Source organism: Amaranthus tricolor, chromosome 11, assembly GCF_026212465.1.
Source record: "Amaranthus tricolor cultivar Red isolate AtriRed21 chromosome 11, ASM2621246v1, whole genome shotgun sequence".
NCBI classification, from domain to species: Eukaryota; Viridiplantae; Streptophyta; class Magnoliopsida; order Caryophyllales; family Amaranthaceae; genus Amaranthus; species Amaranthus tricolor.
Genome location: NC_080057.1, coordinates 18,949,414 through 19,013,982, shown reverse-complemented (window position 1 = coordinate 19,013,982; position 64,569 = coordinate 18,949,414). Strand labels below are relative to the sequence as shown.

The 64,569-nt window shown below is 33.2% G+C and overlaps 3 protein-coding genes and 2 non-coding genes across 5 annotated transcripts; 1 reads left to right on the top strand and 4 right to left on the bottom strand.

The window, feature by feature from the left end:
- Positions 1-3,984: 3,984 nt before the first annotated feature.
- LOC130827119 (repetitive proline-rich cell wall protein 1-like) lies at positions 3,985-5,560 on the top strand. Its single transcript, XM_057692741.1, has one exon. The coding sequence runs from the start codon at positions 4,046-4,048 to the stop codon at positions 5,411-5,413; it is 1,368 nt and encodes a 455-aa protein (XP_057548724.1). The 5' UTR covers positions 3,985-4,045; the 3' UTR covers positions 5,414-5,560.
- A 19,412-nt stretch (positions 5,561-24,972) lies between these two features.
- LOC130827973 (small nucleolar RNA SNORD25) lies at positions 24,973-25,059 on the bottom strand. The gene has a single exon (XR_009047286.1). It is a non-coding gene; the product is annotated as a small nucleolar RNA SNORD25 (small nucleolar RNA).
- Positions 25,060-25,735: 676 nt separating this feature from the next.
- Positions 25,736-25,824, bottom strand: LOC130827991 (small nucleolar RNA Z159/U59). Its single transcript, XR_009047302.1, has one exon. It is a non-coding gene; the product is annotated as a small nucleolar RNA Z159/U59 (small nucleolar RNA).
- A 2,952-nt stretch (positions 25,825-28,776) lies between these two features.
- On the bottom strand, positions 28,777-29,873 carry LOC130827103 (uncharacterized). Its single transcript, XM_057692722.1, has one exon. The coding sequence runs from the start codon at positions 29,648-29,650 to the stop codon at positions 29,063-29,065; it is 588 nt and encodes a 195-aa protein (XP_057548705.1). The 5' UTR covers positions 29,651-29,873; the 3' UTR covers positions 28,777-29,062.
- Positions 29,874-52,079: 22,206 nt separating this feature from the next.
- Positions 52,080-52,583, bottom strand: LOC130826632 (glycine-rich protein DOT1-like). The gene is made up of 2 exons (XM_057692204.1): positions 52,301-52,583; positions 52,080-52,135 (listed from the first exon to the last, which is right to left on the bottom strand). Exons 1-2 carry the CDS (start codon positions 52,581-52,583, stop codon positions 52,080-52,082), a joined length of 339 nt encoding a protein of 112 aa, XP_057548187.1.
- Between the last annotated feature and the right edge of the window lie 11,986 nt (positions 52,584-64,569).

Genomic DNA, 64,569 nt, shown 5'->3' with positions numbered 1-64,569 from the left:
CTCTTAGGTTAAACCTCTCTGCGGACCTGATTAGGGATAGGAGTAGTTGGAGACGCCATATCCATGTTTTAAATTTCTGATGTCCTGTTAGTTTACATTTTAGTGTCTTTAACCTCTTGCGTTTATCGTTTCCTCTCTATTAGTCCTTTGTTTTCTTTTGTAGTGATTCTCTTTTTTTTATAGGCCTTTAAGTTATCTTCTATATGTAATCACGTCTCTTATCTTCCTCGAGTCGGGGGACTCCTTTGGCCGCGCTCTACGTTATGGATATGAGTTGCCGCCGTCTTTCCCTCCCCAGACCCTGACCTTAGTTTTTCTATGAGCGGGATATACTGGGTAGGATGATGATGATGATTTGTTATATTTATGCACTCTTTAAATTATACATTATATTAGTAAGGGGGACCAAAGCCAAAATTATAAAGGATCACATTTTCGGCAATGGGGTCGGACCTCGATCCTCGATGTGACTTTGCCTATGACAAAACCTTACTGGTCTCTATTAAAAAAAGTTGAACCGTAAAATTTGTCTGGTGTTTTCTTATTTAGTAGATTTTATGTCTCTTTTAAATTGCACTATTTTTTTATTTTAGTTTAATCCACTATTTTTGCATTATAATTTTGGTAATGATCTCACTTTTTTCTTTTGATTTCATTCACAAACTTATACTCTCTTTTAATCTTTATCACTCATTTCTATTATCCACATGTTTTTTTGTCTTATTATCCAAACTAATTTTTCTTTCCATTGAACTTTACTATTTTAATTTGTAACTATTGCAAAATGAGAGGAACAAAAAGAGTAATAAATAAATGTAGTAACTACGGCTCAGATACGAAGCCAAAAAATGCAAAGTAAGGGGGTTAAATTAAAGGGAAAATTGACATTAATAATCCAATATTTCACTCATCCACTATGAATAATCACAACTTTAAATTATTTCTAATAATCCAACCTTTGTGATAAATTTGCCAACAACATACCATCATACAATTAATAAAAAGACTGTAAAATTCAAATGACATTCGCATAGTGATTTGCCATATGAAATAATTCTTACCAAAATTAAATTAACTTATGTCTTAATATAAGTTTTTGCTAATTAATACAAATTCCTCATTATAATTTTAATTAATTTCTAAAAAAAAAATTCATCAAGAAACAAAAGATACTGCATGATAATCAAAAATTATTTTGACAATGACAAAGAATCGTTATGATAACTTTGTTGGAAGATTACACAGATTTGCCTTAACCAGAATAAGAGCTTTAATTACTATTTATATTAACAACCAAATTTTTTCATTCAAAGCACTATATATTCTAAAATTCTCTATATATTTTATAAGAAATATTATAATTTTATATTGATAACATGTAATTGCGTCATTTTTTAAAGTTATATTTTATATACTTTTATACTAATAACTTCATGCATTGCGCGAGTTTTATACTAGTATTGCTAATAATAGGTAATAATATGATATGCTGCTAGAAAACTAAAATAAAGATTAGATTATTCACAGCGTAATAAGAGCAAATATTAGATTATACAAAAATAATCTAAAGGTAATATTATTCACAGTGAATGAGCAAAATATTGGATTATTAAGATTAATTTTTCCTAATTTTAAATTTTGTTAAGTGGATAACTATTTTTTACAAAATATTGCCTAAAAATATTGTTAAGATTAAGCAAGCAGAGAAGATAAGAAACGTTTCAGTTAAATGAAAATGATCAGAAAAGAAAAAATTAACTGAAGCAAATATTTTCATAAAAACGATATCGCAAATTACAATTGAAATCTAAGAAAACATACCTAATTATTTTATAATAATTTTTTATAATGCGTATTTAATGATATTTAGTTTTAAAAGTTTTGATTTAGAAAATAATAGACTAAGCACAATTATAGTGCTGTTTTCGTTCCACAAAATTTGTTACAAGTAAATTTTGTCGGGATATTATGATAAAAGAAAGAAAAATGTAAAATAGACCGTTTTCTGTAGAATTAGGTTATTAAGGAGAAAGAAAAAACTTATTTTCCGAGAAGTAAACTAAGCGCAAATCATATTTCTGGTGGCAGTGACAATAGTTAGGTAACAATAATCAATAATAGTACTTTAAGAAGCACAACTTTATTAAAAAATGTCTCAAGTTCAATCCTTATGAAACCAAAATTTTTCTAATTTTTTCGTGGGCCCTGCATATAAGTTCTTTTTGCCCTTGCTTAGGGCTGACCCTACCGATATTTACCTGATCTTGTAGTTAAAAAAAATATGACACAACTTTAAAAATGATTTACAATTACATAAAAGTTTATATGGACAAAAGACTCAATTGATCATAAATTTGAAATCAACCCGATGATTTGAAAGAACACCTCTAATTCCAAAAGGTGGCTAGATTATCTACTTGTAATACTTTGGATTGCATGATACTTAATAGACTAGAAAAGAGGATGGCTAAGTTAGAAATTGGTCATAAAATCTTGTTTGGAAAAGAAGGTATTTATTCCAATTAAGATAAGATTTTTTTTCCCCTTATAAAATTAAAAAGGCTAGGATTTTTCACCAAGTTCGTAGTGTAATTGTTTTCTCTACTTTTGGCTTGGATATGTAGATTATGATTTGACAAGGATTTTGCTATTATCATAGTATCATTGGATTGTGGGTGAGAGTTGCTTTCTAATGATAATCCGTGCTTGAAATTGAATTATCTTCATGAGAGTAGGTAACTGTTTTAATTGGAAATATTGAATGTTGTTTTAGAGTTTTAGTGTTGTTTTAGAGGCATGGCTTTTAGTTCGAGTTCAACGTGATGTGTTAATTATCCCTACTTACGACTTCAAATTGTTTTAGGTGAAACTTAGTTACAATTTGTGTTAAGTGAGGAAGGAGTAATATATATTGTTTGTCCAAGAAAAAATATCCATGTGTCCATGTAAAGAGTTTCCAATCAAGTTCCTTGTGTTTGAATGTGGTTGAAAATGCTCGAAGGACATTATAGGTCTTCAAATGATTCTACAAAACGAACAAAGGTTACTAACTTGAGGGATAACATCTGATAAAAACCCCTCTAATTCTTAAAGCATATGGAGGTTGAATATAGAAAAGTTAGAATGGCGTACAGATCAACAATGAAATTCTAGTTTCCGTGCAAATTCATATATTCCATAACAATTATGTATATCTTCCAATAATTCACATAATATTCAACTTGTTTTGGTGAACAATATCTCATTTTCTAATAAAAACTTGACCATTCTTGTAATCACAATTATTTTCATCTTATGTTTACAACTACTTGCTACCATTCGGTGATTAAATATATAATTCACATAATTGTCAGGAATTTTGATATTTCTGAGCAGCCACCAACACAATAATATTATATTAAAAGATATTCCCTCAGTCATTAAAAATTTAACACAATTGCATATTGACGAGCGGTCTTGAAAAATTTAGCCGCCATGTACAAAGACAAAAGACTTTATTTTGTGCCTTATTTATAGTAAATATATTTTTTTATTAATAAACTTAACATTTCTTTTTGCTTTATACGGGGAAGAAAGCGAGATCTTGTGCGGTCGATCACCTTGCACACCCTCAAAATCTCCTCTGCATATTGCATAAAAATTAAGAAATAATGTAACCCCTTAAATTGACGTGTGGATAAAATTAAATAAAATACAAACGTTTCTATAAATAAAATTTGTAGCAAAGTAAAAGAATTAGACTAGAAAGAAAAATGTAATAATTATTTAGAAATTACATATAGTTACTATTACAGTCAACGATATTATAATTAAATGACTTATCTAACATTTCACAATTTCATAAACAAAGGAATAAGTCAATTCAGTTGGTTAATTAAGGACAAGATAATAATACCTAATCTAACTATTTAATAATCATAAATGAGTATTTAAATAATAAGAAATGAAGCCATGTAACACATTATATAAAGGACATCCACAAACAAGTACCATAGCTCATCCTTTCCTCCTCATCTAAATTTAGTGAGATTCATCTCTTATTACAATGGCTCTAACTAGTATAGCTTTCTTAGCTTCTCTACTCATGACTTTTGTGGTACTTTCATTTGCTGCTGATTCTTATGGTTATAACCCTACTCCTGTCTACACACCATCTCCCGTTTATAAGCCACCCGTATATATCCCTTCTCCGGTATACAAGTCACCCGTTTATACTCCATCACCTATATATAAGTCTCCTGTGTATACTCCATCCCCTGTATACAAGTCACCTGTATACACTCCATCCCCAGTATACAAGTCACCCGTTTATACTCCATCTCCGATTTATAAATCCCCTGTGTACACTCCATCCCCAGTATACAAGCCACCCGTATATACTCCATCACCAGTATACAAGTCACCCGTTTATACTCCATCTCCGATTTATAAATCTCCTGTGTACACTCCATCCCCAGTATACAAGCCACCCGTATATACTCCATCACCAGTATATAAGTCACCCGTTTATACTCCATCTCCGATTTATAAATCTCCTGTGTACACTCCATCCCCAGTATACAAGTCACCCGTATATACTCCATCACCAGTGTACAAGTCACCCGTTTATACTCCATCTCCTACATATAAGTCTCCTGTGTATACTCCATCCCCAGTATACAAGTCACCGGTATACACTCCATCACCAGTGTACAAGTCACCCGTTTATACCCCTTCACCGGTTTACAAGTCACCAATTTACACACCTTCACCAGTATACAAGTCACCTGTTTATACTCCATCTCCTATTTATAAGTCTCCTGTGTATACTCCATCCCCAGTATACAAGTCACCTGTGTACAATCCATCACCAGTATACAAATCACCCGTTTATACTCCATCTCCTACCTACAAGTCACCTGTGTATACTCCATCCCCTGTATACAAGTCACCAGTATACAGCCAATCACCAGTGTACAAGTCACCCATTTATACCCCATCACCGGTGTATAAGTCTCCTGTATATACACCATCACCAATTTACAAATCACCCGTTTATACCCCATCTCCTACTTATAAATCTCCTGTGTATACTCCTTCACCAGTATACACTCCATCTCCCGTGTACAAGTCACCGGTATACACCCCATCACCAGTGTACAAGTCTCCCGTTTATATCCCATCACCAATTTACAAATCTCCTATATATACACCATCACCGGTGTACAAGTCACCCATTTATTCCCCAACGCCAGTGTACAAATCACCTATTTATACCCCATCACCAGTTTACAAATCTCCCATATACACTCCATCACCAGTATACAAGTCACCTGTTTACACACCATCACCAATATATAAATCTCCCGTTTACACACCATCACCAGTTTACGAATCTCCGGCATATATCCCTAGTCCTCCATATGGCTATTAAGAAATGTATTATGTATGACTAATTGTGTTGTTTGCCAAGTTCTTGTTTTGCGAAGGTTATGCATGAAACAAAGTACTCGGAATGTTTGTTGAGTGCATTTGTATTTTTTATGTATTGTTTAATATTCAATATAATAAAAGCAAAAGTTTAAAATATTTTTCTTAATTAGTTTACTTAATATATCAGTATTTGACTTTGACACAATATTAAAATTCACATCCTTCATCAACGTACATATGCTTTTAACAAAAATATCACGCTTAATTACCCATTCTTTTGTTGATAATTATAATAATAGGTTTTCTGAAATCCGTTGTTTATCAACTGCTATATGCTGACTGATCTCGCATACAATGTTTTTCTAGAAGATTTATAGTCAAATATTACAGGAATGAAAAGGAAAAAGCGTTGGGAAAAAAAATAATGTTTCTAAAAGTTTTATATTAAGATGTTATTTGCTATTGTCATACTCCCTTCTATTAATAGAGAATGAGACATTTTTCTATTGGGCCAATTCACCGAAGATTTCTCATTTTTATTTTTGTCATTCTTTTTTTACCCTTTTAGCCTTACTACAACAAAATAATACATAAATATCAATGTCTTTTATGGAAAAAGAGAGCTTTCCATCCACTTTTAAGTGTTCCCTCACCCCTCCTTGGTTTTAGTGCAAAACCCAAATGTCACATTCTATATGAATAGGAGGGAGTATGTTTTAATGGTAAATAAAAATTGCTAAAAATATCTGACCTTTAATACTGTCCGACTGTACGAGTTCGTTCGACCTAGTTGAGCAAGTATTAGGTATTCAACTCATCCAGATCCACTTTCTCGAGCCTTAGAGGTTAGGTGATTACTGAATATGCTAAATATTCTCGATTTGTGCTTCCTTTAGAAATTGAACATCAAAACATTAATTGAAGCGTAAAACTCCAAATTTCCAAGCATAAGTGTAGAATACGAATACGACATAGCTAACAAGTCCGGTGTAGAAAATTTCAAGTGACTCTAAAAATTTCTATGACACTTCAAAAGTGTAAGGACAAAAAACTGTTAAAAAAACATCAAGCGCGATTTAAGTTATGACTCAAGAAAAAGAAAATATATAATAAATAAGATTAATGAATTGCAATAACATAACAAGGCAAAATTTGTTACTATATATTAGCTTTGTTTGAATATTTATATTCAATGAATTGTAATGAAATAAAAACGCAAATATTATGTCATGATATCAGATATTTAGATTTAAACTCGTCCTAAAACATTCCAAAATTTTTGCCATATAGTGTTATTTTTGTAGTGTTTATATGTAATTAATCACCTCATTCATTGTTACAAGATTGGATGCTTGAAGAGTAAAGCATAACAATACAAAGAATTATTTCTAGTCAACATGTTCGTCTTATATGTGATAAACCTTAAGTCTTGTGGTAAAACAAACAACTATTCACACAACTCTTTTATATGGTATTATTCAAAAATAACTTATTCATCAACTTAACGTCAAAAATATCATTTTACATGACAATGTTGAAGAAACAATGTACATTCATTATACTTGTTGCTAAAATTGAGTTCATTCATTCTACTTTGACAACTTTTTGGATCAACAAGAAAGGTTTCAAAAGTGCCTATCTTGTTTTATACGTGCACGATATCATACTTTCTACTTTCTCGTCTTTTCTTTTCTATTCTATTATAGCTATTCCTAGTTCTAAATCTGATATGAAAGACTTGGGTATTTAAAAATATTTTCTTAATGTTGTTGTCACCCAAAAATATATCTCGTTTATTCTTAACACATACAAAATATGCAAAGGAAATTCTTATTTGTGCAACAATGTCATGTTATAAATTTGAAATAATGGATGAAATAAATAAGAAACTTAAAAGGAAAAATTATCAAAAATTACCTAATTAACAATAGTGCCTTTTATCAGATTGTGCAAAGAAATTAATTGTTTTTTCAAAAACCACCTCAAAAATACATTTTCTTTTACTAAACATGCTAATAGAATTTATTTTATCATTTGTGATCCATATCACCTAACATGCAGTAACAAATAAGTCTAATTGAGAAAGCCATTAGTTTGCACAAACAACACGTGCCTTGCACATGACCAGACCAATTGAATTTCGCTTAAATTCTTTTGGTATGTATTTTTGACAAAAAAAATATTTTTCAAGTTAGTTTATGAAAAAGAAAAGAATTTATTTAGTGTATCTTCAGATAAAAAAACACTTCTAATATGTATTTTAAAACAATTAATGAAAAAGTTGAGTTTCCAATACGGCAATTTTATGTACAAATTAGTTAAAATTTCAATGCCGCGAAAAAAAACAACAATGAATTTCTTTTTTCTGCAGATTTATAACGAAAATTCATGAACTTGTTTTGGTGAATTAAAATCTCATTTTCTAATAAACAAGTTGACCATTACGAATATTCTTATACTCACAATTATTTAATTTCAACTACTAATTACTACAAGTTGCTAGCATTCGGTGATTAAAATAAAGATTTAACTCAAATAATTACTTAAATAATTAAATTTAATTCACTGGAATATTAATTTTGATGTATCCGAGTTGGCACTAACTCTACTATATTAAACAATAACTATTGCAGTCAATGATACATGATTATACAATCGTAAATGATTCAACATAAACAAGCAATAAGTCAACACAGTTTAATTAAGGACAAGATTATACCTAATCTAACTATTTTATAATCATTAATTATAATAATTAAATATTAAGAAATAAAACCATGTAACACATTATATAAAGGGCTTCCACAAACAACAAGTACCATAACTAATCCTTTCCTCTTCACCTAAATCTAAACCTAGCCAGAGTAATCTCTTATCACAATGATTCTTACTAACGTATCTTTCTTTGCTTCTCTACTCATGACCTTAGTCGCACTTTCAAATGCTGCTGATTCTTATGGTTATAACCCTATTCTGGACTACACATCTTTTCCTGTTTATAAATCTCCCGTTTACATACCTTCTCCAGTACACAAATAACCCGTCTACACTCCATCTCCTACATACAAGTCTCCTGTGTATACTCCATTCCTATTATACAAGTCATCTATATACACTCCATCCCCAATATACGGGTCATCCGTTTATACTCCATCCCCGATTTATAAGTCTCCTGTGTACACTCCGTCCCCTGTATACAAGCCACCCATACACACTCCGTCACAAGTATAAAAACACCCGTTTATACTCCATTTCCAGTATACAAGTCACCGTTGTACACCCATCACCAGTATACAAATCACCCGTTTATACCCCATCACCAATTTATAAGTCTCCTGTGTATACTCCATCCCCAGTATACAACTCACCCCTATATACTTCGTCACCAGTATACAAGTCACCCGTTTATACTCCATCATCAATTCTCCTGTGTATACTCCTTCCCTAGTATACAACTGTAACAGGAGTGGCAATCTTGATACATAATTAACATTTAATAATAATGTTTAATACAAGAATATTGCGAAAGTCTCAAAATGCCGAATTGTTAAAAACTTTAAATCATAAAAACTAAAACTGTTTCAAAATAAAAGTAAATATTACATCTGATAAGAAATATTGTTTGCTAAAAATGGGAAAAATACATCATCATCATCAAGTCATCAATAAAGATACAAAAAGCAGTTAAGTTCTCGATAAATAGTAATTGCTGCGACCTGGATCGGAACCTGAACTAAATCCTGCGAAATTCTGCCATCCATGATACGAATGACAGCCGATTGAATCGGTCAGCGCTTAACACCGAGCATAACTTTCAATCCAGCTCAAAATACGAAAATTATACGCTACATTTACAAAATAATAATTTAAGTACGAACTTATATTTAATTGACATCACCGTATACTTTTACCATATTCTTTTTCTATTCCATTCAGTTTACTATTTAGATGAATTACCTAATATAGCAGGTCATCGTGATATCCAAGTTTACTCTAGGTAAATACTGCGTAAGTTGAGATTATTCATGGTTAATCAATAGGTGGAATTATTGAAGGTAATTTTTCTTTTAAATTATTATAAGAAATAGAAAATATGAAAAAAAAAAAAAAAAAGTCATTTAAATGTTTAAAAACAAACACCAAATCGAAGGACATCAAAAACTTAGCCGGCGTTTGTAAGCCTCCCTTTCACCCTTCGCCCAACTTCTAAACTTACATACTGCAAGAACACCAAAAATTTGCATGAGAAAAGAGCCAGTTGCCTTCAATGTATCCAAAATTTTGGCATTAGATGTCAACTCTCTGTCAACCACATCTCCATAAATAAATATGGAGAATCATTTCTAATTTGTTGCTCCAACCTTTTTTTAGGTCTTTTGTGGCTTTTCTTCCCATTGCCCGTGATGTTTTTCACTGTTTTTCAAAAATAATTAGCTTTGTTTATTATTATTTTAATATTTATTAATGTTAATGTTTACCATATATTTTCCATTAACTTTATTTTAATATTTTTATATTACTTATGATCTCTATATATTTTTCACCAACTTTACTTAAACATTTTTTAATAGTTGTGGTTCCAATATTGTTTTACTAATTTTATTTTTTATTAATAAAATAATATATATACATCATCTAAAAGATTCTATTTTTATTATTATTTTTTATTAATAAAATAATATATATACATCATCTAAAAAATTCTATTTTTATTATTATTTTTTATTAATAAAATAATATATATACATCATCTAAAAGATTCTATTTTTATTATTTCTCATAAATGTTTCTTTTGATAACAATTTCAAGGAATGGAGTGAATACTAATCAGCTCAAGTCCTAAAGGCAAGGTCAAAAAGAGGAATTAGGATTTTTAAAAGCAAAACACTAAAAAATGAGATTTTTACTTTCAATTTTTACTATGAAAAATGATGCAAGTAAAAGAGATAGAGAAAGTATTGGAAAAACGATATGCACAATAACTGTGTTGATTCTTAAGCTTCTATGGGGATGCAAGAGTTAAGAATGTAAATATGGGATCTAGATCTAGATAATAGTTCAACACGGTATATATAAATATAATTGAATGTTGAACTTCAAATTCTATAGTCACAAATTACACTTAAAAAATTACATCATCTTCCACAATTCATTAACATCAACAAATCTTTCATTATCTACCGTCATCTCAAGATTAGACAAGCCATAAACTTTCTCCGTTTCATTATACTTGCATCAGATAATGACATTTTTCCACACAATATGTCATAATCAGTTGTAAGTTTTTCAAAACAACAGTAATATATATTATAATACTATACACAATGCATCATATATAAACCCAACCACAATACTTTTCTATTATTTGCAATACCCTTGATTTGTTATAAATCCTTACTTGAGTCTCTTCTCTTTAACCTCATAACCTCCATTGAACGAATTTACACCATGAAACTTGTTCTTAGTCCTACTAATAAACTCACTAACTCTATCATTAAAACTATCATGCCTATCGCCAAGCTTTCGAACACCCACATTTGTCGGGCTTCTTATCTTTCGCCCTGTGCGATCAATAAACTCAGACGACATACTATTATTACTCTTCGCAATACATGAATTTTTCCGATCATCTACATGAGAAATGATGGTTGGAATTCTATTTTCATGACCTTCAATTGGCAGATCAGTTGCTATGGGCTTGGTGTGAATGACAGCATATTTATGATCGATTTCTTTCTTGCTGGATGTTGCTGTTGCTGTTGGTGCAACAGATTGCTTGAAAACTCGAGGGCATCCTTCGATAGACACACTCCCAACTCGAGTGACACGAACACATCGATCACTTTGGCTTGTCGTAGGAGACTTAGTCGAAACATTTGTAGTATGCTGATGATTTGTAAATCGAAGGGTTCGAATGAATGGAGAAGGATTTCGAATTGCCTTATAGAGTTTCTCACAACAGCTATTTGGATCTTTAGATATAGATTTTTTGTTGATCATAGTGACTAGTTGTAGTAATAGTTGTAGATTGGAAGTATGTTGGAATATGATGTTATTATAGGTTAAGTTAAGGGATAAATAAATGAAAGCAAGAAACATAAAGTTAATGATTGGTAAGGGAATTTATGCTTATTTTGTGTGGAGTGGGAACCAACTTTAGATTGTTGAAAATTGAGTGAAAGATGGTTCTAAATAATTCAAAACAATCCACTTAAATTGCAACTTTGGTGCAATTTCTCAAATAGTTGTTATGGGATCAAATTCTCTCTTTTATTGATTTTTTTCTTGGCAATTCTCTAACCACTTGCTTCTCAACATTTGGCATCTATTGTAAGGACTCTAAAAGTGTATAGGCTATAGCCTTGTAAATTAATCTTAAGTGTCTGATCGAGAAATTTGTATTTGATTTAAAAAATTACGTTGAAAAGTTATATGTGACATTCTCAATGAGAAGTATGGTTTAAAAAGAGAGCGGTATACCAATCCAATTCATTTTCTTTTACAATTGTCGTATTAGTTTTTTTTCTTTATTATCATTTTTTCCATAAATGTATGTCGTGGATGTTAAATTTTAATGCTGGATTCCTTTTTTGTCACCATTTAAAATGTTGAATCAAGAGCCAATTCCGACAACATTGATGATGACTTTGAGCATCTCATAGCTCATGTCATGTCTTGCACACTCGAGAGTGGTGCGGAGTGTGCCATGGGGAATGGAATGCTAAGGTTTGGGTCTCTTGACCAAGTATTGAATGAGGATAACTTGAAGGGTTTGATCAAGGCATAATTAGAGGGAAGGTTTGGTCAAAATCAAGGCAGCAGGCTCTCGGGTGAGTTGCTCGACTGATCGAGCACTATGGCTTGGTCGAGCCAAAGATCAGTAACGTTCTAGTGGGTTCTGTGAGGCTGCTTGACAGGTCGAGCTTGGGAGGCTCGGTTGAGCAAATGTCAGCGGGGAAAACATCGCGATTTTGTTTTGTATCCAGTTTGTTTGGGCTTTTAAGCCTTTTGTCCCAGGTTATTCTAATATGTTTTAGGGCTATAGAAAGAGTCTTAGAACATCATTAGGATATAGAGAGAGACTAATACAAGTGAGGCAACTAGGGTTTATACCATTAGAGTTCCCTTCATCCTTGTATTAGGTTGTTTGTGTGACACCGCCATTAAAGGTGAGGTCTTTGCTTTGGGAGATTGTTCTTGAAACTTATAAGGTGAGTCATTAATGTATTGTTGAGTATATTAATGATAAGATACTTGTTTTGAGGGGGAGGTATCCATTAATACCTAATATTTTTTGTGTGTTGTTGTCCATTATTGTTGGTGCTCTGTTTTGGTGGTTGTTCTTTGCATTAGTTTGTTTATTGTTTCTTCACCGTTGTTATAGCCTATTTACAACAATTGGTATCAGAGCTTTAGGTTAGATTTGTGGGTTGTTTTGTGGGTGAAGTTAGAGTCTTTGGTGAAGAATCAATATGGGTGATGGTGCAAAGTTTCATATTCCATTGTTTGATGGAAAAATGAACTTTTCGGTGTGGAGGAGCACCATAGAGAACTTGTTGGTACAACAAGGGATTGACGATGCTCTTGAGAAGAGCAAGCCCACAACAATTGGATGAAGGAAAGTGGGTGGCCATGAAGAAGAAGGCGGTGAGCACTATTAGGCTTGCCATTGCACCCAAAATCGAGTATAACTACTTGATGGAGACCGACCCCGGTGTGTTGTTAGAGAAACTTCAAAAGGTGTATGCTTCGAAGTCTCTTACCAAAGAGTTTTGCTTGAGATGGGAGTTGTGTCAACTCATAAAAGAGGATGATACAAGTATGCAAGTTCACATCAACACATTCAATCAATTGGTGTGCCAATTGTTGAATGCCGATGCAAAGCTTTTCGATGAGGACAAAGCCCTACTACTCTTAGCTTCACTTCCTAAGAGCTATTAGAATATCGTTGAAACGTTGCTCCTTGGGAGGGAATCTATCACACTTGATCAAGCATTGGCGGCGTTGAGAGAGAATGATAGGTTTATGGAGAGACATGATGGGAAAGACAAGAAGGGGAGTAAGGAGGCACTATTTGGTGAAGGCTCAAGAGGAAGAGGAAAAGATAAGGGTTATCAAGCAAGGGGCAAGTCTCAAGGGAGAAGTGACTATAGTAACAAGGAGTGTTACTATTGTAAGAAAAAGGGGCACATTCAAATGATGGGCAAGGAGAAGAAGGAGGACCTCAAGAAGATGAAAGACATGAAGGTTGAAAGAAGAGAGGATGAGAGTAGCAGGAGTGTCGCTCTAGGCTTTGTGGATGATGATGACTATGATGGTGCGCTTCTTGTTGATAGGGGAGTGACTCGTAGTAAGGAATGGGTGATTGACTCCGATTTCTCATTCCATATTTATTGTGATAGGGAAAGGTTTGCAAAGCTTAGCCATTGTGATGGAGACCTTGTCACCTTACCTAATGGTGAAAGGATGAAGGTGGAAAGTATTGGTAAAGTGGTTGTTGTGACACATAATGGTGTCAAGAGAAGGCTAGGTGTGAGGTATATTCCTAAGCTTGAGAGGAACCTCATATCACTTGGTAGGTTGGAGTCCAGGGGATGCACCTTCAAAGCTAATGGTGGGTTATTGAAGGTCATTAAGGGGAGCATGGTGCTTATAAGAGGGAGAAGAAGTGAGAGAAACTTGTATGTGTTGCAAGTTGAAGATGGTTGCCTGGGACACATGGATGGTTGTAAGTCACCCAAGAAGGTGACATTTGATGATGGTAAGCGAATTGGTCTTGAGGGGGAGATTGTTGAATCAAGAGCCAATTCCAACAACATTGACGATGACTTTGAGCATCTCGTAGCTCATGCCATATCTTTCACACTCGAGAGTGGTGCGAAGTGTGCCATAGGGAATGGAGTGCTAAGGTTTGGGTCTCTTGACCAAGTATTGAATGAGGATGACTTGAAGGGGTTTGATCAAGGCATAATTAGAAGGAAGGCTTGGTCAAACTCAAGGCAGTAGGCTCTCAGATGAGTTGTTCGACTGGTCGAGCACTATGGTTCGGTCGAGCCAAAGATCAGTAATGTTCCAGTGGATTCTATGAGGCTGCTCGACCGGTCGAGCTTGGGAGGCTCGATCAAGCGAGTGTCAGCAGGGAGAAATAGTGCGATTCTGTTTTGTATTCGGTTTTGTTAAGGCTTTTAAGCCTTTTGTCCAAGGTTATTCTATTATGTTTTGGGGCTATAGAAAGAGTGTTTAAACATCATTAGGATATAGAGAGAGACTAATACCATTAGAATTCCATAGATACCTCATATTTATTGTGTGTTGTTGTCCATTGTTGTTGGTGCTCTGTTTTGGTGGTTGTTCTTTGCATTAGTTTGTTTATTGTTTCTTCACCATTGTCATAGCCCATTTACAACATAAGATATTTCTAGATTTTTTGAATTCGTTGTGATAGAGTACGTATTATTCTCTTTTTTAAAAAAATAGCTATGTTTTATTAAACACAAATTGTTGTGGGAAATTTCTTTGAAATAGACTGTCTTAATTGTGCGGGCCCATTAGATTTTTTCAGAATATAAAAAAAATGGAAAATGTAGTATAACTACACACTTACTTGGTAGGGGTTTATGATACCTCAAGTAGGCATTTAGAATAGGTCAAGTAGGGGTTCACAATATGTCAAGTAGGTGTTTTTAACATGTTGAAATTGTCAAGTAAGTGTTATGTGCTGTAGGTATTTAGGTTATTTGTTGTGAAGGTTTATGTTATTTGCTGTATGTGTTTAGGTTAGGTGTTGTAGGTGTTTTTGTCATGTGCTATAAGTATTTTTATTGTTCTGTGCTGTAGATGTTTAGGCTATTCTTTATAAGTAATTATGTTATGTGTTGTATGAGTTTATATTATATGATGTAGGTGTTTAGGATATTTGGTATAAGAGTTCATGTTATGTACTGAAGGTGTTTATATGTCTACTTCAGTAAGCAAAAATATCTACTAGAACTAGTTTAAATGTCTACTAAAACTAGTTTAAAATATCTATTAAAAATTATGGTATGTGTTTTGTAAAATACGTGCGCATAGTAGGTGTTTTTGTAAATTAGCCTGAGCCTTGGGAGGTGTCTTTTAAAGAGACAGTCTCTCAAAAGACCTAGTGCTTATTAAAAAGAAAGATTCTCACCTTAAAGAAAACAAAACAGCTAAATATAGCTATAAAAATGTAACTTAAGATAATAGAAAATATGTAATTATTTTATACACATTATTATAAAATATGAGATTTTTTTTTTTTTTTTTTTATGTACATCCTAGGCATTTACCTTCAATTCTTTTGATTTTATTCTAAGCCCTATCCTTTGGAATGTAAGAGTTTTATAAAGAAAGTGAAACAATCTCAATTGGACTATCAATTAATATAAAGTTCCATACTTTATTTGAATTAGTATGTGAATTAAAATGAGAAATGTGAAACATTATCGACTTTGGAAGTGAGTAAGTGTTTAATATTTTATGAATGTTTATAAGTCATAAATCATCATCATCATACTCAGTGTATTTCGCTTATAGAGACTATCACTGATTGATGTGCATTACATGGCATATTATTGGCATAATGATAATAGATATTGTATCAAGCAAGGATATTATTTATTCTTGCATATCATCATTATCATCGTATCCAATATTCCGCATAAATATAGGGCCTGAAGGAAGGTAACGAATAATCGATACCTGTACTTCCTTAAAGGAGACTAGAGAAAAATAGTTTGTTTTACCCGGAAAAAAAAAAAAGCATTGCACAAGAAAATGATGAATAATATACGTTGTAATGAATGATCAGGCATATTGTTGTTAGTGGAGCCATGAGATATTTGTTGCTCAACACTCAAGTGATGCAACGGATTTAGAATGCAAAGCAAAGAAATACGTGGTGTGGATCAAAATTCTGAAGCAAAATTGTGTATGGTGAGGAATATGTTAACGGTGGTAATTTAATTGAAAAGTATGGATCACATAAAAGAATATTATGCCTTGAAAAATTCTTTATTTTATTGAATTCAAATATATGGCAATTGGCAATATACAAAGATAAATTTAAGAAATTAAATATTACATCATACTTCCTGTCTTTCTATTTATTGTTTTCATAAGAAATGTTAATAAACATTAAGAAAAGTTAAATCTTTTAGATGACGGAGATATTATTTTACTAAATAAAAAGTAAATAGGAAAAAAGTGTGGATCACAAGCACTAAAAATATATAAAATAAATTAGTGGAAAAAATATAGGGATTACGAATATTAAAAAATATTAAAATAAAGAGTGGAAAACATGTGCGGACCATAAACATTTTTAAAATAATAAAATAAAATTAATAAAAAATTTGTGGGAATCATAAGGATTAAACATATTAAAATTAGGGTGACTAATGCTAATTTATGTTCAATAAATGTTATATAAAAAATATTCTTAAAAAGAACAACAAATGAAACTATGTGACATTCAGTGTAATTCCCCACACCTCTAAGGATTCTATTTCATCAATATTTATAGTATGCTCATTAGAGGTTACAAGAATAAGGAAAGTCAAGGGATTAGAATAATAAATCCTAAGATAATAAAAGAGTAATAATCAATTAGTGGAAAACAAAACATTCAAGAATTGATATTCTATCACACCCCCACAGTTGAAACAGGAGGAGGTTGAATGCTGAGACTAGAACGGAAGTGGACAAACTATTGTTGTGGCAAACCTTTAGTAAAAATATCTACAAATTGATATGAGGAGGGAACGTGCAGGGCTCAAACTTCTCCCAACGCAACCTTTTCACGAACAAAATGAATGTCCATTTCAATATGTTTTGTCCGATGGTGTTGGACAGGATTAGTGGACAAATATACAGCACTCGAGAGAAACCAAAATCAATGGAAACATTGTTATCAGTGATAAATTTACGAACAGATAGTTGATTTTTAATGAGATGTGGAGAATAAAGTATCTGATTGAGTTTTTAAGGAAAATTGAGGGAGGGATAAGGGGAAGAGCCATGACCCACAATTGAAAGAGTAGACCCATTTCCGACAAATACATTAGGAAGAGAAGTAGCAGGGAAAGAAACCCCACTGTCCATGTACCATTGTGAATCAGAAGATTGAATACCCATATTTGCAAGTGCTTGAGCCAATTTCCGTGGGAGTGAGGGCATTAGAGCCTTCATGGGTTGAAGTGGCCTGTTTATGTGGCTTGGGAGCTACGCCAAGGATACCAGCGGAAGGGCGTTGAAGGGGTACTAATGGGTAGGGGCATGGTGGACTGTTGTACCAAGACTGAAAACGCCATGGCTGATTCCATTGAGACACTTACCCAGGTGCGGTGATGGGTCCAGTGTAGTGCCTGCCACAACCTCTACCACTGCGACATCCATGCCAATTATTTTGGCCACGACCACGGCTGCGACCCAAAGCCGATCCCGCAGTTGTATGACGCATGTCCCAGGTATTTGAAGACGAATTACATCCTGATGGTATCGATATACTTGAGCCACACGTAAGTCCACCAAGAAAGGGAAGACCAACAACGAGCAAAACCCTCAGGAGAAATAAAAGCGCCTTTGAATACAACAGATCATCCTCTAGGGGTCGTGGGTCCAGATCTTCATCCCGCGGGAAATCTAGTGGTAGATCTAGTGGACGAGAAACGCAATCCTCAGTTGGAATTAACTTTAGTTTCAACTTATTCGGTACATGATTTTCCTTTCCGTTATTCACATTACTTTATTAATTCTGAAAAAAAAGTACTAACCGTATTTTTAATAATTGCAGATGGTGTAGCGGGTCGTGATTTTTTACTCTTTTCATGGCCCAATCACATCCCACATATTCTTCCACCTTACTTGTTTGATTGCATTGATGTTATAGGTGATGGTAACTGTAGATTTAGAGCTATTGCCGTCACAGAGTTGGGAGGGGAGGAGGCATGGCCTATTCTACGACGTGCATTGTGTATGGAAATGCAAAAGAACAGAGATCAATACCGACGTGTGTATCTATCAGCCGAGGCGCTAGACAATGTTGTATTCAAAATCGGTTATCATAGCAAGGGACCAGCACCGTCTTTTCACTGGTTGGAGGCACCGATGGGATTGTACTTTGCAGCAACATTTCTTTAACATTGCCATTGCGTATTATGGTTCTGCTGATGATAATCCACACTACAATTGTTTGATTCTTCCGTTGAGGAGAATGGTGGGTGTGCATGGTGTATATAAAGTCATACATATTTGTTGGGTGAATAGAAATCATTATGTTCAACTATTAATGAATGATGATTCATCTCCTCTTCCCCCAATCCAGCAACCATGGAGAGAAGCAGCCGACGGCTCGAGTAGACATTTAGAATCACATTTTCGAACCATAATTCCTCTCTGGAATAGACTATACGGTAAGGGTTCTTGAACAGGACACATGTCATTCTCACATTCAATATTTTCCCTCTAAAAGACAAAAGGGTACATACTAGAAAAATTCTTTCTGTTTTATATCAATCACGTTAATCAATCAAATATGGTCATTAATTATCAATCTTATGCTAATTTTAGGTTGATAATAATATATTCCTAAGATCATTCTATAATAAAATATCAATCAAATGGCCACTTTTTCTATCAAACATAATTGTAGAAAATTTCTTCTCCTTCTGTAATATATAAAAAAATGGTCAAATAATCATCAATTATCAATCTTTCCTGAAATTGATCAACATATCAAATATGGTGAAATAATTATCAATCTTTTCTAAGATCATTCTATAATAAAATATCAATCAAATTCCTTTTTTGTTATAATATTATTTGTGAATTACAGTTTTAAAATTTAGCACTAGTGAATTACAACCTTAAAGTTTATATTTTGCGAATTACATCCACTAAAGTACCAAAGTTTACAGGTTCAAGCCAAAACACAGAATTTTGACCATTTAAGTGATCGGAATTTTGTATTTTTGGCTTGAACCTATAAACTTTGATACTATGGTAATTGTAATTCGCAAAAAATAAATATTGAGATTGTAATTCGATAAGGTGTTAAACTTTTAAGCAGTATTTCGTAAATTAATCTAAAAACAAATAAAAAGGATTGTTGTAATAAATAGGGGTTAATTAGATTAAGAAATTATGCTTTATTTTTGGGAAAAATGTCAGAAAATACCTAATAAAAAAATTTTTCAAAAGGTACCTAACAAAAAAAGTTTTGTCAAAAAATACCTAACGAAATTTTTTCTTTTCCAAATAGTACCAATCAATATTTTCCTTTAGTAGACTGTCAAATATAATGGTTGACTGTTCAAAATCGAAAATTCTTCTTCCTCATCTTCAATTTCTTACCCAATTCAACTTCCTCACTATTTTCTTCCTCTATTTTTTACTCAAAATCGAAATAAAATTGGAAAAGAAATTGAAAATAAGGAAGAAGAATTTTTTTTTTGACCAATCAACGGTTATATTTGACGATCAACTGAAGGAAAACGTTACTTCGTACTCTTTGGAGAAGAAAAAATCTTATTAGGTATTTTTTGACAAATTTTTTTTTTATTAGGTACTTTTTGGAAAAAAAAAAAACTTTCCTTTATTTATTTAAATTAATTTCCTAAAGTACTGAGATCTAAGTTAAATTTATTTGAATTACATAGCCACATTGGATAAAAAAATTATATTACATACCTATAGTTTTCAAAATTTAAAATTTTAATTTTCTTTTCTAAAATACCAAGATCATATTATTTTTTAGAATCATCTATACACTAAAGAAGGTTATAAAGGATTGATGTAATATTTATTAAAATATTAATTCATTGGTTTAATGAAAGGAAATCAATTACTATATTAATATACATTTTTAATTTTTAAATTTTTTTCTAAAATAATAGAATGATGGTTATATAAATATTTCATAATTAATATATAAACTGCTCTTCCAAAGATATAAGTAGTTGATTTTTTTGTGCATGAATTTTCATCTGATTACACTATTTTTAATCAAAGTATCTAAACTAATATACTAAAAGAGATACCAAATAAAATTTTCAGTGACATGTGTCAAATTATGGTTAAAAACTTTTTCCGCTTAATTGAATTTAGCCTAATAGTCAATTATATCATTAGATTATTATAGGAAATAATTAAGAATTATAAAAGTAATAATATATGTTAATAAAGTAAATAATATAAAAGAAATAAATTAATTAAAAAGATAAAGAACATAAAAGAAATAATATCAGTTTTTAAGATAATGGAAAGAATACTAAATGCTTGAAATAATATCAAAATATGTATTACAACTTATCAATAAGGAATAATAAGACTTAACATATTTTAATTTAACTTATTAACTATTTTAATCTTTGTCTTAGGATAGTTATATAGAAGTAGATCGTTTAAAATAGTTAGATAATCATCTTATGAAATATTATTAGACAATTAAATATTATTAGGAAATTAATTTAAGAGGACATATAATTATGTATAAATTATAAGATAATCATCTTATGAAATATTATCAGACAATTAAAGAAATGATGATATATATGATATATATTTAAAAAAAAAAACAGATGATATAAATTTTTGGAAAAAAATCATTACTTACTAGTTATTATCAATAACCAAAGAGATAAATATTACTCTTAATATCTCATTTTCCGATCTAACACAAAGAATGAGAGTTCTTTATCTATTAAAGTTTTCACACGAATATTAACACAAATAAATAGTCCAATTACAATAAATAGTGTGTCTATCAAAAAAAGTTAAAGAAAATTATTAGAATAAAAAATTTACACCCTAAATATATAAAAGATAAATTATTATCAATAGCAAAAACCATAGGGGCATGAATTATTTTATAATAAAGTTAATATTTTTAAATCTATAATTTTTCTCAAATCTAATTTAGATTCTACTGATTATTTTATCAAATAAATTATACTTCATTATTAATATCATTTATAACCTTTAAAATCTTAAATGTAGCTATGATACCTGATAACTAAAAACATTAAGAAATACAACTAAAATCTTCCTTTAATATTTGACACATGATATTGATCAACTCATTAAGATAAAAAAAAATTATAAAACAATTTATTTTAGTTTACTTTATTCACATGGTAAAATTACTGAAGAAAACTCTTAAAATGATGTTTTAATTTCTTTTTTATGTTAGATATTATTTTTTTTTAGTTTATTTTGTCACCTAACAAAATAAGATACAACTAATTTTTTAATAAAAAAGCAATTAGTTTTTAAATAATAAAATATTTTGTATAATTTTATTTTCTGTGCTTGTCACTGGTTTCAAGCTAGTTCATTAATAATCTTGATATATACAGTAGCAGGAGCAGAGCAAATAATTTCAAAGCCCTATTTATTCTTCATACATATCTAATATTGGGACCTTAGCTTCATAATTATAAAGAGAGATTTTCTTAAATTAAAATAAAAATTCAATACAATTTTAATATTAATTACTAGAGATAAATAAATTTTTTATTGTTTTTATAAATTAAGTTAGTGATAATTGATATTTATTGAATGTGTAAAAATTAAATTATGTAAGACAAAATATTTGAAAATTAAAGAGTTGCTTTGGAAAGAAAAAAAAGGAGGAAAAAATATAATAAATAGGCTTTGACATATGACCTTTGATATATTAGGTAAAATTCCTACAATCTACTCTACCACAACAACTACTCTTGTGAGCCACCCATCGTCTCTCAAAGAGACGACCTTAAAACAAAAAGTCACATTTTTATTTTTGTTTTAAGTTGTATTAATTGGGCTATTTAGTCCATATATCTACTGCGTCTCTCAAAGAGACCGTTTTTCACAATAATTTAGACTACCCAATAATATGTTATTTTAATATAATTTTTTAATATGAGGCTTTTAAGTTTGTGAGCACTATCGGATTGGGCACCCCGTACAGATCCAAAACCGCCCCTGCACAGAAGCTTATAACAAAGGTTTCTTATTCATGTTTTACTTCCACCAAAGTTTTTCTTGCTATGAGATGTTGTTTAATATCTTAAAACAGCTATTTTGATTCTTTGCAATCAATCCAACAATTTTATATTAATATCTTTAAACAATTAATTATTAATTATATAATAAAATAATATTACTTAAGTTAAAACGCTTAACCCGATTTATAAACTCAAATCTAACCTAAAGCTAATTCAAAACTAAACCGATACAAAAATTATCTTATCCAATCTAAAAACCATTGGATAGACTATTTTTAATAGGTTTGACTACAATCCACTCTGCAATATAATTAATACACAAATTTTTGACAAATGTTTATTTTTAGAAATCAAGTCTAATTGGACTAGCCCATAAAGAAAAACGTTAAGTTACTTAATCAACATTAAAGATAGGATAAAAAAGCATTTAAGATATTGTAATTACTGCACGCTTACTAGGCGAGCATCTAGGTTGCACTAAAACGGACACGGACACGGACACGGACACGGACACGACACGGGTACGGGAAAACGCCAACTTAAAAATGGCGGACACGGGGACACGAAAATGGTAATATAATAAATATATCAAATTAAAGATAATTTTACAATCTTTATTAATTTATTTCAGACAAAACCATTCAAATCCAAAAAATTCCCAGAAATACCCACATTAAATTTAGAAATCCCAGCTTTGCCAACAATTCATACTAAAACTCCCTTTCTAGAAAAAATTATCTCAAATTCCTCACAAAATTAAGTGATTCTTATTCTTCTCCAAATTTTGTTCTTCTAACATCAAAACTGCAAACTATTTTTTCTGGGAAAATATCATAAGATTTTGAAGATTATTCAAAATCAGAAAAGGAAAAAAACCCAGAAAAAATAAAAATAAAATTGATTTCTTCTCCATTAAAGGGAATAAACTCAGAAATTACCAACAGATCAAGAAGAAAAAAGAAGAGATTAAGTAAGAGTTTATCTGACCTTGAATTTGAAGAACTTAAAGGGTTTATGGATTTGGGTTTTGTTTTTTCTGAAGAAGATAGAGATTCAAGGTCAGTTTCAATCATTTTTGGGTTGCAAAAATTAGGAAAAAATGATGATAAAATTGAAAATAATGATAATAAATGTGGTAATAATTCATCAATATCAAGACCATATCTATCAGAAACATGAGAAGTAAAGAAAGGAAAATAGTTTTATTAAAAAAACGTGTCTTTGACTGCTTACCGTGTCCCTTGCCGTGTCCCTTTCGTGTCCTTGCCGTGTCCCTGCCGTGTCCTTGCCGTGTCCGCGTGTCCGAAAAAATTTTAAAATATTGGACACTTCATTTGGCGTGTCGGACACGGATTTTCGCGTGTCCGTCGCGTGTCCGTGTCCGACACTGTCCGACACGGGACACGCCAGTTCAGGGAAGTGTCCGTGTATTCCAGGTAAGCATTAAGAATATTGTAAATACGCATTAAAGAAATAGTAAGTAGGTATTAAAGATGACGTAAATAGTCATTAAGGATATTATAAGTTGAATAACAAATATTATACTAAGCCTAAAAAATACATTAGTAGGTAATAAAGATATTATAAGTATATATTGAAGATATACTAAATAGGCATTAAACATGGATTGAGCCTCATACACACCTCTTAGAAAAACGATCTATCAACTAATAATTATATCAACTTGTCCTGTGCAACAATCTCATGAAAACTTCCACCACCAGCCCAGTCAGTAAGCTTTTTAAATCACTCAAACCCAAACTTTAAATTGCTCATTCTAAAATGTCAATAATCAATTTTAATACATAAATTGCTAATTTCAAGCTCTAACCTCAATAAAGGCCTACTTGTAATGTTTTTTATATAATATATTTTTTCAATCAAAATTTAAGACTTAGCCAAATTAAATTAATGCTTGAATTAGTCTTTTAAATTATGGATTGTCTTTTAAGCCTTAAATTGAAATTTTAAAAAAATATAATTATAATACTTTCTCCATTTCAATAGCTTTGTCTCATTTTATTTAAATATGTTTGTCAAGACTAGCCCATTTATTGGTATTGCACCCATGAAACCGTTGAGGTTGTGTAATTATATAAGTCAACACAAATTCTTACAATAGACAGTCTCCTCGAGATTAAAAATAGTGTAGACATTAAATTTTAATGAAATAAGCTTAAAAATAAAAAGACCGGCAGATAAGTTAATTATCATTTGGAATTTGGGCCTTCGCTAAAGAAAGTGTCATAAATGCAAGACATTTTCAATAAAAGTCAAAATTAATTTGACTGGCAAATTCGTCCCTGTTAAACGACCTATTGTTGGATTAAAAAGCATTATCTTTGATCATGCTAGCACTGGACGTGTTGATAACAGTCGTGATAATCCAATAACCCAATATTAAATCTTGTTATCAAACAGTAATCAACCCGACTTAAGGCTTGATTCTCAATCATAAAAAAATCAATGAGTTCAAAATCTAATTTTAAACTGATTAAAATCTATCTGAAGACACAAATCAACTTCGTTCAATAATTTGAGAAGGCAAGAATAGATGAACTCAGTCCCTTAGATGTTCATAATGATTGCGATCATTTCCGCGAAATCATTACAGGTCTGTAAATTTTCTCATCACTGTTTTTCTTTTCTTGCCTTTAATTTATTTAATTAATTCTACAATATTCAATAAAAGTTACGTAAAATTGGGAATGTAGCTGCTTCTACTTTCTTCTTAACCAAAAAAGTAAGTAACAAAAAATTTTAATAGAAGGCAACACAAATTATTATCGCTTCAAGGGAACGGGTCAAATGGAAATTGAAATCATTCACATAAACCAACAAATGAAGCTTTTCTTAAAGATTTAAAAGATTAATTGATAAAAAATTTGAGATTATATTTCAGAATTAATGAACTAGATCGAAATTATTATTTACATAAATCAACAATAGAATAATTAATGTTTATTATTATAAAATCTGTAAAAAAACATACAGACGGATCTATTTAAGTTATTAGGCCGAAAAAATAAAATTCCAGTAAATGTCTCAGATCGCTTACCAACAATTCTAATTGACAAGCCTCCAAATATTATTAAAGAAGATTAAAAAATTACGATGAAAAAATAAATAACATAAATTATTGATTTGATAATCATTAGAGGCCAGATAAAATCAATGTATCAATAAGTGTATTCAAATGATCCGTAAGATCAACTGTAAAATATATTAGAAAAATGAAATATAAATTTTAATAAACAAAAAAAAATTGTTACAGTACAAAGTGTAATTTACCATTTGAATTTAAAGATGAAAAAAATGCCTCTTTCAGTTCAGGTCTCCAAAAAGTATTTCCGCATAGGAACATCTCGGAAGAACGAAAGTTATGTTTTGATCATCATTAAGAGGCTTTAAAATTATTCGAAAATTCAGGAAAAAAAAAAAGATTAAACTAAGAAAAACTTGTGGTGAAAAAAACGTCAAGGATGAAGTAATGGCGGAAGAAATAGGGGCGTAAATTCTCCTTTTAGCGAGAAGAGACTTGAGATGGATGATGAGGAGTGAAATGAATATATAGTTGTGTTTAGGGTTTCCAGACCAAAATTGGGGGTTAACCTACAGATTAGGGTTTCATGATACTTGGGCTTTTCTATTTGATCCTAAGGAATTTGGGCTTTTGAACCTCAAAGCTCCATTCAAAAGCTGGGTCGTAGCCCTTCAATGGGAGTCTTGTTTCCCTTCTTATTTAAACACTAATTTTTTTGACTTGTCTTGTATGAGACCGTCTCACCACGAAACGGGTTCATATAATAGCCTATTTCTTCAATTGATTACTTTAAGATTATAAGTAATCGTTTTAAGTTTATGAGTAATCTCTCTAAGACTATAAAAATTGATTATATTAAAATTATAATTGATCATTTCAAGAATTAGTGAATTTTGTTATTGCAACGTCTCACTATTAGATAAGCTTAAATAATTTTTATACTTTTTTACAATTTAATAATTTTGATGTAAAATAATAATTGACAGTTGTATAGGCCTTTGTCAAATGCAACAATATTATTGGTTGTAAAGTTTTGACGTGATAATTTTATGTTAATCCAAGTATAAGGTATCTCTCATGGCAAAATCATCTCATACAAGAATTTGCGTTAACTTAATATGTTATCTACAAGTATAAGAATTTTTAAAAAATCATTAGAATCTTATTATTTCTTGTAGTAAGTTTTTAATAAAATACTTACTTCGATGGATTGAGCATCTCCATGTGGAGCAGAAGATTTGAGGTTCGACTCTTACTAAGCACAAGTATTAATTGGGGGTTTCTTGACTGCGCGCATCTCTCTTTACTCCTTCCTTGGGGGAACGGGTATGATTTGTCCGCATCTTTCAGAAAAAAAAAAAAAAAAAAACCTCCCACCCGAACCCTGTCTTGTGCGGGATACTGGAAGTGTCCTTTACCTTTACCTTTTTTACTTCAAAAATTTGTAGTTTATTTGAAAAACATTTATTACATTATTAATACATTAAATATAAATTGTTTATTGCAATCAATTTAAATCCTGTAATTAACATGAAAATAAATTTATTGCCTTAACAAATGATAAAAATCGTAAGCTAAAGACCTTGTAAATCAAGTAATTTTGATTAGAATGATTACACCGGCCAGCTTTCAATCTATTATGCGTATTGTTTAACATTTTTGAAAACACTAGGTCTAATAACTATGATTGAAATACATTTTCCTTTTTTATTTTGACTGTATTCTTTGCAAATTGTGTTTATTACAGTCAATAAACATGTTAAAATAATGTAACGATGAAAATAAATTAACCCAATCCCTAAAGTTCGCCACCCCCCCTCCCCCCTAAAATTACATATTTACTCCTGTAGTTTAAAAAATTATAAAAATGCCACTCCTTACAAATTTCTTATTTATAATAATAATAATAATAATAATAATAATAACAATAATAAAATTAAATAATAATAATGAATAAAATTAATAATAATAATAACAGTAATAATAATAATAATAATAATAATAATAATAATAAAAACAACAATAATAAAATTAAATAATAATAATTATTATTCAAAAAAAAAAAAAAAAAGTTGAGTCGCCCAAAATTGGGCGACTGAACCATGGTCGAGTCGCCCAGATCTGGGCGACTGAACCATGGTCCAGTCGCCCAATTTTGGGCGACTCAATTTTTTTTTTTTTTTTTTTTCTTTTTGGAAAATAATAATAATAATAATAATAATATTAATATTAATAATAATAATAATAATTTATAGATTAATGTGGTCTATTAGAATAATGGCTTGTGCAGGTCTCGAACCTGTGACCTTCACGTTAATAGTACAAGGCTCTAACCAACTGAGCTAATAGACCACATTAATTTATAAATTATTATTATTAGTATTAATATTATTATTATTATTATTATTATTTTCCAAAAAAGAAAAAAAAAAAAATAAATTTGAGTCGCCCAAAATTGGGCGACTGAACCATGGTCGAGTCGCCCAGATCTGGGCGACTCGACCATGGTTTAGTCGCCCAATTTTGGGCGACTCAATTTTTTTTTTTTTTTTGAATAATAATTATTATTATTTAATTTTATTATTGTTGTTTTTTTATTATTATTATTATTATTATTATTATTATTATTATAAATAAAAAATTTGAAATGAGTGGCAAAATTGTAATTTTTAAAAAATTAGGGGCAAATTCGTAATTTCATTTGGAGGGGTGGCGAAAAAATGAAAAGGGTGGCGAAGTTTAGCAACACCCTAAATTAATTATACACGATCCTTCATTTACATTAACCTTGATTTTGGTTTCACTTAAGTTTTTAAATTAATAACGCAACACTTATCTTACATGATTTTAGCAAAATAAGGTTTTAACGATGTATTTTTCTAAGAATAAATAATAATATTAAAAAATATATATAAACTATAAAAAAAATCATATTTACATTATCTACTTTTTAAATGTCATGTTATCATAAAATATTTACCCTCTAAAATTGTGTACCTTATATGATAAATAATTAAGTATTCTACAATCATAATGTAAATAACTACACTATTTTTCATATTAACTTATTTGCGATCTACTTAACGTAATTCTTTTAAGATATCTAAAAAGCATAAATATCATTTCATTCATTTTATCAAGTTTTATTATAAGAGTCCACAACATCTTTCAATTAAAACTATTGTTTAATTCTTGTTTTAAAATGATTTAAATTTATATTTATTTAGAAACATTTGGCATTAGATAAAATTATACAATGTGCCACTAAATTGTAATTACAATATACAAAAAGAATTATAACCAAGCATGACACGATTACTAAACTAATTTGTATTAAATGTATTACTTCTCTTTACTTGAGATACACAAATTATTGTATGAGACCCTAACTAATATATTTTTATATAAAAAAATAAATAAGATCTATTTATTTTAAAAATGTCCCACTGAAAGACAGTCTTTTAAAAGAATAGTGGGTTAAAATATGATAATACATTATTGATCAAATATCTATTACACACTTACATTTCCACATATAAACGGGCCAAATAAATGGATCAAACCAACAACTAGTCCAAGTCCATCACAAAAACACCAAACATCACTTTACAAAGAGTTGCAAAGTAGACTCATTATCTTGATCAATAACATCAAGCAGAACAGGATCAACGACAATACGGCTATCCACGTGGACCTTGAATCTCGGGCCCCACAATATAGTGTTAGCCCAACCACAAATATCCACTTCAGCACCAATGACCATCTTTCTTTTAGTCACATCCCCAATAAACCGTTTAGCATGTTGGGCCAGCTCCTGCCCATTAAGCCGGGCTTGAAGCCGGAGCAGCTGACATGAGTTGGGTGGTTGGGATCCGGCAGGAACATGGGCGGATCCCAAAAGAGACCCGTCGTAGTAAATGGATAGTGAAGTGTCGGAGTAACGAACGGGTAAGATGTTAGGGTTGGTGACGTGGACGGTCAAGATTAGGTCGGCGTCAAGCCGAGGAAACTTAGCTTTGTCATTGTGTTCCTGATGGGTCGGGTTTTTGAATTTGATTTGTAAAGCTGTTAAGCTAACAAGCCGAAACTTGGGTACTTTCGGCTTGGCTAAGAAAAAGACGGTGGTGGCTGTGGCGGCTGTGGCTCCTATAAGAGCTGATGACCAACTCCAATTGAACTTTTTACCCATGGATTTGATTTTGAGGAAGATAAGGTCACTCTTCAGAGCTTAAATGTCCTTTCAATTGATAAGGAGAGAGAAAAAAAAGTTGGAAATCAAATGGGATGACGGAGAACGATGAAGAGAGGGTTTGGGAATTGGAGTAATATTGCTCCATAGTCTATTGTTGTGGAAATTCTTAATTATTGTATGATTTGTCAAAAGTCAAAATTCAATTAAAAATAAAAACCTAAAATACATGAACAAAACACCACTAAATAGTGAAGTAATTCTTACTTGTAGGCACGAAGATAAGAATAAAAATGGTCTAAATAATTGAATTGGGTAGTATATTAAATTAAATAGATAAAAATATCTAAATTAAAATTAAAAAAAAAGTAGGAAAGATCTTTTTATAAAAGAAAATATGGCAAATTAAAAAATATTGGGGTGTTTTGTAAATTTTTGATAGTTGGTAATTAGTAGTCGATTACGGTGGCCAATTTTATTAGCTGATTTATTGACTGATTTGACCAGCTGATTTTGGACCTGCTGTTATGAATTATTTGTACAAAAGCAGTTTATTCATATTATCAAATTGTTTCAAACAATTAATTTACAAAACACTTTAAATTAAATGATTTGACTATTTACTTTTTATGAATCAAAATACACTAAAATTGTCTAATAAACTACTTTGTTAAAACCCATTACTTAAAAAGAAAAGTAGAATATAATTTTAGAATGATAAAAAAGGGAGTGGTGGTTAGGTGGAAGTGTAATGTTGAGTTCTTTGTTATAAAACATGTTAAATGTGTGAACCAAGGATTATGTTAGGGTAATGCTAAATATCGTCATTCTTTTTATTTTATCGTCAGCCCTATATTAATAAAATGGCGAAAATGTTCCTAGACTTAAAATTTGTTTAACACACTTCAATCTCACTTAATAACTCTTTTATCACCCTAAAAACATTAAATCAAAAGGTAAAATTTGTGAAGCTAAAGCATAGAAAATGAAATCCCGAACACTTTTATCGCCACCCTATATAAATTGAATTTCTAGTTACGCGCCTACATAATATACGAATTTTGAGTTAAAATAAGCTAAAAGTTGGAATCGATTTACAATGGCTAACCAAAGCGACTATGAATCTGATTCAGTACGTACTTTAATCGATTCGATGGTTCCTTTAAAAAAAATTAGAGTCGCAAAAAAACGTGCGACTGGGCCACAGTTGAGTCGCACGTTTTGTGCAACTCAGCCACGGTTTGGTCGCGTGCGACTGAAATTTTTTTTTTATTTCTCTTTTTTATTTAAATTATTTTTTATTTTCTTATTATTTATATGTTGTAGTAAATTATTTTATTTTATAATTTATATTATTATTATTTAAATTTTTTAAATAATTTTTTATTTTTTATTTAAATTATTCTAGTAACTTATGATTTATGTTGTAGTAAATTATTTATATTATTTTTTATTTTATTATTATTAGAATTATTTTATTTTATATACATTTTAATTTAGTTGAAATTTTAATTTTTAAAGTAAATTATTTTTATTTAATATTGAATATTTTTATTATTAATGTTTGTTTATATAATATTTTATTAACCTAATCTATGTTTTATTTCATATTTTAAATTTGCAGAACTTTGAAAATTTGTGGGACAATGTAGATTACACTGGTAGATTTGTTACGGATAGGGAATTTGATTCTGTAGATGAATTACATGCTTGGGCCGATTAGATAGCAATGTGAATTTGTTTTCAATTTACACGTGCTTCATATAAACAAAAAGAATGACATTCTAGAGTTAGTTTGTATTTAAGATGTCACCGATATGGTAATATTAGGGTTGATTTGCATAACCTAGATAATGTTGCCCGACCTGGTTCTAAAAGTAGAACATGTGAGTGTAAATTTATGATCGTAAGAAGTAGTCGTAAACCAGGAGAAAGACCTTGGACGGTGAGGGTGTCTCCTGGTGAAAAAGGAAGACATAACCATCTGTTCTTAGTGTACAGAGATGGTCATGTAAGGGCAAATAGGTAGAATGTAGATATTTGGCAGCACATACGAGAGCTTAGTGCAACCAACATGCAACCTGCATTTATTATGACCTCAATTAGACACTGATTTTTTTGCTTGTATGAATCAAATTTATAATGTTAGACAATCAATTAGGAGAGAAGAGATGGAGGGTAGGACTCTCTTTCAACACTGTCTTTATATGGCCACAGAGCATAATTACGTGGTTTGGACAGACTTGGATTGTGAAGAGGAATTAAGCAGATTATTAGTTGCAAATCCTACATCCATCCAGATGATACAGACGTGGCCCTATGTTGTGTTGATAGATACAACGTACAAATAAATAAATAAAAGTGGTCGTTGTGTGAGGTAATTGGAATGACGCCAACCAATCACAACTTCTTGGTTGCGTTTTGTTTGATGTGAGATGAGGCGGCTGTGTCATATTCGTGGGTGTTGGAGGGATTAAGAGATATTTTTGGCAGAGCTCAGACTCGTAGCGTAATTGTAAGTGATCGAGACGAGGGTTTATCTGCAGCTATTCTTGATGTCTTCCTAGGTAAAAAGATTGAGTTGATTAATTATTGTCGTTCTATTTATTGAATATATCAAAACTACATTCAATCTTCTTTTTAATGTTGATGTGCGACATTTATTATGCGTATGGCATATTGCCAATGACGTAGAGAACATGGTGGACAAATTGTGTGGCGGAAAAAGAAATCAACAAGGGCAGATATTCAGAAAAACTAGATGGAACCCCTTGGTTAACAACTACGCTCGCCGAATTTGAAAACAGATGGGAATCGATTGTGACTACCTGTTCGATTATGAACAGAAAGGTCGTTCAATATTTAACTGGATCATGGATTCCACATAAAGAGAAATTTGTGCATGCATGGACAAATGACTGTTTACACATGGGTAACCAAACTACCAGCAGAGTTGAAAGCCAACACTCGCCTTTCAAGTATTATCTTGGTAGCGGTAATAGCTCATTTGATACCTTGTTTAAAAGGGCACATGCACAGATAACAAATCAACAATCGAGGATCCGATAATCGCTACAGGAATCCATGAATTCTATCTCAAGGTCTTTGCGACATCATTTCTTTAGACCGTTATATTGCCATGTATCCATTTTTGCCTTGGAACAATTGCTGCTTGAGCATAACCGTATGTTAGATTTGGGTGATTATACATTTGACAAATGCAGTTGTGCACAAATGGATAACTGTCATACTGATTGCCCTGTGCTTGTTATTTCTATTTGTCGATCAAGTCATAAGGTTCATTGTATTTGGATGACAATTATTCATTCTAGAGAACTTTAACGTACACAGAGGTAGGAGCTGACACCAACGAAGGAGTACATCACGCAAACGCCGACAACAAAGAGTACTTTCAATCGTTGGTTGCTGAAGTGTTAAAAGCCGATCCCGCAGTTGTATGACACTTGTCTCAGGTACTTGAAGATGTATTACACCCTGATGGTGCCAATATACCTAAGCCATATGCAAGTCCACCGAAAAAGGGAAGACCAACGAAAAGCAAAACCCTAAGGAGTAATAAAAGCGTCTTTGAATACAAAAGATCATCCTCTCGGGGTCGTGGGTCTAGATCTTCATCCCGCGGGAAATCTAGTGGTAGATCTAGTGGTCGAGAAACACAATCCTTAGATGGAATTAGCTTTAGTTTCAACTTATTTGGTACATGACTTTTCTTTCCGTTATTCACATTAGTTTATTAGAGTTGAATCTTGCTAACCGTATTTTTAATAATTGAAGATGGTTCAGCAGGTCGTGATTTTTCACTGTTTTCATAGCCCAATCACATCCCGCATATTCTCCCTACTTCCTTGTTCGATTGGATTGATGTTATAGGTGATGGTAATTGTGGATTTAGAACTATTGTCGTCACAGAGTTGGGAGGCAAGGAGGCATGACCTCTTTTACGACGCGCAATGTGTATGGAAATGCAAATGCAAATGAACAGAGAGCAATACCTACGTGTGTATCTATAGACAAAGACGTTAGATAATGCTATATTCAATATTGGTTCACATAGCAAGGGACCTGCACCGTTTATTCACTGGTTGGAAGCACCGATGCGATTGTACTTTGCAGCAACGTTTCTTAACATCGGCATTGCGTATTATGGTTCAGCTGACGGTAATCCAAACTATAGCTGTTTAATTCTTTCGTTAAGGAAAGCAGCTGGTGTGCATAGTGTAAATAAAGTTATACATATTTGTTGGGAGAATAGAAATCATTATGTTCAATTATTAATGAAAGATGTTTCATCTCCACTGCCGCCAGTCCAACGATCATGGAGAGAAGCAACTGACAATTCTTGTAGACATTTAGAAACACATTTTCATAGCAGGATTTCGCTTTGGAATAGACTATACGGGCTGCAACCACCACAAGGTAATAACACCGCTGAAGATGCTGTCAATTTAGGTAGTTCATAGTGTAACTATTGTGTACATCAATATTTAGGTTAACTATATATCTAGATAGAAGTCAATATGTATAAAATTCAATATGTAAATCAAAAATGTAAAAAGCATTGATGTAAATTAATAGAAGCAATATGTATAGAAGTTTAGAAATACAACACTACTCCAACAATTAGATTCTAATTACAAACACAAATAGTCTATGAAGGGCCCTGCCCTTTAAAAGCTTGACATTTGGCAAATAAATCTCTAACTTCATCAATGTATAGATCAGCAGCCTGTCTTTCCCAAGGGCTCATATCCTCGACAGTAGGCATCCTCAGCAATTGCGCGATTCAACTCGAAAATTCATTTGCAAACTGTAAGAAAAAAAAAGTTTCAACAAAATATTAAACAACATTTAAATAATACAAACAGATAAAAGAAAACAAATAAATTGAAACACTAACGTATTCAACTCTACTATCAACTGTACCAAAACCGGCACTCGGTCCTTCGCCGGGGAAGAGAAATGGGTGGGAGGACACTTTGAACCAGTCAACGTAATTAGGATCAGCCATTGAAGAAACAGATGCCAACGAAGTGCCTGATCACCAACGCTGGTACAATAGGGGAACCTACTCCATGCCTTCGTGTAAATAGGCGGAGAAGCAAAGGTCACGGATTAGGTACCCTATGCCGGTCGCAGAGCGTGGGTAGGTCTCACAGGAGCGGGGGGAATAGCCTGTACAAAATCCAGCTGTCTCACTGTCCTCTCAGGCAAATACACTTCGACGATATCAAAACAAGTGATACCCTCGATATAGGCGGTGCGTGGGTGCTCATTTAACAATGCCCTGGGAGAAGTAATGTATGGAGTCCGTTCCACCTGCATACAAGCGAAATTAGCATAAACAAAATAATCTAAAATTAAAATAAAATGTATAACAAAGTGTAATGTGATGTACAAAATCTGAGTTTCTGTCATGGAGTCTAATATACTCCTACAGTCTCTCAGCCTGCTGAGGTCATGAACTGGCTTCGGCGTAGACCACATCTCCACCCTGGTCTCATTAGGCACATCAGCTTGACGAGGATGGGGGCGGAAGGCCGGAAAGTACTCATAAATCCATGTCAGCAGCAATGTGAGACAACCAGAAATGGTCTTGCAACCAGCCCTAGACGCCATTCCTAGTTGCCGATACAAGTACGCCTGCGTCACTACACCCCAAGCGATCTCATCCTGATCGGCATTGAAAGTTAGCATAGGGTGAGGTCGCATCCCAGTTTTGGTCTTATCTACTAGCAGTGTTGAGCCGACAATAGCCAAGTAATAGGCTGTACACTGCGTCTCCAAAGCCTGGGACCGATGGCACATCTGCATAACTTCACCAACGTTGATGCAACCGCTGGTGAAGTACCCTTTCCTTCGTAGCTCCGACATGGGCTCCCCAAAAAGACCAGCCAGCCCAAGCTTCCACTCACCGTCAGCAGGTTCAGCCGCGAGTGAACCTTCAATACCAATACCTAATATGCATTGCACGTCGTGCAACATAATCGTCATTTCCTCCCAGGGCATGTGGAAGGTGTTCGTATCTGGCTGCCACCTCTCCACGAAGGTTGATATTAAAGCACTATCAATGTGCTGGTACATAATGTATGGTAGCCGACCGAGGGGAATGACAGGTAAAAAATCGTACAGCTCATCAGACATATCCCGCAGTCCAATGATCGCCTCCAGCGGCTTCTTTCTACTACGGTACTCCAAAATCGGAGGCGTACGCTCAGAGCCCTCAAAAATTACTTGAGCTATGTGCCCCCCATAGCTGGGTATCAAGCGTGCATCAGTTGGGGCCCCTGGGCTGGGTGATGTGATCAACCAGTCCATTCCAGCGGACTGTGAGCGCCTGCTTCCCCATGAAGGCGCATTGTCAACGTGGCTATCTACTGCAGGATAAGAAGCGTCTGCAGAACTATGGCCTGCACGTGTAAATTTACCAACATGCCTGCGAACGACAGTCCAATCGAGTGGGTGACCAATAGAGGCTTCATACTCATTATCATCATCATCATCATCATCACTGGAACCCCCCCCCCCCCCCCCCCCCTAACTACTTTGGAGGCTAGTCTGGTCATCAAAGCGAGTGCGCACTTGGTGCAGCGTACTCGAACGTTGGGCCTCACTGTGTCTGGCCGCCTGTTCCTACCTAGCCCGCCTAGCGGAACCCGTAACCCCCCTCTCATGAGGGTCCCCTCTGAGCAAGGTAGGCCTAGAACTATTCCCCCTCAACAAGTGTCTAAAAAAACCCTTTTCTTTTCCTTGAATACTAGCCATTTACTACAATTTTGATAATTTAATTAACTATTAATAATAAATTAAAATAATAAAACATTACGTTAAATTAACTACATGAACAGAAGATAATAATTAATTAACATATTAATTCACGAATGACAAACGATTAATTTAATAAACATTTAACAATATAAACTAATAAACATTTCAAAAACAATAACTATTAAATTAATAAACATTTAATTAATATATTATATTACCTAATAATTACTCCCTCTGTTTCCTATTCCCGTTTAGAATATTCTATTTTGGAGAGAGAAATTTGATTAAGATTTTTAAGACATATATAGATGATAAAATATTATTAATGTAAGATCTTGTTAGATTCGTCTTAATGTACACTTTTTTATTATATATTTTTTGTAATATTTTATTATGCATATTTAGAGATATTAAGGCTCAAAATTTATTTTGAAAACTGTGCAAAAAGTAAATGGTAAGAACATTTGGAAACGGAGGGAGTATTATTTTAATTTTATTATTATTATTATCATTATAATTTATTTTCAAAAATAATGATAATAATAATAATAATAATAATTTATTAACAAACATAATTTATTAACATAAACAACAATTATTATTATCAACAACAATATTAAACTAATAATTATCAACAAACTTAATTTAACAACAGAAATATTAATTATTATTAATTGATAACATAAAACGTGAGTATTATAAATCAAAAAAAAATATTTTGGAGTAATTAATGAATCAATATTATTATTATTATAATTAATTTTCTAAAATAACAAAAATAATAATAATAATAATAATAATAATAATAATAATAATAATAATAATAATAATAATAATAATAATAATAATAACATTTAAAAAAAAATAAAAAATAAATAAAAAAATAAAAGGGGGGAGTCGCGCGTTTTGTGCGACTCCACGGCTGAGTCGCGTGCGACTCCCCCCTTTTATTTTTATTTATATATTTATTTTTAAATTAAATTCGTTTAGAAATTAACTCGAATTATTGCTTGCATTTTGAATTCCATAGCTTTAGCTCCACAAATTTTATGTTTTAATTTAGTGTTTTTAGAGTGATAAAGGTGTTATTTAGTGAGGTTAAAGTATATATAAAAAATTTTAAGTCCAGAGGCAATATCATCAATTCATTAAAATAGGGGTGGCGATAAAATAAAAGGGTGGTGAAGTTTAATGATTGTGTTATGTTACTAATCTATGTTTTGACTATAGATTAACCGTCCACACTTTTAAATGATCTTGTCCTCGTTCTTATGAAAACGCATCGAATTGAGAATAGAATTTTGTTGGCATTTATTCTCCTTGAGACGGTGTTAGCCGTGTAATTAGCTTAGTCTCAATATTTTTTAAAAAATATTATGATATCCTTGTTTTAAGATTTATAAGGACAATTTCAAGACTTAAAAACTCAATTTCAAAACTTAAAAGGTCGATTCGAAGTTTTTAATAACTACTTTAATGTTTGGGTCATTTTATTTTAAAGGTTAAAATGAGAAGTTAATGTCTTGTAATTGCTCTTTTAAGTCTTAAAATTGATTTTTTAAATATTAAAATTGACTTTTTAATTTTTAAAATTGTCAAATTCTATGACTTAAAATATCAATTTGCGGTAGCTCAACCAAGGCAGTAGCTCAACACGAAGAACAGTAGCTATTGAAGAGCCGCTCGACCTGGTTGAGCAGCCAAGCGCTCGGTCGAGCGAGGTGCAGGCTCCAAATTTGCGGTATTTTGTTTGTTGGGGGATATTGGTTGGGCTTTAAGCCCTTTGGTCCTAAGGTTATTCTAATATGTCTTAGACTATATATAAGGGTTTTAGAAAATACTCAGAACATAAGAGAGAACCTAGTACTTAGATGCAACTAAGGTTTCAATCAAGAGAGTTCTATCTACTTGTATCAAAGCATTTGTAAGAGATTAAGATCAAAGGCTCAATCTTTACTTTGAGATAGTGTTCTCAAAGGTTAAGAGACTTGTCATTGATGTATTGTTGAGTATATTAATGAAAGTAATCTTTGTTTGAGGGGGGAGGTATCCTTAGATACCTCATTAATCTTGTTGTTGTCTATTATGTTACGCTCTGTTTTTTGTGTTTTTTTGTGTAATTATTCCTCACCAAACATCCCAAAGCCTCGCATTTCATTAATAAACAACCAACATTAATTTTTCTTTAATAAACAACCGTCATTCAACAATTAATTTTACCAAACACCTCCATAAAAACTGACTCAAATAACTGGTTTAAACAGTTGACTAATCAGCCAATACTTCAAGCTAGTCAAACTACTCAACAACCTCAACTAATAACTATTGTAACAAAACTTACGTTTAAACTCCTTTGCCTGACTTAAGCGTTGGAGGGGTGTTTTGAAACATCACACATTGGTAGTTTTGTGTTGTTGTTCACACAAATTTATCTCAAGATGATAATAAGCGCAATTGCAAGGTGTTATAGCACATACGGGTTAAACACAAGGAGCAAGGGTATGCAATTTTTTTTTGCATATTAGCCGGATAAAAAGGGATTGTTGAAAACAATAATAAAAAGATATGCAAAATTAAAAAAGGGGGTTAATAATCCATGATAAAGAGGGGGTAGGGTTAGCTCATTTATGATGACTTTTCGATGGCGATACACTAGACCTGATCATGGACGGGACGGCCCGACCCGAAAAAGTGAGGATTTGGGTACCAAAATATGGCCCGATGAGCGAGTTTGGGCAGAAAATAAGTGCTCCGAATTTTTTTGGGACGGGTTTGGGAGTGGTGTTTGGCCCAGTCGGCCCGGCCCAAAAGGAGCTAAGTTGGTCCAATTAGTTACATATTTTGATTATTTCATATGCTAACACTTTTTTTCCATATTGCATCAAGGTCGGTCTACCATTTTTAATGTTGAAGAGGAGGAAGAAGAGGTAGATGGTGAAGATGACGATTGTCAAATCACTATTTAGTTACATAATTTGATTATTTTGTATTTGTTAATTTGAATTATTTGTAATTTGTGTTTTAAATTATATATAATATGTAACAATTGTATTTGTTTATTTCAATTATTTGTAATTTGTATTTTTAATTATGTATAAATAATATATAACATAGGCCCGCAAAAAAGCCCGCAAGATTGCATATTACGGGTTTGGGCAAGAACTTTTAGGCCCGCACTTTGGCCCGGCCCGCATCAATGGGCTTTTTCCACACGGGTGGTGTTTGATCACGTCTACGATACACTAACTTCTTAAAGGTCATCAAAGGGTAGTGAATCGCACTAAGGAGAGCAATTTGATCCTTGATCGGGCTTGTGATTGCCTCCAAGGTCTTCACCATCCTCACTCTCGTGAGTGAAGATGAAGGGCTTGTGGTATAAATTTTCCGCTACTTGCTCATCCTCCCCTACTCTCATAGGTGAAGGATAAGCCCTTAGATGCGAGGGTGAATGTAAGGTTCAATTCTCATTGATTCCTCACGCTCGATTCTGTCCATTGATCAAAGATTAGATTACTCAAAATCTAACTCTCGTTGGTATATTGGAAACAATCTTGACAATCCTTAGCCAATGGATAGAATAACCTCTCATCTAAGCCTTTAATCAACCCAAAATCAATAAGAATTTCATCATCATCAAGTAATCACAAGGGTTAAGTTAACCTCAACCCTTGAAAATTAATTACTACTCATTCTAATGCTTAAAAACACCACATTGGATAATATAATAAGATATTGAATAATCAACAAACACAAGAACCCAAACAATAAAGTTGTTGAGCATCAATGGTGAAAACCACAAACAAGCATAAAAACAAGAACAAACTATCAATAGTAACTAAGTATTAGAAGATACGTACAAAAGATGAGAACGATTGGAGAACAAAGATAAAAAAAACCTAGAAAAGTATTGAAGCTTATACCTTCAACAATAGAGGTTGCTGAAAAAGAGAAGCTCCAACTTGCAATAAACTAATAGATTGGATAACTATATAGCTAAAATAAACTTTGATTGAAGTATTTTTTTGATTTTCAATGTTAATTGTAAAAGATAAAACTTAGGGTTTAAGAAAATAAAACTAAAAGCATAAAGATGATTCTTAAATCTAGGCTAGAACAAGTAATGTAAAGTTGTGTACAAGTTAAGGTGTTCTCTTATTTACAAAACCCCTCGTTTATATAGTGTAGCTTAAGAATAATGTGACCTAGGTCTTCCCAACAGAGAATAATCCTTCAAAATGACGTAAAAGGGTCGTTAAGAGAACAATTAATCCAAAAATCCCATCTTCAAAGGGGGAACGATCGCTTGTTCCACATTATGATCTATGTTGGCTTCATGGTGTTGTTTCAGAAGAGGGAACGAGTGTTTTTTTACACGGGAACAAGAGGTCGTTCAACATTTTGATCTTCATCCTTCAAATTGTTGTTCAGGGTTAAGGGAACGAGTGGTCGTTCCCTAGAGAACGAGTGGTCATTCCCCTGGGAACGGGTGGTCGTTCCACTTTTGGATCTTCATTGTTCAACTTGTGGTTCAAGGTTGAGGAACGAGTGGTCGTTCCCTAGAGAGCGTCGTTCCACTTTCTGACCTTGCGCAATAGAGAACGGGCGATTATTCTCTTCCTAAAACCTTATTTTCTTCCTTGTCTTGGCTTGAAATCTATCTTTTTATGCTCAGATCGATCTCATTCCTCCCTCGATACCTCTGGATTTAGGAACCTCCATCCCTAGCATGCTTTGGCTCGAAAATACGTGAGAAACCTGCAAAGACATGAGCAAACACATGATACCCTTGAAGAGGGTGTAAGTCCAAGAAAAAGATATATATATGAATGAAAATCGAGTGCTAACAAGCCATAATAAGCTAGATTACAAGGGCAAGTAAAGGGTTTATAAGTTGTATGTCAATGATATATCATAACATGGACAAAATTTCCATAACTCAGACATAAACGTACTCAGACCATTGTGCACTTATCAACTGATCTTTTCGATTGACTATTTGGGTAAATCTTTTGTTCCCTAACAATGAAATATTGGATAATTTAGAGTATAAAGGTTTATAAGTTTAAAGTATGCTAATTATGCCAAGTATAATAAGTAAAAGGCCCCATGGCAAGTAAGGACAAAATGGTAAATCCATACGTCCAAAGTTATGTCAAATGAAGAAAACAAGCGAAAGGAAATAGAACCAAAACTCGAGTTGACTTTTGGTCTGAAAGGGTAAAAATCAATTTGGCTTTGTGTGTTGGAAAATTGATTGAGGCAGCACTAAAAGTCGACTCGGTTTTAGGGAATTCCAAAGAAAAGCCGTGTCAGCCTTTTCTCCTGGAAAAATCATTTGTTCCTAAACCTAAAGTTGAATTTGCTTTATGTTGACCAAAGGAAAGCTGAGTCAGCTTTTGAATCCGGACCACAGATTGTGGGTTTTTTCCTTTGGTTTTATGGCAATTAAAATTAGTTTAAGTCTAAGTAACTTTCCTAATCAGTCACTTAGTGACATGGAGGTAGTGAAGATCATGGGTAAGTGGAGGGTTTACTCCTACTCCTATATAAGGAGGTCTAATTCTTAGGTTTTTGCATGCTAATTTCAGTTGTCATGTTTCCTCTCTTCCTCCCCACTTCCATTCTCTACAAGTTCTTGAAGGTAAAGGAAATTATCTGTTTTTTCCATTTTAATTCTAAGCTTGTTCAATATAATTTCCTATTCTTCACATGATCAATTAGAAAGTGCTTAGAGTTGGTTGCAAACCATTGTATCTCAAAAGTGTATTCCAAGTTCTTAAGCCTAAGCACCAAGTAGGCGGAATAACGCATTTAGGAAAACTAGATTGTAACACCCCGGCCCCTCGGACCGCTGGTGGTACTTATGGAGACTGTAGACTGGCCCCACAAACAAACACAAGTCTTTCCAGCGCACTTTGGCCTCACTCGTGCGCACCTGGGAAAACTTCCCAGGAGGTCACCCATCCTAAGATTGTTCCCACTAAGCACGCTTAATTGTGGAGTTCTTAGCAAATGGGCTCCCTAGGAAAGAGGATGCACCTTGTTGATATGAGTAGTATATCAATCCTTTTTTTCAAGCCAAATCTGGGGTATTACATAGATTGTGTTTCACTTTGGTATCATATTTCAGAAGACAATATTGTCTAAAAGCATCTTCGGTTTATGGTTAGATTTATTTCAAGTCTTATTTCAATTGTGATTTCAATTTCTAGATTATTGTAGTAGGAGTTAAGATTTGTAATCTCGGTTCGGTGCTTGTAATCTCTTTAAATTTTCTTATCTATAAAAGCTTATAACAAGAACAAATATAGAAGGGCTGGTAAGCAACGCCAATATTGACTTTTTTGATCAAACTCTACTTTGCTTGTTGTTAGTAATAGCAAACTTTACTCTTGCTAGTTTAATTTCACCAAATGATGATTCTAGAGGTTCATCATTTGTTCAAGTGGATAAATTGCACACAAAGTGTTGCAAGTAAGTGGAATGATCATCATTAATATGAGTATGTGGAGATCATTAACCTCTATGAACACTTTCAGCATCGTTGGAGCTTTAAAGGAGCATCATTAGTATTAGTAGTAAGTATATAAAACCTTGAAAGAGTAAGCTCCTCAGTATCTTTAATTTAGCATTAAAGAGAAAGTGTGATATTTAAAAAAAAGATGGATATTTGTAATAAATGAAGAGAAAAATTATATTGTGTGAATAAAATTAAAATAAAGTTAGAATGTCTAGATGAAATTAAATGAAAATAGTGGATACTTTCCTTGAATAAATCATTATGAGACGTACTAGAAGATATGTTAGTAGTTTTAGGACCGGAAAATTTTCCGTCATCTTAGAAGGAGTATCCAAGTCAATAGATCAATAGTTTCATTTGCATTTATCCTTTGCTTGGAAGAGTTTGGTAAAAAAAATCAACTCACCTTTTGTTAGCTAACAACTAACAATAAACGAGCCAACATTTTTCGACTAAAGTTCTCCTTTGTTCACTCTTACTATCAACAAATAAGGGTTTACTTTCTAAACATTTTCTTGTTCGCTGTTATATGCTCAAACAAGGAAAAAAATTAGTTTAGGCCTATTTTTATAGAAAAACTTTTTAAATTCTTTTTTTTTAACAAAAAATGTCTATTTATTACAAAATAAATGCCATGGCCCATGACACGAATATAATGGTCCACATGCCAAGCATGGAAGTTGGACTATTTCAGCATAATCTATGGCACGAGTAAAGCATCGTGATTAATACAACACATTTGATTGTTCAAGTGATAAGTGTAATTATTTGCACTTATTTATATCATTTTATAATCCATAATGATGATCATTGATAATAGCTTCATACTTATTTTGAAGATTTATGTTACTTTATCCATTCTAGTTATGCATATTGTTTTAAGCATAATTCTTATGGTTTTAATGATAATGGAGTTTACTAAAGGGGTTTTAGCTCGGTTGAAGATGTTCTACAAAGAAAATATGCAAAAGAGTAGAAGAGTGTTTATAATGCAAGGTTTGCGTCGTTGGAAACTAGACTTCAAGAGCTTTTCAAGAATTTATTATATGTCAAATTTCCGACGATGAAATGACGATCATTTGAAGTTTGCTGTAATTTTCAGCCTAAAAAGCCGACTTGGCTTCTTGGGCGTGGAATTGTTCGTCAAGTGGGCTTTTGCTTATGGATTTCTATGCAGCCTTTTTTTCGTTACTTTAAGTTTGTATTATTTTATTTTATCTTTATTTTACTTAAGTTCTTAGGGTTAGTTTAGTGTTTAATAAGGGAAACTTAGGTTAAGTCTCCCTTGAGCATAGAAAGGAAGATTGAAAAACCTCTTCTTCCTCCTTCCTCCTTCCTCCTTCTTTGGTTCCACTTTTTGTTCTTCTTTTTGGTACTCCATTTAACTTCCTTTAATTCTTGTAAGCTTTCTGTAGCATTTAATATCTTGTCATTTTAATTTCTTATCTTTAATTTATATTAGTTTTAATAGTTTAATCTTTTATTGTTAAAGTTTATTGTTTTCTTAGTAATTGTCTTTTAGTAGAAGTAGAATTGTTCTTCATTTTTAGCCTCTTAGATCTTTAATTGTGTCTCTCATAGTTTAATTATTTTTTCCTTACATATATCATTAATATCATCTTTTATCATGCTTAAAATCAATCTAGGGTTTTTATTTATTGTTTTTATCAGGAGTGATGAGTAGATCTTCTTTCTAGGGTTAGGGTTTGAGCCTATAGTTCAATCATGATTTGACCATTGATAGTGTCTATAAAGATAGGATTAAAGTGACTAAATTGTGCTAATAACCTAAATTAAATATGCTTTGTTGGACTAATCAAACTAGCGTGTGAGATTAGGATTAATTTTGCTTTAGGGTAAATTTTGGTTAAATTTTTATTAATTCGTTCAATAAAACTAGCTTGTGAGAATTGAATTAACAAGGTTTAAATCTAATAGTTAATAAAAAGAGCGAGAGTTTGAGATTAACAAGATCATATTTAACCATATAATTAATCCAACGTTTTATAGACATTGACAGAAGTTTGATCTTACGAGAATTTAGGGGATTCTTGACACCCTAGATTTCTTCATTATATAGTTTTAACCCAAATTCTTATTGCATTTTTTGTTTATTAGTTAACAACCAATCAAATCATATAATTTACAAAAATTAGCAACTTATTTGTCCTAGCTTCCTTGTGTTCGACCTGTATCTACACATAAACCGTGCACTTTTAAATAAAATTTCACATCAACAAGTTAATGTTACTATTTAGTACATAAAAACCAAATATACAAAAACATACAATCAAATAAATAATATAATTACAGAAAGAGAATAACTTAGACCCCAACAATGGTAAAAATAATGGTTATACGATGAGTGAAAAATAGAGGAAGAACAAGATAACAACAAACAAAAGTGTTTATAAGGTATGTAATGATACCTCTCCCTCAATAGATGATTACTATCATTAACATACTCAACAATACATTAATGAATAACCACGCACACTTAAGAACAGCTCTCAAGATAGTGATTCCATTCAACAATTGAGATCACCTACAATCTTATACATAGAAGAAGAAACTTCTTGGTTCACAAACCCTCGTCTCTCCAATGTTGTATTAGCCTCACTCTCATTAGATTTCCTAATCCATTTGAGCCTTATATATGCCCACTATATGATAGGAATGCCCTATGACAAATAGCCTTGAAGCCCAAGTATACGAAGCAAAAAATAGAAACACGTGTCAGTGCTACCCGCCTGCTCGGACGAGTGCCCCTGCTGCTCGAACGAGCAGGTCCAGCCCAGCAGCTTTTGACTTCATCGAGTTGCTGCCTTGTTCGAGCTCTTCCTTCCATGTGTCTTGCCTCGTTCAAGGCACAATATCGTAACCCTATTAAATGCTCCTTTGCTTTCATCAAGGCACCTCAAATGCACTCCCTTGATCACTCAATCAAGTATTTCAAATGTTAATTCTCCATCGTCCATTGCAGATCCAATACCACTCTCAAATGTGCAAGATAATGCATGAGAAATTAGGTGATCGTAGTCATCACCAACTATATGAGATTTGGGACTTGGCACAACAAGTACAAATACACAAATATTTAAATAAATGGATAATACTAAGACACTAATTTACTTAATGGTATTCCAAGTGCTAAAAATAAAGAAGGAAAAACTTAAATTATTTGGTCCGCATGAGGTACAACCTATCTATGGATGACATGTGAGCATGAGCATTGTATGGGGCTATTTTTTGGTGTCCAAGCACAAAAAAAACACAAGTTGACATGAGGTACAACTCACACGACATGTAGATGGCCAAAGATGCCACCATTTTCATTGTTAGTTCAAAGACAAAAAGAAAAATACATGTAACAAACACTATGGAGTAGAGGAGTTCTGTAGAGAAGGTTTTGGCTAAAACTCTTGCCTTACTTTATTGTAATACTTCCATTATATTGAATACAAAATGTTTCTCAATATGGAAAAGATTGAGATAAAAACAAAAGATCACAAGAAAAGATATAGAAAATAAAAATAATTCCTATAATCAAGCATATGATTTGGGTGATTATTCTATATTCCTAACACCCCCCCTCAAGTTGGAGCATATGGATTAAAAATGCCCAACTTGTCCAGGAGAAAAGTAAACTGCTGTTTTCCAAGAGGTTTAGTGAAGATATCCGCTAGCTGAGTATGAGTGGGAACATATGAGGGATGAATTAAACCACGTGTAATGGCATCACGAACAAAGTGACAATCCACTTCAATGTGTTTGGTACGCTCATGAAAGACCGGATTTTTGGCAATGTGTAAAGCAGATTGACTGTCACAAAATAATCGAATAGCTTTGGATGATGCACACCCAAGCTGAGTAGCAAACCTTTCAACCATTTCAATTCACAAGTGATAGCCGCCATTGATCGATATTCGACTTCTGTGGAGGAACGAGAGACAGTGTTCTGTTTCTTGGTTTTCCAAGAAATAGGAGAATGATCAAGAAAAACAAGCCAACCAGTAATAGACTTACGAGTAACAGGACAAGCTGCCCAATCAGAGTCGCACCATCCTTGTAATGAAAGGTCACTATCAGATCTCAAAAGAATAGCTTGACCTGGTGTTCCTTTGAGGTAACGAACAACTCTTAATGCAACATAAAAAATGATCAGTTCGGGGTTCTTGCATAAATTGAGACAATATATGAACAGAGTATGCAATGTCAGGACGAGTGACAGCTAGATATATCAGTCTCCCTACAAGTCTCCTGAATGGCTCAGGATCAGAGAGCATAATACCAGAAGCAAGTCCTAGTTTATGGTTTTGTTTCATTGGAAACCCAACCGGTTTTGCTCCAAGAAGTCCTGTTTCAGAAATAATGTCTAGGGTATATTTTCTTTGGCATAAAAAAAGTCTTGCAGAGCTTCGAGCTACTTCAATACCAAGAAAGTACTTTAAAGGACCTAGGTCATTCATATGAAAGCAATCACTGAGATAAGACTTGAATGTTTGTAAAGCACTAGAATCATTGCCAGAGACAATTAAATCATCGACGTAGACTAACACATTCAATTGAATCTAACCTCTTGTGTAGACGAATAAAGAGTAATCTGAATAAGACTGTAAAAATCCATAGTCCTTCAAAGCAGACACAAGTTTTGCAAACCAACATCTAGGTGCCTGTTTAAGTCCATATAAATACTTGCGAAGACGACATACCTTGTTAGAAGAAGAAGACTCTAAACCTGGAGGTAACTTCATGTAGACCTCCTCATTAAGATCACCATGTAAAAATGCGTTATGAACATCCATCTGATGTAGCTCCCAATTTTTGGAAGCCGCAATAGCAAGAAAAGCACGAACGGTGACCATCTTGGCAACAGGAGCAAAGGTTTCTGTGTAGCCAATGCCTTCTTTTTGGTGATTTCCAAAAACAACAAGTCTGGATTTCAATCGTTCAATACTACCATCAGATTTATATTTGATTCTGTAAACCCATTGACATCTAAGTGCCTTTTTCCCAGGGGGTAAATCCTCCATTGTCCAAGTGTTATTCTTTTCAAGAGCCTTGATTTCTTGTTGCATAGATTCTCTCCAACCTGTATGAGACATGGCTTCCTTAAAAGATTTAGGCTCGACGCCCGAGGTGACAGCTGCAACAAAGTTACGATAATGCAATGTAAACTTGTCACAATTTATATAGTGTGCTATAGGATAGGGCGTACCTGAGGAATACTGTGGAGACGAGATGTCAGAGGATGGAGATGGACTATCAGTAATAACTGTGTGAGTAGCAAAGTCTTTGTATAACACCAAAGGCCATTTTTGACGATGACCTTTGCCTAGAGGAGAGGATGAAGAGGATGGAGCCGTTGTGGGGACAGCAGTATTGGACTGAGATGGGCTTGAGGAGTCTTGAGGCCCAGATGAAGAAGCAGGCCCATCATGCAAACAAACCTCGTTACATGCTGGATCAGCAAATGTAGAGGGCTGGTCTGACCCAGTTGACCCTGGGCTTTCAGTGCGTGATTCAGTAAGAAGAGAAGGAGATGTGGGTGGGTTGGGAGGTGAAGTGTTTGGATTTGGTAATGCAAAATCTTCCTCGTAAATGTCGTCAAGACCCAAATTGATTTCATTATTCGTAGGAACAACATTTGCTGGTATTATATTCCAAGAGCTCGGGTCAAGATAAGGAAACACGTCTTCAAAAAACTTCACATCTCGGGAAACAAAAAATTTTTGAGAATCAAGATCAAACAAATACCACCCCTTTTTACCAAAAGGATAACCCACAAAGATGCACTTCCTACTACGACTAGCAAATTTTTCGCCCTGTGTGTGTTGGTTGTGGGCAAAGCAAAGACAACCAAAAGTACGAATGAGATTGTAGGAGGGTTGAGTGCCATATAATAGTTCGTAGGGTGTTTTATTTTGTAGGAAATGTGAGGGGGTACGATTAATAAGATGCACTGCAGCCAATACACACTCTCCCCAAAAATAAATAGGGAGGTGCGCCTGAAACCGCAAAGCCCGCCCTACATTTAAGATGTGTTTGTGTTTCCGTTCAACTCGCCCATTTTGTTGAGGTGTTCCAACACAAGAAGTTTGAAGTATAATACCATTTGCAACAAAATAATCATGTAAACAATTAAATTCAGTGCCGTTGTCTCTTTGAACGATTTTGATTGTTCGTGAAAATTGACGATCAACCATGGCAACAAAGCGCATAAACATGTGAAACACCTCAGTTTTATCAATAAGCAAATAAATCCAAACAGTACGAGAGTAATCATCCACAATAGTCAAAAAATATCTAGCACCACAGGAAGAAGGATGCCTATATGCTCCCCACAAGTCACAATGAATTTTCTCAAAAATACGACAAGCTCGATTGTCACTTGAATTAAATTTGTCCCTAGGATGTTTAGCACGAAAACAGATATCACATGCTTTATTTAAACTACCCTTACAATTATTAACCGGTGGAAGTAATTTGACCACTCTCTCTGACGGATGGCCCATCCTCTTGTGCCACAATTCCAAGGCAGATGAATCCTGAGAAACCGAAACATGCTGTACCACTGGCGATCCTTCAAAATAAAATAGTCCATCCCGTCTAACACTCGTTCCAATCAGCTCCCTCGATTGGCCCTGTATAGTACACATAGAGGAGTTAAAGTGGACAGTGCATTGCATATCATTAATAAGTTGCGAAACAGAGATTAAATTACAATGTAAATCGAGTACAAAAAGCACATTTTTAAGGATTATTTTATCAGACAAGCGAACCGATCCTTCCTTAGTGGCTGTAATTGACTTTCCATTAGGAAGACCAACTGGACATTTGGAGATATGATGAACATCAAATAACCACGTATCAAGACAAGTGACATGTCTAGATGCTCCTGAGTCGACAATCCAGGAAGTATTATCAAACTTATCATTCATTCTATTATCAAAAATGGTTGTATTACCAATAAAGCTTGCAAGAACTTTCCATTGAGCTGCTGTAAAAATCGAAGAGGATTCCTCGGAGGCCGGTGTTCCTGCGCGAGGACCTGCAGTAATAGGAGTATTGGTATGAGGCTTAGGCGGTTGACCTCGACCTCTATTTTAAGAGGAGCCTCGACCATTGCTGGGCTTAGAACGAGTGGCCCACCATTCTGGGTAGCCTGTAAGTTCAAAACAGGAGGAAATGTCATGTCCCCTCTTCTTGCAATGAGTACAGGAAAGAAGGAACTTATTCTGTTTATCTTCAACTGCTTCTTGCCTTCGTCCAGAACTGGACTTTAAAGCAAACCCAACGGCTTCAGGCTGCTGTTCTTCGTGGACTGAGTTAGCAGAGCGAAGACGTTCTTCTTGAATAACCAGTTGGTAGGCACGATCAAGAGAGGGTAACGGATCTTGGGAGAGTATAGTGCTACGTGCCTGGCGATAATAATCAGAATAAAGACCCATCAAGAATTGATGAAGTCTCGATGCATCCCTTCGTTGTACATGTAATTGATCAGCAGCACAATTGGAACAGCAAGTACATTTAATCAAAGGTTCATGAATGTTTAATTCCTCCCATAAAGCAGAAAGTTTACCAAAATACGAGGCCACTGACATGGTTTTTGTTTGCTCACATTTGGCGAGAAATTGCTTGAGTTGCTGGATTCTTGGTCCATTGACAACAGCAAACCGAGTGTGTAATGTGTCCCATAGCTTCTTTGCATCACGATATTCGGAGAGAGTTCCTTTAATTTGAGGATCAATCGTGTTCATAATCCAAGAAATAATCATGGCCTGGATTGTGTTCCAATCCGATTGAGTGCAAGGTGAAACGGGTCCGATAAGAGTACCGTCTAGAAACCCAAATTTCCGGCGAGCTTCCAAAGCCAGTTGAATGTCGCTTGCCCATTCGTCATAGTTATCGTCCTTTAGGCGAGTCGGAGTAATATAATCACCCCGGACGATCTTGAGGTCCAAGGAAATATGGTGAAGAAGAATCAATTTTGGATGATAATGGTGGTGGTGGACGATTGTCATCTTCCGCCGCCATAGATGATACTTTTGAGATTTAGGGTTTAATCAACCTTGGTCACTGATACCATGTAGAGAAGGTTTTGGCTAAAACTCTTGCCTTTCTTTATTGCATTACTTCCATTATATTGAATACAAAACGTTTCTCAATATGGAAAAGATTGAGATAAAAACAAAAGATCACAAGAAAAGATATGGAAAATAAAAATAATTCCTATAATCAAGCATATGATTTGGGTGATTATTCTATATTCCTAACAAGTTCTATATGTACATTTAATTTACAAGTTAAGTTCTAGTAGTAAAACTACTCAATGAAAAACATTATGTCTATGTCTAGTGGTTAAAAGCGTTATCATCTATCCTTATGATAAAAACTCGCTTCTTACCATTCACAAGTAGATCAATTACCACTATACGAAAACAAGTGAACTCAAAGTGGAGTAAGGCAAGGTTAAATTTAATAAGACTGATACTAAAGAAAAGTCCCTCCCTTCTATGTTAGGGTTTCTTCTCTAGCTTTGTAGGACTCTCTACAATTTGGCTGCTTCTCTTAGCTTTCATGGTTGAAGACCTTGTTCAACAGTGTTCTCATAAACAATGAGGAAGAAGACATTCTTGATGTAGCAATAGGTGACAGATTACAACGTTTACTCGACAATGGTGGCTATCTCTCCACAACATAATATCCTGAGGTTTAGCTCTTGGTGTCCGCCTCAATCAGGATGGATAAAGGTTAATTTTGATGCTCGAATGATACATATCGCGGCTTGGGAGTTGTGATCCGTGATGAATTTGGAAGCCTCTAGTTGCTAGGGTACGTCGTGTTAGAGCGAATCGGAGTGTCGAGATTGGCGAATGTGCAGCTGCTCTATTTGGGGTGGAATTGGCTTTGAGATATGACAACTCAATGACACAGTTGGAAGGTGACTCCATGGTAGTGGTGCAGGCTATTGTGCAGAAGGTTAAAGGCCATACTCCATTTCACATGCTTCTTGATAATATCTTACATTTAAGTGGAACCTTTGATTGTTTTGGTTGTAGTTTTGTAAAAAGGGGTGGGAATACTCTAGCTCATTTGATTGCTAGATGGATACCGGGCTAGCTAATGAGAAAATCTGTATGGACCCCTTTTTTCGAGGTTTTCAAACCTTGGCGGAGCTTGATTTATGATAATTCACAGGTTCAACTCAAAAAAAAAAAAAAAAAAAAAAAAAAAAAAAAAAAGTGAAGACAAGATTCCAAGATCTAGAGAGATAAAAGGTATAGTTAATGTGAAATTTGCAGATGGACACGATGATCCACGTTGGTGTCTATTTTGCCTACGATGATCTCTTCCTGCAGCTGCAACATATAATGGATATGTTCCTCCTCTTCCACCACCTTGCCCTTCCTCATTACCATATCCTTTACCACTACCGTGGCCACCACTTCCTCCTTCATGGCCATCACTACCGGCACCACCATGACCAAAACCTCCACCTTCACCGCCACTTCCATGACCGCCACCACCACCATGGCCACCACCACCACGCTTATAAAGTGCTGTTATTTGCAATAAATTGTATTCTGCCAGTGTGCCACTCACCTTGTTGTCATGTTCTTGCATGTCTTTGTGACAATTAGACTTTGTTGTTAAAAAACTCAACACAAACATAATTAACAATGAAATGATTTTATAACACAATTTTCTATTTGAAAATAAAAAATCGGGGATCATATCGATATTTTGTATTTAGGATGAGAAAAAAACGATGGCCAAGACAATAAGAGAGGCGATATACAGAATTGTGGAACATACTGAAGTCGTTTGCTATGTGATAGTAGTATATAGTAAACTCAAAATTGAATGAGATAGATTCCAAGGCAAATCGAAGGTAGAGTCCATCCGAAATGTGCTGTTGTACAAGCTGATCCATTTTGATGATGTCGATTCCTACTTGAAACGACAGCACCACCTGCTGCACCTGCTGCTCCGGCTGCTCCAATCACTGGAATCATTCCTCCTCTTCCTCCCCTGCGTCCTCCCTTACCACCACGACTTCCACCACCAAAGCCATGGCTACCACCACGACTTCCACCACCAAAGCCATGGCTACCACCACTGAAGCCACGACTACCACCACCAAAGCCACGACTACGACCAAGCCTACTGATTTCTGTTACTTGCAATCGGCTTTCTTCTGTCCATTCCTTTACCTCCTTGATCTTATCATGCTCGTGCACATCTGCTTTACAATAATATTGTAATTTGTAAGCATAAATTACAATTTGATGAGTCATTGAACGATTCACTTAATTTGAACTCAAAAATCTAGAGGAAGGTTATATTAATTATCAGGTAAGTGCAGAAGATCATTATGCTTGTTAGCAATATAGTATATTGATGATTTTGTTCAGTATCATAAGATATTTGATACTATCTTCATGTATCTTATTTTTCAAGATTAAAAGCACAACTATAGGCTCCACTATAGCAAAAAATTGCATATAATGCACCAAGATCAATAGAAAAGGCACTAAATCACTCTCTCAGTTGCCTATTATTCCCCTCCTCAACCCCAAATCGTCCGGTCAACCCCAAAACTTGACGCCCAAACATAATGCTCTCAAAGTGAATCAAAAGTTCAATTTTTTTATCAAGGTAACCAACAATTTCGTATGATGTTTGCCATTGGGTAGGGTTTCATGACACCATTTCATTCCAGCTACGGTGACAATCTCATTTCGTGGTGTATAAAAGATAACCAACATTGGCTCAGTCTAGTGAAAAGATTGAATATCGACGTGACAGGTGTTGTGGCCATTTCATACTTGCTACGTAACTTACTTTTGAATCTTCATCCTCCACTCTCTAAAGACAATTTGGTTTATGGTGACAAATTTAAGACTAAGTTGAATATTGCAAAATAAGGACGAATAATGGATATATTGTTGGGAATGGGCTATGATATTTGGTGAAGAACAATAAACAAACTAATGCAAAGTAAACACCCAAAAACAGAGCAAGCAACAACAATGGCAAAACACAAGAATAAATGAGGTATCTAATGATACCTCCCCCTCAAACAAAGTATCTTATCATTAATATAAACTCATTTACACTAATGACTCACCTTACAAAGCTTTAAGAACAATCTCCCAAAGCAAAGATTGAACCTTTACTTCAATCTCTCACAAATATGCAAATACAAAGAGGAAGAACTCTTATGGTGTGAACCTTAGTTTTATTCTCTTGTATATGCCTCTCTATATCCTTAATGATGTTCTAAGACTCTTTATATAGCCCTAAAACATATTAGAATAACCTAAAACAAAAGGGGTTAAAGCCCACAAAAAACCGCATACGAAACAGAAACTGTCGAATGAGGGACCTGCTGGTCGCTCGAGTCGAGAACTCACTGGATGCTTGCTACTTGTTGGCTCGATCGAGCCCTATACGCTCGGCCAGTCGAGCCATCTTCAAGACCCCCCAATCCTCGTTCCTTCTCATCATTTAGGCACTCTAATCCACCCTCATCAATCACTTCATTGATTGCCCCAAAGCATAAGCTCTTATACTTCCTTGCACCCACCACTTCGCTCTCAAACGTGCAAGCCAAGGAGTACGCTACGAGATGATCGAACTCACCTCCATCAAGGTAAGATTTGGTGCTTGATTCAACATATATCTTCTAAAGTCCGATCTAATACCCATATTTCCTATGCCTCCGACACAAAATATCCATCAATTGGGAAAGTAGCATCAAAATATAAAACACATCGGACCAAAAATACATGACTTTGTCCTATATTTTAATCAGCATAGGGTGCTGCTTTTCTTTCATTGCCTCTTGATTAAAATTTAAATGATGGAAGCACGTTCGGATGAGCAAAAGAATAAAAAGAGGGTTGGGGACAAGTGCTCAGCCGAGCAAGAAAACACATGGGCAGCGCAAACCTAGTCATGACCTCAGGTTTGACGTTTCCAATGCCCAATGGCATTGTGGAGTATGAGGATTGTTACTTTGACTCTTTTGGTCTATATAGAAGGCTCTATATGCTTGAGGAGGAGTGTGAGAACAGAGATTGTATTGTGAGATGTTAGAGTATACAACATATTCTAGTGCGTCAACCATCAACTTAAACTTTTATTTGAATTGGTTTCTTAACATGGTATCAGATGCCAATATGACAAGAACTCACGAGTTCGAATAAAACAAGGGATGAAACTTGTACACCAAGTTCAATGAGTTCACAACTATGTAATCTATCACTCCTCATTTGCTTACAAATTATTTATGGTCGAGAGTTTAGCCTTAAAGTCTAACATAAGAAACAAGGGATGAAACTTTTATAACTCCAAAAGTATCATTTCCAATCTCTAACTAGATTCCTCACGATTCTCATTCTTATTTGCCAAAAAAAACCCTTAGTCCATCTCAGATATAAAAGCTTACAAACATACAGTCAATACAAACTCCCAAAAGGCTGCATCAAAGACAAAGTTAACAACGTAACAATAGATAGTTCTCTTGTGAGACTACCGCATGCATGCGACCTTCCAGCTCAACCCATTAAATTTGTTTTTTAATGCAACTTTAAGCCATAAAACACGCATGCCAAGGCTTAAATGCTGATTCAAGACTGAAAACCCAGACTTTATTTTTCAATTAAATATTACAACCGTTAAAACATTAATTTCAAGACTTAAAATTCGGAAAATAAGCATGATTATTAAATTTGTCAAGAGACATTCCTACCAAAAATTCCCAACAGTAAGTATCGATTACAAAACAGGTCTGACTACTCTAAACTAATAATCTCCTAGAGTGAGTTTCAATTTTAATACTTAAAATGCATATTTCAAGATCTAAAATGTCCGCTTAAAAATGATTGAATTTAGGTAATTGGGCCGACGGAGATTGCATGGATGTAGCGGCCGCATCCAAGAACCGGCAATAAAGTTATTCGAGGCAAGGAAACAAATAATCCCTCCAATTTTTATACTCTATCCAATGCACTTATTCAATTCTTAATATTTCTAATTGTCCATAACTAAAAATTATAAAAAGTTGATATAAATAATCTTTGAGACGAATCAAATAAGATTTCACTGACTATATTTTAACTTATAGATTAATAATAAAATACAAATTAAAATTAAAAAATAAATAGGGTTTAAAAAGCAAATGAGACATTACCAATAAATTAGAGGAAGTAAAATTTACGGGGATATAAGTTTAATTACAAAACAAGGCACATAAAACTTTCAATTTACTTATAGATATTATATTCACATAAACCCAGAATTGATAAAAAGCAAAGCTTGATTCACTTCTGATTAATTACCAAAAATAAGTACTTTAGTTAGTAATATTATTCACTTATTTTTCTTAATAACCCAATGATAATTAAGGCAATTAAGACAACATAAAAAGGGGAAATTATAAATTACCTGTATTGAAACATTGGGACCGAATGAAAAAGAGATAAAATTGCAGAAAAACCACAAAGAAAACCAACAAAAATCTCATATTTCTTCTTGTTCTTCTTCAGTTTAATTGTGTTGCCCAAATCCCAGTTTTTTGTTTGGCGTATTGTAATTTGATCTTCAGTAATGATTGTGGATAGAAACAGTAATTAGAATCATGATTTCCCGGAAAATAAGTTTGTTCGTTATTTCTAATAGTAGCAACAAATTGGGAAATCTCATTGAAGTTTGGTTCTAAAACAAACATACTTGTTCGGTGAAAAAGTGAAGTGACGAGGTGGCAGTGTGCCGCAGTGAACAATTTGGTGTTCAGCAAAATATCTTACTTTGTGTCTTGTATATTACTTTGCACCAAAATAAATTTTACACTATTTATTATTTTTTAGAATTTTATTTTATTCATCTTGTCGTATATTTTTATAATGTCAAATTTTTATAATTTTTAGTTATATATAACTCTAAATATAAACGATCTGACAAAACCATTGGATTGCACAAAAATATGTTTGGTGCAAGTATTTTGGAACTGAGAAAATACGAGAATACGCGGCATTAAATAATTTTAGATGTTTTGATGTAAATAAAAGTTTGGTGGTCAAACTACTAAGGCTAACGTTTGATAAATTAAATAGTTTTAACAATTTATTATTATAAATAAGTTAGCAATGGATCTAAGATTAGTCGGTGAAACTAAAATCAGCTGGTCAAATTATAATCAGCTATTAACTATCAGTGGTTTGCCAAACACCCCATAGTTTTTTTTTTGTTGTAATATTAGTCCCTTTATTCATTTAAGTTTGCACCATATGATTAAACAAGTGAGCTTTTTATGGAAAAAACTTAGTTGATTCGGTAGGTAAACTACCCAGAATAAATAGAAAAATAAAATATATTTTCTCCGTTACTCAATACTTGCAACATATGTTTTGAATGTAATTCAATGTATATTTTTAATAATCAATCTGTTTTTTCAACTAAATGAAAATTTATGAAAATTTATGAAAATTACATTTAAAATTAGGTTTAAGAAGAATAAATTATGATTATATATATATGACTACATTATTTCTTATGCATGAGTCAGAATTATCAAAACAAGATTAATGATGAATAGAGTTACTATTTAAATGTAACGAATATTAACATAATATCGAACAGAAAAAATTATTGGGTAAGTTAAATTCCACTGCAACACATCTTAATATCTATTAGTAGTAAATATAAATAACTTCTCTTTATAAAGTATTATATATTTGGTATGAACTCGGAAGACAAAAAAAGCATTGGGTAGGATTAGAAAAGAATAATGAAGACTTAATTGAAAACTAGTATTTGTTCTGCAAAATCCTATCTTCACAATATTCAACTAAGACCCTACTTTCACATGTATACCGTTTTCAACTCGGACGGTCACTACTCACTAGTATTTTGCAACTATTTGTCGGTACACTCGATGTGATCTTGGAGATTTTTGAGGCTCTGCTTGAAAGTAGAAAAAGGGGCCTAAACTTTAATATTTTTAAATATAAATAATAAAAAATGCATAATAAAAAGTATATATTAAGACGAATTTAATAAGATCTCATATGGATATATTTTATGTTTTAAATATATGTTAAAAATATTAATTAAATTTCTCTTTCCTTAAGATAAAATGTTTCAAATGGAAAGAAGATTAGATAACGATGAGAAGTAAATAATTCTCTGACAAAAAATTAGTTTTGGTTTTTTATATTAACAAATAATCCATTAGACTCTTCCTAAAAAACATCCATGAGACTTTTTTACATGGCAAAAGTTTACCAACATTATAAGTTACTCCATTTCTCAATAATGTTCCATTTATTATATCAGGTCATTTTAATATGTTGTTTCTTTAATTAATTATGGACATAATTAAGGGTTCATCGTGATAAATATTTTTATATTGTTTACAATTTTACATTCTTCCCATTAAATTTGTTTAAAATATTTTATGAATAATTTGTCCCAAAATTTTTTGATTATTAATATTTTTCGATGTGTATGGTGCTGAATTTTTTTTAATTTTATTGTTCAATAAAATAATATATCCAACATTTAAAAGATTTAATTTTTCTTTATTTTCGTGAATATTCTCTATGGAAATATCAATAGAGAACATATAGAATATGATATTGATAGTCACTCTAATAATCTTGTTTTTGGAGCATTTTTCGAAGCAAACTCATGGATACAATGCAATCTAACACCTCATTTTAAATGGTCACTATAGTTAATTCATTTAGCCTATCTTGAGATATAGAATCACGCAAATAAGTCTTGATAAGCTTCAACTTTGAAAAATTTATTTCAACGCTTGCTATAGTTATGTGATGATCAATACTCTGACTGTTTTCATTTGTTCTTCTCATTCACTAATTTTGCGGATCCCAATGCAATCTGTTAAATAATTTTAATTGTAAGTTTTTAAAAATTTTAAAAAGCTGATGTACAATTCTTTGATTTTCTAAATTTTAGACTTAATGAAATTAGTTCTAAAAGAATAATCTTGTGATTGTACACTTTGGTCTTCTAAATTCTCATAGAATTGTTTTTTTGATTTGATTTATTACGACTTTGAGAAAAAATTAATTTATTGTACATAGAAACTCATAATAAAAAACAATAGCAACTGAAAACTCAAAACACCAAATTTATTGTTAGCTAAACATTTAGCTTCACTTCTTGTAGTTGTCATTATTAGCAATTTTATTTTGTAAAACTTCTATAATGTATGAAATTTACAATCTTATTATTTTTACACTTTTGATACAACTATCCTAATCAATTGAAGCCATTGATTTTAGAGTATATACTTTCACATTCTTTTTTAAAATTTCTCAATCACCCCATCTAAAATTATACATGATGATGGCAACGTCAAATTCTTAATCATAATACTGAGATATATACATAAATTAGGAAAAGAAGTCCACTCAAGACGTTATTTAGGACAGAGTAAACAATCTTGTCTTTTTTTCTTCGCATTTATATTTAGTGCTATACTTCTATGGAATCCTTAAGACCCAAAATTTTCCTACCCTTGTTCACCCACCCATCCGAGCATAGTAATTTTGAAGGTGTGTGCGGTGCTTGATCACACAAGATTCCAAAATTAAGGGGCTTTAGATATTAATAATAGGAAAAAATTATTGTAATAATACAACATTTCGTTAATTTCTCTATAATATTACCAATTTTTGATTAATCATAAATAACACCAACTTAGAACGGTTTTTTCTATAATAATACGAACTTTAATTTATTAACTAATTTACCAATTTTTTGTTATATAATCTTCTATATCATGATTTTTAATATTTTAAGGATATTTTAGGGAAACACCTCCCTAAAATTAGTATTATTCATGGTTAATCAAAAGTTGATATCGTTGTAGGAAAATAAGATAAAGGTTGTATTATTCCTAATAATTATTCTTATTAAATATCCTACAATCTAATAAATAAAATTCCATAAGACATCTCATAGTGATTTATGAGACTTTTCCCACAATATTGCCCCCAAAAAAATTAATTCCCACTTTAGGTATTATGAGAAAGTATTTCCCACAATACCGTCCACGTAGGATGGGTTTTAATTTTTTTTTTAATATAACCGCGACTTGAGATGGCGGTTTTGTTAAGGATTCTTAAGTAAACCGCTAGATGAAATGGCGGTTTAGTAGAATTTCATTTTTTTTTTTAAAAAAAATTGTAATGAGCAAACCGCCATTTGAAGTGGCAGTTTTATGGCTGTACAAAATGCCAGTTTCTATTTTCATCTCTTCACTTCATTTCATTTGCTTCCTTCTCAAGTGCTGCCGGTACTTCCTTAAAAAAAAAATTCTTCAATCCTCATTTACTTCATATTCACAATTCCGCTCATTCAACTAAATTAATCAACTACATTCTCATCTTCTCCTTCTTTACTTGTTTATTTTCATCATCATTTAAGGTAATAACATAAACCCTAATTTATTTCAATTTGCAAATTGAATATTTTGTTCATTATTGTTGTCATTTGAAGTTATAAATACATTGATTGTTTGTTACATTCTCTTGATTTCATGATTTAAGCTTACATTTTACACATTTATAGTTGAATTTTAGGATTTGGTTTGTATGCATATAAAGTGTTTGATGAAATGCTTCAATGAAAGTTTATTACTTTGTAGGGTTAGTTTAATAGTTTTAGTATATTTTCATGGTATTTTTAGCTTTTATATTTGAAACGAACCTTCTAATAAGTGTTCTAATACCTTAATATCACAAATTCTTGTATTTAAATTTACACTTCCCTTACTCACATTCAACAATTAAGTGTATGTGAAATCAAATGAAAAATATGTTTGTACTTGCAAAATATGGATCATTATCCCGTTATAGTGTATCGGGGTGGGGAAGTAAGTTAAACTGGATCCGATGTTGGGTATAATGGAGGATTAAATACAGTGATGTTTATCCATCGTCAAAATACGACTTTTGAGGTGTTTATTAGCAAAGTCTATGATGTAATTGGTTGTGATCGCAACTCTTATATGTTAAAAATGGAGATGAAATACCCGGTGACTGGGAAAAATGTGTTAGTCCCGATTAAGAATGATGAAAGCATAAGTGCTCTTGCTTATGCGGCATCACAAGCCCCTGGAACGGCAATGGAGGTTTATGTTGAATTGGTTGCAAATTTGGATAATGCGAGGGAAGTCATGACTAGCATGGAACTTTCAGAATCAGGTCCAAGTGTACGCCATGATACATTCACAGAAATGTTAAGTAACCCAAATTATGTTAGTGAGCACTTGGATGAGTTTACCTCTCCAACTCATTCACGTGGCATTGGTGGTGGTGTAATGAACACCTTTTGCACAAGTCACTTGGGTAGGCTTAATGCGAACGAGGTTGACTCTTTAGATCAGGAGGATGAGCATATTGATTCTGATTTAGAAGAGGATGATGAAAGAAGAGAAGCTCTAGATGCAGCGATTAGAGATGGTGCTCCATCTCAAGATTGGCTTAGAATTGATGAGGTTGATCAAAGATTGATTGATGCATGGATGACTTGGAACGATGACAACTCCATGAATGAAAATGGAGACTTTAGGATAGGGCAAGAGTTTAGCTCCTTAGACCACCTTAAGAAGAATGTTAAAGCATGGGCGATATCTAACAATAGAAACTTCCGTGTAATTGAGTCGGAGCCTTCAAAGTACGTTATCCAATGCACTAATGCGGAGGATATAGGTTGTGAATGGAGGATGTGAGCTGTTAGGATATATGACACAGTGCGTGGGATATTTGAGGTCACCACTGGTTGTGGCAATAGGATAGCAGGAAAAGGTGGAAAATCCTACATGGTTGACCTCACAACAACATCATGCACATGTCAGAAACCAACCATCTTCAAGTTACCGTGCTCACATGTTCTTGCAGTCTGTCGAGCTCGTAACATATCGTACGATGCTTTTGTGGACCCTTCATTTCGCACTACAAAATACGTATTGACATATAAGAAGTATTTCATGCCCGTTCCAGACATGTTCACTTGCGATCCTTGGAATGGTCCTACAGTTGTTCCAGATCCCTCAATGAAGCGTGAAAAGGGTCGTCCGCGGTCAACTCGTTTACGAAACGAAATGGATGCACCGTTGACGCGTCCTCGAAACACGTGTAGCTTTTGTGGATTTAGTGGTCATAATAAGAAAACATGCCCTCGAAGGTCAAGAAAGTATGTTTTTTTTTTTTTAGTTTTGTAATAACATGTTGAATCTGATAATATTTAAATGATTTTTATAATACTTATGTATGTAACAGCGATCATGGCGATGCCGGGCCCAGTTGATCCATCACATATCAGCGTGCTAGTCAACGACGAGCTCCTGCTCTTAATGTCATTGCGGAGGTTAACGAGTTCACACCATCATCATCCACCGGTGCGCAAAACAAAAGGGGCCGGGGGTTGTAGTTTAACAAACTTTTTATATTCTTATATGAATTCAACTTCTTGTATGAGTTTCCATAATTGTAATATATCTTTGTATTATTTTCATAATTATTTTTTTCAAAACAAGCCGGTTCGTAATTGATTATTATGGAATAGATGGTATTGAACTACTTTAATGCATGTTGCGTTCACTATTTTAAAATGAAAGAAAAAAAAAATCAGGCCACAAGCAAACCGCCACATGAAGTGGCGGTTTACCTAGACCAAACCGCCACTTGAGATGGCGGTTTGCCTTGACCAAACCGCCACTTCATGTGGCGTTTTTGTGCTTAAGGCAAACCGCCATCTCAAGTGGTGGTTTTGTCTGAAAAAATAAAAAAAAAATAATTTTCCACATGGACGGTATTGTGGGAAATACTTTCCCAAAAAATGCAAAGTGGGAATTAGTCTTTTTTTTAGCAATAATCTGGGAATACACCCGTGATTTATAGTATTAAATAATTGATTAGTTGCGAATTACAACTTTAATGTTTGATACTTTTGCAAATTACAACCTTTATGTTTTTTTTTTTGCGAATTACAGCCTTTAAAGTAGCGTTTTAACCAGTATACAAGCCAAGTGATCGGTTCCGTACAATATGACTGGTGACTCAAACCCACTCTCTTTTCCTCCTCCATTGTTACACATCAAAGCTTTGAGTTTTATTTTTTTTTTCTCATTTAATTCAATCCCTTAACATTTAACCCATCTTTATGAATTTTAGTTTTTAATTTTTTTTATTCAATTATTTTTTTTATAACCCTAAATTTCAATTTGGGGAAACTCCCCTTGTAATTTCTGCCCTTTTCTCTCTCTCTCTCTCCCCTTGTAATTTCTCATAACAGAACATTTTTTCTCAGAGAATTTTTGTTATAACTTATAACACACAAAGCCAGATTCCAGAATAATCATATTGTTGAAGTGAGTATAAAATCACCAAAGTTTGGACTCTAAAATGAAATCAATCAGCAAACTTGGGTTATCTTGTCTATAAGTTAGGCATTTCCGTTGTTCTTCCATCTGCCATTAATTTTAGAATATATAAAATTACAGAAAAAAAGAGAGAAAGAGAGATGTCAAGCTGGGTAGATCAAGTACATAACTCACCAACTTTGCTACATCCCTTGCAATTTCTGCAATATTCTTCTTGCGATTAAGTTCACGATTATTAATAATCTCTTTTATTATTTTATATTCATCAATTATATACCAGATACAACTGGGTTTCAGAGCCGAAAGAGGAAGAGTATGGAATTGAACAGGGGTAGTGATCCTGGTGGTATAGAAAGGGGGAAAGGGAAGAAAAGAGTGAAAAAATCGGGTTCAAAAGTGAGGGGGGACTCTGAGGGAGTTAACGAAGACAAATCTGAAGTTTGGAGAAGTGTAAGAGACGGCGGAAAGCAAGAATTGCAGCACATTATGAAGATGGAAAAGCAGAGGATGAAATTTGCTCAGGAATTGGAATTGTGAACGGTGATGTTTTAGAGTTTGAACAATGTGTTTCAAACATCAATATTGCCAAGATCGAGTGTACGAGGTTTTGTGACAAACAAATTACGCTATCAATGATATCGATGTTTGTAGGAGAAAGTAAAGCAATAAAATGACACAAAGATCTAACGAGTTCACTCAACTAAGGTTACGACCTCCGGTGTGTAGTATCTCTTATATTATCAAAAGGAGTTTAAAGAACTCTCAAATATGGAGAATTATAATAGAGAAGATATATGCTAGTGTTTGGCTTAGGGTGTATTTTGTGGATGGTTACAATGTGAATAAGAGCTCTCTATTTATAGGAGAGATCTCACTAAGTAACATTAAGTATATTATAACTATGAATAAATGACAATGAAACATCTCCAAGAACTTGAAGAGTCAAAAACAGCATCTTAGGAGTATCAGAAACATCGCTCGACCAAAGCAGAGGCTTGCTCGGTCGAGCGGCCTGATCGAGCGGACTACAAGAAGTTTCTGGTTGCATTCTGTCTGCTCGCTCGACCCATCCTGAAGCTCGCTCGGTCGAGTGGCACTTTAGAGGGCTTCTGACAGTATTACTCGACTTGCATAGTAGAGCATCTTGAATTGAACTTTTGAACTTTTTTATTAAGTCTCATAACTCCC

Bases quoted from the DNA above. Each gene is read 5' to 3' on its own strand.
- LOC130827119 (XM_057692741.1), top strand. From the start codon at position 4,046: ATGGCTCTAACTAGTATAGCTTTCTTAGCTTCTCTACTCATGACTTTT.
- LOC130827103 (XM_057692722.1), bottom strand. From the start codon at position 29,650: ATGGGTAAAAAGTTCAATTGGAGTTGGTCATCAGCTCTTATAGGAGCC.
- LOC130826632 (XM_057692204.1), bottom strand. From the start codon at position 52,583: ATGCAAGAACATGACAACAAGGTGAGTGGCACACTGGCAGAATACAAT. The intron at 52,136-52,300 runs GTAGGCAAAATA...TCATAAATCAAG, and splicing joins AGCTGCAGGAAGAGATCATC to CTCCGCCAAGGTTTGAAAAC.